Below are 72,089 nucleotides of genomic sequence, written 5' to 3' on the forward strand. Positions count from 1 at the left end.
TAGAGAGATAGAGAGATAGAGAGATAGATACGGATGGATGGATGGATGGATGGATGGATGGATGGATGGATGGATGGCAGGGACAGCTATGGGGCAAGTGTCAAATAAGCCAAAATTGCGGAAAGAGGCAATTCCTAACCCGGTTGTTTGAGATGCAGGCAACGCAGATCCAAGGGGTTCAGTGTGAGATCCTGTGAATACGACAATCTCTCCATAGCTGACCTTTCTCTCTACTCGTTAATGAGATTAGAGTTTGAAAATAGATAGGTGATAGATCAATTGATAAATAGATAGATAGATAGATAGATAGATAGATAGATAGATAGATAGATAGAGATGGATGGAGGGATGGATGGATGGATGGATGGATGGATGGATGGATGGATGGCAGGGACAGCCATGGGGCAAGTGTCAAATAAGTCAAAATGCCACCCATCACCATGCTATCAAAGCTCTGCAATGCCTGTAAAAAAGGGGCAGGGGCATGGTCGCAGACACCATCTTGACTTTTTTGACTCCTCTGAGGATCCTGCTGATTAACGTAGTAGCAATTACCAAATAAGATGGTGAGCTGCCCTTCTCTGGATGAGTAAAACAGAGGCTGGGCAACCGTTTGGAGGGAACTTACATGTTATGTTTTTTGTTTGGTTGCTTCTTTGAGGGAAAAAATGCAAACATTAAATAAGCATTCAAAAACGTAGGGTCATTCCATCAGGGTGTGGTTGGCTAGACCACTGTTTGATGCTAGTTAATACTTTGATGGGAGACCACCAAAAGCCACAGGGTTGTGGACTAGACTGGGAAGTAGAGGAAACCTCTTGGCAGAAGTCAATGGGAAAGCACTTTTGTGCTGTGGCAATGAAACTGCCTTAAAAGAGCGGACTTTTTTTAATCCGTGGATAGAGTCCTGCTGTCCATGCAGCACTAACTGAACCTCCCATTTCACTGGAAGGGTATGACCCAGCAGGGTTGCAAAGAAGGGTCTCCACGCTGGGCAGGTAAGATTGCACAGGGAGAAGACTCCAAGAGCATTCTGGACCCACAGGAGATGTTAATAGTAAATTAATCATTTCTGACAAGGTTCCGGTGTGGAAAAAAATGTTTCTGCTCTCAGGGCTAAAAAACTAAGAGAGAAAGCCCTAGCTTCACTTGATCTTAATGCTCTTATTTTGGGTTTTGCTTCTAACAGGGAGGAGTAGAGGGTCTTTCACCCAAAGCTAAGAACAGAACCCTGAACTCCCCAACTTAAAGAGACCAGAACATGGTGCAAGAGGATTAAAAAAAAAAAATTATCCTGACGTTTTTAAAATATACCTCCCAATTTGTGTGGAGGCTTTCCTCAAAACAAGCCTGAAAAAAGCAGGTTGAGAAACCCTGATCTGCATGGATTGCCAGGTATTTTTCCAACCCATTCGTAGAAACGCCAACCATTGAATTTGGGCCCCGTCCCATACAAAGCAGCTGCTTTACCCACAAATCACGGCTCCATCTTTCCATCATTTCTCACCTTTGGCCGGGAAAGAGATCAAGCATTTCGTGAAAGGAAGAGTCGTAGAAGAAAACATAATATTTCTTTGGGGTTCTGTTTCGATGAAATAAATCAGCAAATGGTCTGGGCAGCATGCAGTAATGCTAGGTGGACACCAGATGGCATTTCTCTGCAAGGAAGGTTGACCCAGTTTATGTGCAACTATGTTTGTTCTCAATCGAGAAACGAAATTGGCCCTACTTTGTCAGAACCATGCATGCCCGCACAGGCAGGAAACTTACGGTATCGCCAAACCAATATCAAGGCCAGAATTTGGCATTTGGGACTGATTTCCAATATATGTTAAACACACCTCTGCTGGAAGCAGAGTCTTCATAAAGACCAAGGGAAAGAGAGTTAGTGCATGTTTTCCTAACGGCAGGCTGTTTCCTTTCTATATTCAGGAGAAAGAAGAAAAATGGGGATGGCTCTTCAAGCATATAGATCAGTCCTCCCCGCTCAGTCGTGCCTCTCACGCAGGGCTCTGAAACTGGGAGACCATATGGTGCCCTCAATCCCGGCACAGATTTTGCTCACCGATGTGCGTGGGATCTATGTGAACAGATCAGACCCAAGCTATTTCTCAGACTGCTCCAGTATTTTAGGAAGAAAGAGACAGTCAAGCCAGGGAGTTTAGAATCCTTTTTAAAATAATGCTTATTTTTTCAGGGGGGGGGGGGGAGCCTTTAGAAACACGTGCCATGTCATCACCTTATAGCTGCTGAGAAGAACAGGGAGATGATGAAGGAAAGAGAAATAAACCAGCCCACATCTCTAAGAAGGGCTAGAAAATCTCTTGCCTGAAATCCTAATGGGCCCAATCAAAGGGATGCGGTCTCTAGGCTTCACCCAGACCTACAGGGCCACACAGGGCCAAAGCTAGGTGCAAATTACTGGAACAACCAAAAATACATTTCAAATGTCCTTAGTTTTTCTCTATTACAGGGCAAGCAATGGCTGCATACTTACTCCATACTAAGCCATGATTTCCTCAGTTGTGGTTTGTTGAATGAATCATAACGGGCAACATTGCATCTCATGAAAGCCAGGCACACAGGGTCACCAGCTTATGCAAAAAGCTAAGTTGCCTCCGTTCCCCAAATATTGGGGATGGTATCGGTACAGGCTATTGTTGGTGGAAGCCCAAGGACAGAAGGCCATCAAATTCTTAGGGAGGATTGGCCATGCCAAGCTGTTGGTACATATCAGACAGAGACAATAAAAGAAACAATAAAGTGGCAATAAAAGAGACAGAAAAGAGAGAATAAAAAGGAAACAAAAAGACCAGAACACCTCCTCGCCAGCAATCAACATCCAGATAAACAGAGATTAACACCAGGATTAACATCAGACAGACAATCAAGCAGTAAACAACACCCTAATCAAGGAACTACCAGGGAGAAAACAACTCTGTCCCCTCAACACTGACAGAGCAAGCTACTGTATATAAACAGAGAGCAAACCCCACTCCCTTCTAGCACTGAAGATGTTAGCTAACCAGGTAATGAAACGTCTGCAAGAAAACAACCAAGCTCAGAGAACCCCAAGGACTCCACAAATATCAGACAATCCAATCCTTTGCAGAGCACTTGGAGCAAGATGTCAATCAAAGGGATGCGGTCTCTAGGCTTCACCCAGACCTACAGGGCCACACAGGGCCAAAGCTAGGTGCAAATTACTGGAACAACCAAAAATACATTTCAAACGTCCTTAGTTTTTCTCTATTACATTTTCAATTTCCTCTGAAAAAAAGAAATTAAGTATTTCTAACAGGACAGCGTTTGGACAATTTTTGCAGTCCATTTTGCTTAACAGGAAGTGCACAATTGCCCTTTGGGACCAGTTCAGATAATTTATAATTAGAAGAAAGATTAGCTCTGTTCTCCAAGAATGATAGATAGGGCATTAAGGAGTATATGTGCAACTCTCTCAGTTTTGGTGTTTGAACATATTAATGTGATGGAATGGAATTATGGGGAGATAAGCATTTTCTTAGCTTGCCGCAGGAGCATGGGAACTACAAGAGGATGAGACTGGCACCTCCCTGAGGAATTCACACCATTGTGGCTGGCTGACTTGGGAGATGGGGTTTCAGTCTGGGAAGATTCTTGCTAGAGATTGTAGCTAATAAACATAGCTGAACTGATTTTGCATTGTCTCTTTGAGTTTCTTGGGCTAGGCCTGACAATTAATAACAAATCAATTTGTATGGCCACCCATCCCATCTAAGTAATTCTGGGTGGTTCACAACAGGTAAAAAACTATCCAATTAAAAACAAGTTAAAAACAAATATACAAACATGTAAAAACTGTCCATAATCAATTTAAAAAACAGAAAATCATGATCAGCAGCAGAAATCATTCTACATCAGCTCTACAGAGCCATTCTAAGGGCTCCCCACCATTGCTGGACTCCTGGGCACAGTGGCAGAACCGTGTCTTCAGGGCCTTCTTAAAGGCCAGGAGGGTCGGGGCCAATCTAAGTTCCTGGGGGTTAATGTTCCACAGGGTGGGTGCCACAGCAGAAACGGCTGTCTTCCTGGGTCCTGCTAAATGATGCTCTTTCACAGATGGGGACCCATAGCATGCCTCTCCTGCCTGTCCTAATGGGACAGGTAGATGTAACCAGGGAGACCCACTCCCTCAAATAACCAGGTCAAATACACATAAGTTGTCTTGGTAGGGGATATTGGTAAATCTCCTATGACAAAACATCTAAGCAAGCCATTGTAAGTATTCTTACATACAAATACACACACACACATACATTTATTTATTTGGGGATGGTATAAGGCAGATCCACAAGCTTATAAGAGCAGAAAGTTGGGATATTAAGTCAATCCCTTTGCACTTCAAGATCTAGAATTCTCTGCTTGACCTCACTCCAGACTTTATCTAAGCCAACACAGATAAATGTTGTGGGGTGAGCCCACAGAGAACCAGTTCAGTTATAATTTCATTCTTCCATGGGGAATTGTACCTGTCTAGCCATACAAGCTGGACTAAAGATCCTCACCTCACCCCACCCCAGCTTTGTTTAAACTGAATTTTTAATCGGCAGAGCCTCAAACAGGCCACAACGGAGACACACCCGAACTCTGTCTACTGTAGAGAAGTGCATTTGTAACTATGCAAGGAACTTGAAGGTGCCAAAAGGTTCTTAAATTCTGTATATTGGAGAAATGTTGATCGTAGAGACCCCAAAAATGGGTAGCGGTTGATTTGTAGTCAGAAGCTATGTACCACTCCAGAAGAGTGCTGATCCTAGGTGAGGGAAGGGAATGATCTGTTCTCTGGAGTTCAATCTTTTCAGAGTACCCTACTGCTCCAGTGCCATTTGCTACTGAAAAGTGAAGAGGAATCATCATTGTAGGGAGCATGCAGGGGAAAAAATAACTGATGATCCATAATGTGCTATCAGAAATTAAGAATGGTAGCAGGCCAAAATTGCTTTCTATAAGATTGCGTGTTAGCAGGGCCACCCAGGCAATGGAAATGTGGGGTCATATCCTATTAAAAATAAAAGCAGGGGTGTTATTATTTTATTTAATGGAACAGCAATGCTCTCCTTGTCTTCCTAACAGACCGGGGGAGTTGATTAAAATGCGGGTGAGGAAAGAGAGTGGAACAATTTGCCCATTAAAACAGAGGAAGGGCAAAAAGCCACCAATTTTCGTTAATCCTTTTGATGACAAATTGTAGGGTTATCATCATCATCACCACCACCATCCCCATCACCATCTACAAGGGCAAGAGCTGAAAGCGTGGAACCACTTGTTCCCAAACCCTTTCCCTACTCCGAATGACTGGCCAGTGTTTGATACTGAGAGCTAAACCATCTTCTAATGTAATGACGGTGACTCTCTTCACTGCGGCAAACAACCAGGGATGATTCTACCTTCCATAAGGACTTGTATGCCCTCCCCACCAGCAATGCGTTTTATGGGTAATTTTTATTTTAGCATTTCCTCCTATTCTGTTTGTATGTTTGTTTATCACATTTATATAGCCGCCCACCTCACAAAGCGACTCAGTTGTTAGTTAGTCAGCCAGCCCCTGTGCACCTTGCAAGTTGTGATTCTCTTTATCAGTTGTGATTCTCTTTATTTATGAAGTGTGATTTATGGCAGATGCTGGATGCCTTGCGATCCCAGCTGTTCCACCAGGAGCTGTCCAGAGTCCTGAACTCCCCAGGGAACTGACCCAGGTTCTTTTGCACCACAGAGAGCTGATCAGGTGTCTACCTTGTTAAGTCTCACCAGGAACCCTCCTGAACCTCACTCTAGAACCTGACAGAAACAAGAAAAGCCTTTTGACATCTGTTTTTCCAACTTAACCCTTTATCCTCTTCCCTTTCCTGACCCCCACCCCACCCCAGTGACAGCTCACCTGAGTTTTTTTCCTCCCACTCAGCTTTGGACCAAAACCTACCTGTAGATTTTTTTTTTAAAACTCTTGAAGTTAAAACAACACCCATCACTGACACCTTATATTGGCTTTTACTACTGGCAAAAGCTGTCTTGTCGAGATCCAGGGGTAAACCACTGAACAAAGGTAAAAAACTGGAGGAAAGGCACGCTGGGTACACTGCCTTGAACTTCTGAAGAAAAGGCAGGATATAAATGTAATAAATAAAGGACATCATGTGTCCTTATCCTCAGCCCATCCACATTAATGAAAGAGTTATTGCCCTGATGCATTAAGACCCAGAACGACTAGCATAAACTATTCCCAGTCTGAGATACTTCAGAAAGTGACATTCATGTATCCAGACCTGCCTTTGGCACAGCCCTATCTTTCTGGAAAAGTGTTTTGCAATCTTGAGTCAGCATGTGTGAGTGGGCACTATGCCCAGTCCACCTTTCAGAATTTCTCATTGATGAAGCTACAGAATTGAGCCTTGGAGGAGTTCAACGTCATTTTTGGAGACACAAATTCCCAGAGCCAGAAATATATCCCCACCCGGTGCTTCCTTGATAGAAGTGTCTTTCTCATACAAATTGGCTCTAGGATTGAAGCTTCTGTAAGCAGCAGTTCTCAGATCCCAGATGGAAAAAAGGGATTTATACTAAGCCACAGATGCTATATTCCCACCCACCCACCCCATTCTTCACAAAATGGGCCATTTATATTCTTACTTGGGCTTCTTGCATTCATAGATTTTACCAGTGACAGTAACAGAGGTAAGCCCAGTGTGGGGAGATAACAAAATACTCCACTCCTTTAAAATCACCTCCAAATGGGGCTTATTTAAATGCGTTCCCGTTTTCCCAGAAAATACAAAGAAGAGGATCTGAGCATGTTGTTCCCCCTCTTGACCTACACACATTTAAGAAAAAGTCTGGAATGATCTATGCCCATATGAAAATGGGACATAAATCAAATAGATACAGTTTTAAGGACCCCCAATATCATGCCAGGGTTTTTCTGGTGGCCATAGACATCTCTGTTGCTGCCCATTGGGTTCCCAGCCCCATCTGTCTTTCAACACCATAAAAATGTCTTGTGCTGCATGCCGAAAAACAAACTAAAGCCTTCCCCCAACATCACGGTCTTTCCAAGAACCCCCAGAGGGCCCCCAGGAACTTTTATTGGAAATAAAAATGGTGGGTGGTAATAACCTACAGCTTTATTTGGATGTGTGCAAAAGTATGCAAGGTCAGCAGGGTGTTTGTGGCAAGAGGCTTTAACTGCTTGACAATCACAGGGACTGGTCTGTGCTAGCAAAGATCAACCTCAGTCATCACGTTTCTAGATCATTGCCAGGTTGTTACAACACAACCAAGGTCCTTGTGGCACCTTAAAGACTAATATATTTATTATAGAGTAGGCATTGCAGGTCGTAATAATCATCTATAGACCTTTCACAAAACCACTGGTGGGTGTGATTAGTTCTGTACTGATGAGTTAATCCATCCTCAGGCCATGGACTTTCTGAAGCTTCAGAATTCCCATAATAAGACCCTAAAAGAACCTGAACCTGCTTGATTATGGTCTGCTGGATGTGGCTTTTCTTTCAGCTTAAGACTGGTTTGTCTATCTGTTAACCAAATCCACTTACAGCTGAAGTCAGGCTTTTTGCCTTCCATTTTTTTTCCTAGGTAAAATCACTGCTTTGTACTTAACGTCTGTCATTTATTTTTTTATTTATATACATACATACATACATACATACACACATACATACATACATATATACATACTTAATACATAAAATTTTATTATGTTTTCTTTTTTTATATAATATTTTTTTGAAATTTTAAAGATACATATTTAAAAGTTAGAAATAGAAAAGGAAATTTTAAATACAAAATATAAAGAAAAAGAAAGGAAAAAGTGAAGTAATGTAAAAGAAGAAAAGGTATGAACAATAAATAACTTCCAATCTATCTCTGGTCTTAAAAATAACAAGGCTATCCTAAGTGCTAGTTTTTAATACATTAAATAGGAATAATTCTTTGTCTAAATATATCCCATTACATTTATAATTTAATCTTCAAATCCCCATGAAAGCTTCACCCCACCTGCATTTTGCAAATAATCCATCAATGGTTTCCATTCTTTAAGGTAGTAATTATTTGAGTTTTCTTTTAATAAGCAAGTCAATGTGTCATTTTCTGCCATATCCAAAATTTTATTATATTTTCAAAAAAGTTAAAATACAGAGAAATCAAGAAAAAGGGGGAAAGGGGGAAAAAGGCATGGAAAAGTAGTCTTCTGACTTTCCTTGGTACATGGAAATTTACTTGGAATGTAAAATATATTCACCTGTTACTCTAATATCTAAAAGTTTACATAATAAAAAATAGTGTTAATCTAATATTCAAGAAAATTCCTAAAATCAATCTATTTCAATAGCACATATGATTTGTACAAGATATTTCTGTAAGTGTATTATCAATCACCAAATCCCAAAATCAAAATTGCATTTTTCTGAGGGTCAAGCAAAAAGCCTAAGAGTGGTTTCCAATTAGAAACAAAGCTAGGCAGTGTCCGCTCTTTGAGCAACGTAGTCAGTTTCGCCATCTCCGCCAATTCCACTAATTTCAATATCCATTTTTCAGCTGTAGAAGTTTGCAAATCCTTCCATTTTTGCATCATTTATTTCTACGGATTCTTTGGGGCTGTCTGAGCTTCGTGGTTTTCTTACAGACGTTTCATTACCCGACTAGGTAACATCATCAGTGCGAATGAGTGTGGAGTTTGCTCCCAGTTTATAAAAAGTAGCTTGCCCTGCCAGTGTTGGTGGGGTGTGGTTTTCTCCTTGGTAGTTCCTTGATTAGGTATTTATTTCTATTCTTGTAGTTTCATTTTTAGGCCTATTGATACTTTTGCTTTGAGCTGGTTAATGGCTGCCATAAAGATTGATTTGATCTCAGAATCCCCATAGCCCAGGGCTGTAGAAAGGACAACGTGGTGTTTCAGAAATGGGCTCACCACATGATCTCTGGCAGCCGTATCTGGCATGCTTCAGCTTTTGTTTTATTGAGAGCCGTGTAAACAGCAGCTTAACATTTGATGGATACAAGGCTGAGAAATGGAAATACTTGCAGATGCTAACAGCTGCACACGCAACTTAGTAAGTTTAAAATCACATAGCTATACCGTCAAGAGTGGGGGAACATTTTATTTTTGTTTTTAATCTACCATAACACAGCTGGCAGCATCAAATTGTCATTAAAACATTGTATTTAAGATGATTTAATGGGTTGATTGCCAAGTAAGTACTGTAGCAGTTTACTCAAACTACTGAGCATGAAAAAGGGTGTGACAATATAAGAGGCATTCAGAGAAAGAGAGAGAGAGAGAGAAGAGAGAAGAGAATCATTTTGTATAAAGAAATATGCAGAGAAACTCATAATATGTACTGATTTCTGGAGAGTTTTTGTTTCTCCCACCACCACTAACTAGGTATGACAAGGCTGTTCATATGCAGACTGACCATTGTCTCCAAAACTGAGGATGGCAAAGATTTAACCAGCCTTTCAGCTTCACAGAGAAGAAGCCCACCACGCTACTTTAATTACAAAACGATATGATGATTGTTAGAGTTGTAACGTCCACCCACCTCACCCAATCGTCCTCCTCCAGATATATTGGACTTCCAGAGATTAAAAGAACTGCAGTCCACCGATGCACTTGGATAACACCAGGTGAGGGAAGGCAACAGATCAAAAATATACAGCACTTTACAGAATGACGTACGATCAAATGATCAAAAGACCGCCTTGGTGATGGAGAAAGAACGGCTTCCACCTGGAAAGAAAGCTTCTGAGTTGGTTATCTGGAGGTTGAGTCATGGCAACTGGACTTTTCTTTTCGTTAGATATGTTTTGTCTCCCATTTTTCATGCTGCTCTTTCATCAGTCCCCAGGAAGATTAAGACCACTTCACAAGTTCACCAGGAAGGCAGCACTTAATGATCCACTTGGGGATGAGTGAGGGATCCATGTCCCAAAGACTCTACTAATCACATCTCCTATTGTCCCTTTAACGAGCCCATCACGTTACAGAGAAACACAGCCACCCTGGAAGACATTTATGGGGTCCCCCCTAACCAACTTTCTAGACTGAAGAAGCTGCTTGGACAAGCAGCAAAACGTATCAAACCGAAAGAAAAGAAGTCCAGTTGCCATGACTCAACCTCCAGATAATTCGACCTGGATGACTGAGAATCTTCATCAACATTCTGAGATGGTTCTACTTTTACTTTTGCATAGTTTCAGGCCATGAAGTTTGCAAATGTTGACTGTGGAAAGATTAAGGAAGGAAAGAGAGCAAGAAGCAAGAGTATTGCAGTATGAGCATAACAACAATGCAGTCCTGTCAGGAATACAGTGATAATAGGGCATGACTTCTAGAAAGAAACATAGCTGATATGTCACTTGGAGAAGTGAGTGGAGAAAAGTGCCTTATGCTCTGAAATGGGGAATTTGATCAGACCATTAAATCAGAATTGAAAATGACTCAATGCAAAGTGAGTTGAGAGAGCTAATCTTTTATTCTTTCAAAAATTGCCTTCTCTCAGGGACAATCTGGGCAGTGTGAGGAATCAAGGGACTTGTGAGAAAGGTCACCATCTTCTTCCTCCTAGTATCTCCTTCTGACTCACTGGTATTCTCTTTTTCCAACCCAACATTCTTTTTTCACTTCCTTCTCCCTCTTCCTCCTGATCCAGCAGGGGACAGATAGATTGTTCTCACCAGAATTCGGAACTCAAAATTTTCAGAGGGCATCAGATCTTCCACTGTGGGGGGGAAAAAAAAAGAAGAAATAGAATAGCTATGACAATAAAAGAGTGTCCAAGTCAGTGGTTGGATACAACCCCCAAAATGACAGAATGATCTCAGTTTAGGGCAAGCCGATCAATAGTACTGCGATCCAAGTCTATGGATTTAACTGTAGAAAAACAGTTCTATGGCAACTTGAAGTACCTTGTTGTCAAAACATTAAAAATGTGTCTTATTAATTATAGGAGCCTGGAATGTTGAAGTGGGAAGTAAAGTAAGATCTGGAATAATGGGGAAATTAGGTCTTCAAGAACAAAACAAAGCAACACGACAATTTTCTGCTAAAAAAAAAATCAACGTTTATAGCAAATAACTTCTTCCATGATCTAAAAGATGACTCTACATACGGACATCATTGAATGGACAACCCTGACATCAAATTCACGATATGCTCTACAAGCAAAGCTAGAGAAGTTCTATTCAGCCACAAAACAAGATCTAATGCTCACTGCAGCTGAGATCACAACTCTTTCTTGAAAATTACAGTTTAATCTAATTAAAACAAATAAAAGTCAGAGCAATAAGTGATGGCATCAGCAATATTCCATACAATTATGTGATGAAAGTATAGTTTTAATGGGTTGGATTTTATCTATTTTGGCCGGCAGTTCATGACACAATTAAAGATGAAGCAAACAAAAAAATATTCTGAAATGCAAAAAGCAAAAGAAGGTGAAATGACGACTGTATTTGCTGATATGTTGAACACCGCTGAAGGACAGATAGCAAAAGATAACAGAAACAGAGACAAATGCAAAGAAACTGAACGTGACAATAGAATGAGAAGGATAAGAGGTTTCTTTACAAAAATTAAAGAAATCAAGGGAAACAAGGGCACAGGTAGGTGTAATAAAATACAAAGATCCACTGGAGAAAGAAAATATAAAGAAGGATGGTGTGAATATCTGGAAGGACTGTATAAAAAAAGATCCCCAAATCAATGATATGTATGAAGGTTTGATCACTGAACTAAAGGCAAACATTCTGGAAGGAAAAGTTAAATGGGAAAATATTGCTAATGACTAAGTTGTAGGCACGGATGAAATTCCAGCAGAGCAATCTAAAATTTAACAAGCTGATGTAGTTAAAGCGCTTCTTGCAATTTCTAAGCCGGTATGGAAAACACAGGAGGGACTGTAAAAGATCCATTTATATTCCAATACCCAAAAAGGGCTGTGCCAAAGAATGCTAAAACTACTGAACAACTATGTTTATCTCATACGCTAATAGGTTAATACTCCAGATTTTGCAGTTGTGACTTCAACAATACATGGGCCAGATGTATTCAGAAGAGACACAGCCAGCCCAGTTCACATGATTAACATATAATGGATAATAGAATTGGCAAGGAGATTCCAAACCAATGGCAATTCTTCCATTATTGATTATAATAAGACTTTTGACTGTCTAGATGACAACAAATTGTAGATAGGCTTTAAAATATACCAGGCTACCTCATCTGCCTCTGAATACTTTGTATGATGACCAGCAATGCCCAGAACTGAATAGGAAGCAACCCAGTGTTCAAAATTGGGACTGTGCTGAGGTTGTATCCTATCCAATTATACATTTAACCTATATGTAAAGTATATCATGAGAAATGCTTGATTAGAAGAAACAGAAATTGGAATTAAATCAGCTGGGAGAATATCAGCTACCTCGAGATATGTTGATGATGCCCCTTTGATGGCTGGAAGTGAAGAAAACTTAAGGAGATCTTATATTGAAAGTGAAAGAACAGAGTTCAAAAACTGGTCTGATGGTCAATATTATGTAACACACACACACACACACACACATTCAATAAACAAAACCATGGAAAAGAAATTCCAGTAGTAACATACGTTATCTTCCTAAAGTCAAAAATTCACAGGGATGGTCACAATCGCTATGAAATAAAGGAATGTCTGCTACTTGGAGCGCCATGACAAAACATTAAAGTGAGCAGAGACAACACAGTGGGGGTTTTCCAGTTGTAACATACGACTGTGAACGTTGGACAAGCCAAAGGGCTGAAAAAAGAAGAAGTGAATTGTGGTGTGGGAGAAAATTGCCAAGAACACCTTTGACCACAAGAAGAACAAATCTTCTAATATGAGATGATGTAAAGCAAGACTGCTCACTCTAGGCACTAAAGCTCAGATTTGGGGGGTACAGATTGTAAAGACAAGAGTCACCAGAGAAGACCTGATCCTTGGAAAAATTGAAAATGAGGCCAGCATAAAACAAGACTGTTGGAGACTATTAGTGACAACCCAAGCGAGAGCTAATAAAAATTCAAAGACCTGAAACTAGTAAAATGAAGCCCATTGGGCCTTGAAGAACTGAAAGAGTCTGAGCAACTGAATAATAACAACAACATATATTCTATGTACCTTAAGTTACTTTTACACTATGGATTAGTCCATTTATAATATAATACTGTAACCAGCTGCTTTTTTACCCTAAGACCGAAAACCAATATATACAGGAAGTGTTAATACAGAGGCCACTGGTAAATGGGGTCCTTTTAGCCTCTGACAAGTTCTGTATCTGCTTTATGGCAGCCGTCTTTTAAGAATACAGTACTTGGAAAAACCCTGACTGTCTTTTTTTTTTTTTTTAATGTTGTTCTAAGATAACTTTTGGGCAACCTCAATTACGTTGGACGTCCTCTGCAAAATTTATTCATACAAAACAGGGGGAAACACATCCAGCGACCTTTGCATTCAACCATCACCCCAAACGTGATTCTGTTTCAAAGACAATGAGTCTGCAATTAAGATCAGGCGAGGCTGTGGAGAACATGGGTACAGTTGACACATTTCTTTTTAAGTTTCTGATTTAAAAAGTACCTTAAAAGAGATGAGGGGGCTAAACCAAACTGTTGGTTCATACTCCACCATTGCCATTCACTCACAGAGCTTTGATTCGTTTTTGCACAAGACTACATACTCAATAATTTGAAGCAAGAAGTTAATGATGTTATTACAACTATTATCCCTTTTAAAATCATTATCCTCTGGTTTTTCACTTCTCCATTACCTTCACCTTTACATGAACTCGTTTTCCCATTTTGCCGTAAAGTTTCTCAAACACTACTCCACAAAAGAATGAATGAAGTGTTTTATCAGTCAAGCCTAAAGGAATTAGCAGAGTTTCGTAATCCAACCCTTACGGAGAACAAAGCATTTTTTAAAAAACAACCACAGCTGAAATATGGATCCTAAAGGGAAGAGGTGAAATTATTTGGAAAAAAGATGATCTTCATTTAGGAAATGTAAAAGAGGATCTATCTCAATAAATGGTAAGTCTGCGACACTGGCGTTTACACAGATATGTCACCTTGAAGTTAAAAATTCATAGTTTATCTTATAGGGTAGGGGTTTCTTTTCTTTTCTTTTCTTTTCTTTTCTTTTCTTTTTCTTTCTTAGTTTGTATTTTTGGTTTGTATTTTAATTGTATTTTAATTTTCTTTTTATTTAAGATTAAAGATTGTCTTGTTCACTGTGTACGTATAAACTAAATTTTGAAAAGGGGCGAAAAGCAACACCTTGGCATTTCATTCTCTCCATGATCATTAGAAATTAGCCAAAGGTCTAACATTGCGATGGCATGAGTGGATTAGGAAGGGAAACGTGTTAATGGGCAACATACAGTACACCCTACGAAGAATGGGTACCAAAACCTAAATTCAGAAGCATGGGACTTGGGGGGGGGTGAATGGCATGTCATAGGAAAGGCTGCAAAAGTGAGTAAAGCTATGTCAAAAAAGCCAGAAAGTGGGTGGGGTGAAAATTAAATTAATGGAATATTTAATATCATTTATTTTTAGTTAGCTTAATGGTTACACTTTAATGTGCTCATCACATCCATGGAGGAGAGTACAGCACACAGCTGTGTTTTAATTTCCCCTACTGTAGGAATGAGGGGCTGCTAATTCACACCTTTCAGAGGAATTCAAGGTGTGCCCTTTGGGATAAATCTGGAAGGGACACTAAAAGTGCCCCGCTAATTCTGTGACTGGAGTGAGAAGCCACAGATTTTTTCCCTCTCTGAAACTCAGGTCTTTCCCCATATGATTCAATGGAAACATTTTATGGTCCATTGAGTAATATATGTGTTTTGCTGTTGTTTTCACTGTACTTTTTTTTTTAGAGATAGGTTTTTCATAGTTTGTAAGCTGCCCTGTGAAGCAATTGAAGGGAGGAGGAGGAGGAGGAGGAGGAGGAGAGGAGGAGGAGGAGAAGGAGAAGGAGAAGGAGAAGGAGAAGGAGAAGGAGAAGGAGAAGGAGAAGGAGGGGGAAGGGGAGAAGGAGAAGGAGAAGGAGGAGGAGAAGGAGGAGGAGGAGGAGGAGGAGAAGAGGAGGAGGAGGAGGAGAAGAAGAAGAGGAGGGGGAGGGGGAGGGAGGGGGAGGGGGGAGAGTCACAGAGATGCAGCAGGTAAAAAGTTACCAGTATTTGTTTCAACCTAGCCAGCAGTCAATTAAAAACAAAACAGAACTTTCGCCCCCTAAATGTTGGTGTCCGGCTCCTATAAAGGGCTTTTGAAATCCAAGAATAACAAGAGTTAATGTTTGCATTGCCCCTCCAGTCCTCAGAATGCTTACTGTGCATTATGAGATCTGTCTCTTGCAAAAACTGCACAGGAAAAGTCGATATTATTATTGCCTCATAGATGGGAAGCCCGGAGGGGTTTCTTGCAAAGTTTTTCCATACAACATATACTTTGCAAATGATAGCAAAGAAGTTATGCCAAAGCAATAGACTGAAAGATGACTTAATAAGCTGAAATATTTCTGCACAATAGCACGTTTTTTAAAAACTTGAATGTGAAAAAACATACGTTGTCACTCTACTAGCGCATAACAGGTAATTTTCAATACTAAGAACTGACAGACTGAAGAGAAGAGGAGGAGGAAACAGTTATATAGAACAAGCATGAATATTCCAGCAATCTCTGCTTCCCCACTCCTACACACTGATAGTATTAAAGCTTGTGTGTGTGTGTGTGCCTTCAAGACAGTTTTTTAATTCCTAGCATCTGCCTGGACTAGTCCCTACAGTTTTCTTGGCAAGATTTCAGAAGTGGTTTGCCATTGCCTCCTTCCCAGGGCTGAGAGAGAGTGGCTGGCCCAAGGTCACCCAGCTGGCTTCGTGCCTAAGGCAGAACTAGAACTCCTGATCTCCCAATTTCTAACCTGGTGCCTTAACCATGACACCAAACTGGCTCAATATGACTATTAAATGATATAATATGAAAGCATGCCTATTGCTTAATCCCAACAGGGGTGGTTAACCTTTGTCTCTCCAAATGTTGAAGGGTTAGGCTTCCTAACAGTCCTTCTTATGGATCATGCCACTGCACGTTCCCACTCCACAACATCTGGAGAGCAATAATTCCACCATCCTTGTCTCGGGGGCAAGGGATCCGTCAAGCTACCTCCTGGGTTTAGAGCAGAGTTGAATTTTGCTGTTCAGAAAAGATACCAGCACTATTTAAAAAGAAATTTAAAAAAGATGCCTCCTTAATCAGGCCTTCTGAATAGAAGGTCACTTCTCTTGGAGGATCGGGGATGTTTGCAATCCATTTCATAACCTTTTCATTAACTTTGAGATAAATTGAGGGCAGGCTGGGGGATAAGCTCTTATTTTTTGCATTCTAAAATCAGCTTTACTTTTGTCAGGAGAACAAACACTGGCCAAGATTAAAGGGAGCATGATTCAACTCTCCAGCCGGTTACCCAATGTTTATCTTCCTAAAGATAGTGCGCACCACTTACTAGCACAATCTCTTACACTTAGCATGTTGTTGATGGGTAGAGATCAGAATCGGTGTGTTTGCTCGAGCTTTGAAAAACAGCACCTCTTGGCTCCCCTGTTCAGATGTCACCTTGCTTTTCTGAGTGACAGCCCACTGATCTTTTCAGTCTCACTAAATAAACCAAGGGTAACCAAAAAATGCACCAACAGGGAAGTGCCAGAGAAGCACGGCTGGCTGGGGAATTCTGGGAGTTGAAGTCCACGTATCTTAAAGTTGCTAAGGTTGAGAAACACTGCCTTAGGCTAATGCTATTTTCCAAGGCTCAGATCTAATCAGTGGCCTCTTCTCCAACCTTGCTCTTTCCCTGGGGCCAGAAATCCCCCTCCACCCAAATGCTCCCCGGCTAGCAATGGCTCGTGAGGACGGATGGCTCGTGCAAGAACTGCAGCATTAAGCCAGTCTTCCGATCCAGATCCAGCCAAAGAGCTATTGGCATCGTGGGTCAGTCTATCAAAGGTTTCTCTTGGGGTGTCATTGCATGCCATTGAATCTGATCCTACAGAAGAGGAGCAACTTATTTTTCCTCCCCTCCCCTCGCCCTCTGCACTTTCTTCGCTTTTCTGAAAATGATTTGCCACACATCTGCTTTAGCCACTTTCCATTTCTACTGTTTTTTCTCACACTGCCAATTTATTTTAAATGTGAAGAAAAAGTTACAAATGTGTGTTGTTTTGCAATGAATTTCTTTTGCATGCATCTACCTTCCTTCCTTCCTTCCTTCCTTCCTTCCTTCCTTCCTTCCTTCCTTCCTTCCTTCCTTCCTTCCTTCCTTCCTTCCTTCCTTCCTTCCTTCTCTCTTTGGTTCAGTTCTCCATCATACTTTTTATAAGAACTTTATTAAGTTATAAAAAGCATATAGATAAAAGCAAACAAGAACTAATAATCAAAGAGAAAAGTAGAAAACAAGAGAGTTGAAGGAATTCAAAAAGTGATGAAAATTAAAGAAAAGGGGAAAAAGGAAAAATTCCAAAAAGAATGCCTTCCGACTTCTTATACAGCAGTTACAGATAAATCATATAGTGACCTCTTATTCTTAAAGTACATCTTAACATACATATTTTGTATAACCTACTATTTTAACTAATCATCAAATCCATAAATCGTAATTTCATTTTTTTCTATTTCCTGCAAAAAGTCCAACAAGGACTAGTTCTCCATCATACTTGACTAAATATTGCTTTTTACTTAGGCTTCACTCTTCTACTCTTCTGCGCTTTCAAAGATAAAAATCTTTCATAGGTATTCAAAAAGCAGGGTTTCCAGTAGCTGTCATCAACCTGATGCTCTCCAGCGATGTTGCCCCAAGCCCCATAATCCTTGGCCATCCTGGAGTGCCCCAGTTTGCTAGAGGCTAGTCTACATGAGCTGGCAGCAGCCATCTAGTTTCAGATACCTTTCCCAGCTCCAATTTTAGCAGTAGACAACGCGGCCTGATTGGACCCTAATTTAGTTCGATCTGCAACTCTTCTCCCAATTTTACATCTAGAAGAGCTGAACCCAAATCCTGCTCGCAGAAGCAGCTGCACCAGCGGATGAGGGGTCCATAGAGAAACTGTCTTTCTTCCCATCCATCGCTCTTAAATACGCCTGTCTGCCTCCAGCCCAAGATAAGAATCAGTCCAGCTCCAATCCTTTTAACTGTTCAATAAAATTCACAAGGCTTGGGGGGGAAAACAGTTTAGGCCAATCCATTCATTACTGAGGCTTTGCCCTGCATTCCTTTCTCACTGACAGCCCAAATGGGCACGATGCAGAGTGAGAGATTTTATCCTAGGTGTGGCATTCTGTGGTTGGCATTTAGCACGTTCGTCAAGAATGCTTTGTGATGTTCCTCTGGTGTTTGTTTCCTTACCCTCTGGGGTTTTTAATCTCTGTCTTGTTTTTTGCCATTTTGTTTCTGATCTCGTTTTATGGTTGCTTTAAGTAAAAGCAAACAAACAATAAATTATTAATTTTATTCAATATAGAGTGCAGATTATTTAAGTTTCTGTTGGAAACTTTTTCAGAATCTTTCACTAGAAAGGAGGAATACAAATATTGCAATGAATCAGAGGTGAACAAGTAATGCCACTTTGCCCCTAATTATTTCCAGCCCTCCAAATAAAGGAGCAGGTAGTTTTTAAGAACCATAGACTAGCTTTCCCAAAGCTTTGGTCATTATGACTAGGAATTATTTTTGTTCCACTTATCCAGAAGATGTTAGGCTGGGGAAGGTTAGAAAAATGGTGTTAGACTTTCTTAAAAAAAAAAAAAAGTTGAGATCTTTTGTAACTCTACCTGCTGATAAAATGTAAGTAAAGATAAGCCTTAAGTTAATAAAAGTACCACAGTAATGCATTTTACAAGCTCAATAAAATAAAATTAAAAAAGCTTATATCTCCAGTTCGCTGCAATAATCTAGTTTTATTGGTCCAATAAACCCTATCACCACCGCTGTTTCGATCTGGGGGGACCAAGCTGTCTTTCGAAATAACATGTAACCAGTCTTCTGCGTGTTACCAGTCAGTGAAGTCATCCACCAGTCAAGGCGCTGCAATGTGAACAGGGTGTGACTGGCATTAATGAAACTCTTTATGCATTTTTCTTTTTCTTTACTGTAGTCTTACTTCTTCCTTTTTCTCTTTCTCTTTCTTTTCCTCCTGTTCTGCACCTTCTACCCTTCCTTTTTATTCTTCTTTTTTTTTAGTTTGTGTTCGTTTTTACTGTTGTAATTATAATCTTTAATAAGATCACTATTAAAAAAAAAGTTTTGCAGCCTCAGGACCCGACGGCTTATCCCTGAGGCTCCGCCAGAGCTCCCTGGCAGTGGCCTGTAAAGAAAGGCTTGCTCTTGATTCTCCAGTTCCCACAAACCTCCTTAGATGAATATAAGGTTGCATCTTCCAATCAGCAACTGGGTTTGCGTGTTTTTGTGCCGTGCCACCCATTTCAGCCCACAGGTTCATGCCAGCATGCTGGGGGAAAAGCAGTGTACTTATTACTGCATGATGGATTCGAATTCCATAAACGCTTCGTAGCTCTGGGAACCGGTTAAGTTGAAACCAAGTCTGATTCATGGAGATGATCCAGCCTTTTGAGGGAATCCCCAAGCATTGGGAAACCGAACCCACGAGGCAGGTTCTTCGGTTTGCACAGGATCTAGCAAACTTTCCCGGGACTTGAGTGAGTTCATCCCTCTACGACTTCACCAACACGTTCGCTCAGTTTTCTGGGCACTATTATGGGAAACCTTTCGCCATCTCCCTCTGCCAGGAGGCTGGTCAGCTTCCTCGTTTCGGTCCGCAGATTCATGCCATCGTACTGTGAGGGAAAAAAACGTATTTATTATTGCACTGATGGATTCCAGTTGGTTGCTTTGTAATTTAGGGCACCGGCTAAGTTAAAACCAAGTCCCATCGAGGGAGATAATTCAGACTGTGGAGGGAATCCCCAAGAATTGGGAAACCTAAACTAGGAGAAGCGATTCTTGGCTTTCCACAGAAACGTCCCCTAGAGTTAAGTTCAGGATCGGGCGACATAAATTTCACAAATCATCATCATCATCATCATCATCATCATCATCATCATCATCATCATCATCATCATCATCATCATCATCATCCCTGTACGACTTCACCAACACACCCCCTCAGTTTTCTGGCCGTTCATATGGAAACGTTTCATCCTTTCCTTCTTCCAGGGTGTTGCTCAACCTCCCGGGATAGCGCGCCCCCGTGGGATTTCCTGGTGGTCTCCCATCCAAGCCCTAAGCAAGGCGTTGCCCGGCGCTGGGGGCCGCCTGCCCCCTGCAGATGCCTCGGGCGGCCTGCTCCCTCCGAGCCACTTCGGATCATGCCCGAATGATCCCGCTCTGACCGTGGCCGAAGCCGGGGATGCGGGCCCTCCGGGAGCGCCCGCTTGGGGAAGCCGCCCGAGCGGCCTGAGGCGCGCCCTTTGGCCCCGCCCCCTCCTCCTCCTCCTCCTCCTCTCCGGCTGTTTACCCGCCCGCGCACGTGGCTCACGCCGCCTGCGATTGGCTGCGCCGCCCGGCTGCCGGCGGAGCGGCGGTCACGCGGGGGGCGCGCGGCGGAGGCGGAGGCGGGGCGCCTGAGCGGCGGCGGCGGCAGCGGCAGCGAGTCCGGCGGAGGCGGCGGCCATGGCGGGCCGGGGCTGCCCGCTGCCGCCGGTGAAGGCACTGTCCGTGGCGCTGTCCGAGGCGTCCGGCGGCGCGCAGGGCTACTGCGGCGGGCAGGCGGTCTCCGGGCAGGTGCTGCTGGAGCTGGCGGCGCCGCTGCGGCTGCGCGCCCTCCGCCTCGAGGCCTGCGGGGGCGCCCGGGCCGCCTGGACCGAGGGGTCGCCGCCGCCGCCGCCGCCGCCTGCCCCCCCGGCGGCGCCCGGGCCCCGTCTGGAAGCGGAGGTGCCCTACCTGGACGCCCGGCGGGAGCTGCTGCTGGCAGGCGAGCGAGCGAGCGGAGGGCGGCGGGGTGGCTGCGAGGACCACCGATCCCATCATCCGCCGCGGGTGCCCCGGCTGGCTGCCCTGGCCGGCTGCCCTTCGCTGCCGCTTCCCCGGGCCGGCGCCCTCCGGAGAGGCGGGACTGCAGTCTCCATCGTGCGCGGCCAGCCGGCGGCCGCCCGTCCTGACTGGGGAACGGGGCAGGCCGGGTCGGTGGGGGGCCGGGCGGCTCCTCCTGAGCTCTCCCCCTCCATCCCCTTTTCCCCAAAGCGGCTCTCCCATCATCCCCAGCCGGTCGTAGTCCGATGCCTCGGGAGGGTGCCCCGCCCGGGAAAGAGGTGGGGGGCTTGGGGGGCGTCGGAGTCCAGGGAGTCGTGATTTGTTCCTGCTTTTAAGATATGGGTGGGCCTTGGCGGTGCGCTCGTTTGGGGATGATGGGACTCGCAGTCCACGCCGGAGGGGGGGCGGCTGCCCGAGGACAGGCGGGTGTGTTGTGAGTCAAATAGGTTAGGTGGAGCTTTAGGATGGAGAGAAAAGGTTTCTGTGACTAATGCCCATCTCTCTGCTTCGCCCTGTCTTTTCTGGGCAGCCCAGCCCCACCTGGGGCTGCTCCAAGCTTCAGCTCCCACGGTCCGGGCTGTGGATGATGGGAGCTTAAGTTCTTATGGGGAAAAGAAAGCCATTCTCAGCGCACGCGCATGTCTTAGGGCGGTTTAAGGATCACAAAGGGGGTGCCGTTTCTGAACGCAGCCACTTCTGACAATGCGACCGAAACGGAGCCACCGAAAAGAAAACGTTCTGTACTCAAAGCTTCCCAGGCTTATTTATAGGAGCAGAGAAGGTAATAAAGAGCTGGCAGATATCCTTGGGAGAAGCGATAGTCTGGGAACTCAGGAGGAGTAGGCTTGAGGCTGATCGAGGCTGGGGAGAGAACCGCCGGGGCGGGAGATAGACCACGTACCGTTTTCATTATTGATTTTAACCGTCTGCTGCTCTGTAAACAAGTTGTTGGTTCTCTAGAACAATTAGGACCTTGCTTTCAAAGTGCGTGCGGTGAATCATAGCCGCAGTAAAACATGCAAAAGCCATTTAAAGATCAGCCAGCTAAGATAAAGCCAGTTTGTGAAATAGGTTAGATATTTCACAAACTGATATTTCATCCACCCATCGGATATGGGTGGATGAAAAAGGGTGAATAAAATGAGAATGGCTTGGGGCACAGACTGAGTTAATCATGATTCTACGTAGAGGGGAGCATAGGAGAAAGGCTAGGGTAACATTGGGTGGAAGGGATGGCTTGGGTGAGGTGGGAGGGGGGGACAGGCAAAAATGGTGGCAGTCTTTCTGTCCAAAAGCCTCTAAGACAGCTAGCAAAATAATAGTAATGGCAGTATCGTAAAGGGCCATCTTGTCCAGCTGCAGTATCAGAGAAAGAATCAGCCACTGCCTCTTTCGGAGGCCCTCTGCAATAAAGGTGCTGAACCAATAACAAAATGAAGAATCATTCACATGTGCTCACACACTTATATTCAAGAAGTGAATTCTACAGTTCCAAAAAGGGGAAGGATAGCTCATCGAGTGGAATAGGACACTGGCTGAAACCAAGCTCTGTGGGGGGAAGATGAAGTCTTCCTTCTGAAGGAAAACATTAAAGAAAAACATGTCAAAGTACACAATACTCAGAAACATGCTGAGTTCTAGGATGATTGGAAAGGAATGAATGTACTGTTATCATTGATGGATCCTCTGTAATTCCAGATTGTGGTAGGAATTGCTTGAGATTATGAGAGAAACCTTGGTTCAGGGGAGAAGGGCAGGTGCCAAGGAACAGAAAAGTTTTGTGCCACCTGAATTGGAGGAATAGTTGTTGGATTGGAATTGGAGAAGAAAAGTAATGATTCCCATGAGTTGAGTTTGATCCCTGGTAGCTAAATACGTATGCCTATGTAGTGTTCTTGTCAGCAGTGCAAAAGTGGTATCTTATTCCTTCTTATTTATTGCTGTAATGAATGAACTTGCTGCCCATTCATTCCATACCAGCTAGTCAGTTTCAACCAGTTCTTTCAAATAGCATAACAAGTCTTAGAGCCAATGGCAATGGGCACATACTACTTCAAGCAAGGCATGACTTTGGGGCATAGGGCCAGATTCCTTCCTCCCCCCCCCAAGCCCTCCCTTTCTGTACAGTTTTCTCTACTCAAGAGGAAAGAAACTCCTTTTATTTTTCTTTCTTTAATATTGTCTTCGTCAGATACAGCATCCTCATTTGTGCTCTAATCCATGAGTAAAGGTTGATTAATGCAGAGTCGTGTCAATGCCTTTTGGCTTGCATTGCTCTTCCCTTGGAACAGCTTGGAAAACAAGGAGTTACTCTAGTAGGTGCCAAAGAAGGTCCTGTTGAGATTGTGTCTTCTACACAACTGTTAAAAGTGCAAGAAGCTTTGGCATCCGTTTTTTTGCCAAAATAACTTTTTTGGTCTTTTAAGGTCCTGTCAATGTTTTGTTGAATTTCCTTCCACGTGTTAACACAAGTCCCTAATAGAATTTTCCAGAATTTGCTGGCATGTACGTGGGAAAGAGCAAGCCGCGTTCTCCAGAGGGTTTGATTTTGAGCAGCTTCTGTTTTAAGGTTGTGTTCTCGCTGGCAGCTGTATCTGGCAAAACTAGGCACGTTTGCATCCCCAGCAGCTGTAACATGTTCATGTTGTTCATGTATTCGATGGAAGTTCGTTGTGAAGTGACTATAGAAGATTTAGAAACTCCCCGCCTATGCCTAGACTACTGAAAAATGGAATATTTTTCAGGTGGTGACGGGCAAGGGGCGGTATGGCAGGAGCCAGAGGGCAGGTCGTTTCAGGGGAAGACACCCCCGATGCATTATACCGGTGGCGTGTTCCGGCCCTCAGAGCTCAAGCCCAGACCCTGGTCAGCAGGCCTACAGAGGCCCGAGCTTTCGTCTGTTGCTGCTGAACGCCAGGTCAGTCAATAATAAGGCCCCCCTTATTTACGACCTTATTGGGGAGGAGCAGGCTGACCTGGTGTGTATCACCGAGACCTGGCTGGCACCAGAGGGGGGAGTAGCCCTCTCGGGATTGTGTCCAGCCGGGTTTAGGGTGTGGCACCAGCCGAGACCCCAGGGCAGGGGAGGGGGAGTGGCAGTAGTCATCAGGGAATCCCTATTGGCCTTCAGGGGCCCTGCTCCACAAGTTGCTGGATGTGAGACCCTGTTCCTGAGGTTGGGCACATGGGATCAGTTGGGAGTGCTGCTGGTGTACCAGCCTCCCTGCTGCATAGCAGCCTCCCTGCCTGAACTGCTGGAGGCCATCTCGGGGTTGGCAGTGGAGTTCCCCAGACTTATGGTCTTGGGGGACTTTAATCTGCCATCCCTGGGGTTGGCCTCAGAGGCGGCTCGGGAGTTCATGGCTACCATGGCAGCCATGGGCCTATCCCAGGTCATCGATGGCCCGACTCGGGACAGTGGTCACACTCCAGACATGGTTTTCTTGTCGGAGCAGTGGCAGCGTGATCTGGTGGGGGATTTTACATTATCCCCCCTGTCATGGTCAAATCACTCCCTGGTGGTGGCAGGATTCTCCTATGCTGCCCCCCTCTGCAGGGAGGTGGGACCTATTCGAACGGTCTGCCCCCGGCGACTGATGGACCCAGATGGGTTCCAAAGGGAGCTGGGGGTTGTTCCTGAGGCCTTGCTGCACGGCCCAGTGGAGGCTCTGGCCGCAGCCTGGAATAAGGAGGCGGCTGGGGCCTTGGACAGGATCGCGCCTGTGCGTCCTCTCTTGGCCCATCACTCCCGGCGCTCCCCATGGTTCACGGAGGAGTTGAGGGAGCTGAAAAGGGCTAAGAGATGGCTAGAGCGCCGCTGGCGGAAAACCCGGGACGAATCAGACCGAACACAGGTTAGAGCGGCTATTAAGGCCTACCTAGTGGCGGTAAGGGCGGCGGAACGACAATATTTCTCCGCTCTTATTGCATCCTCAGAGTGTCGCCCTGCAGCCCTGTTTAGGGTCACCCGGGCCCTCCTGGGAAAAGGGGGGGCGGGGGACTACTTGCAGGGTCGTGCAGAGGAATTTGCTGAACACCTGATGGATAAAATTGCTCAGATCCGTTCTCAGTTGGAAGCCAAGCATGGAGTAGGTCCAGAAGAGTTGACCAGGGAGCGTTCTTGCCCAGTTATCTGGGAACGGTTTGATCCTGTTGTCCCTGAGGAAGTGGACAGGGTCCTCGGGGCTGTCAGCGCGACCACCTGTGATTTAGATCCGTGTCCCTCCTGGTTGGTTAGATCCACCAAGGAGGTGACCCTAGGGTGGGTCCTGGCGGTGGTTAATTCATCCTTGCAGGAGGGGGTGTTCCCGAAGTCTTTCAAAGAGGCTTTGGTCCACCCTCTCCTCAAGAAACCGTCGCTAGACCCCACCCTCCTGGACAATTTTCGTCCAGTTTCCCATCTCCCCTTTTTAGGGAAGGTGGTAGAAAAGGTGGTCACGTGGCAGCTTCAGAGGATCCTGGAGGAAATGGATTATCTGGACCCCTATCAGTCAGGATTCAGGCCTGGTTATGGGACAGAAACAACATTGGTCGCACTTTTAGATGATCTCTGGCGAGAGCGGGATGGGGGTAGTGCATCCATCCTTGCTCTTCTTGACCTCTCGGCGGCTTTCGATACCATCGACCATGGTATCCTTTTGGGTCGGCTGCAGGAGTTGGGGTTGGGTGGCACAATGCTGTGCTGGTTCAGCTCCTTTCTCCAAGGCCGAACCCAATCGGTGTTGATAGGGAGCGAGAAGTCCAGCCCCTGGCCCCTACTGTGTGGGGTGCCACAGGGGTCAGTGCTTTCACCGCTCCTATTTAATATCTACATGAAGCTGCTGGGTGAGATCATCCGGCGCCATGGAGTGAGGTATCATCAGTATGCTGATGATACCCAACTATACATCTCCATCCCTGGTGCCTTAAGTGATGCTGTGACTACCCTTTCGCGGTGCCTGGAGGCTGTGGGGGCCTGGATGGGGGACAACAGGCTTCAGCTGAACCCTGGTAAGATGGAGTGGCTGTGGATACGGGGAGCCTCAAGATCTAGGACTTTGTCATCTTTGGTTCTTGACGGGGTTGCACTACCCCAGACAGACCCGGTGTGTAATTTGGGGGTTCTCCTGGACTCACAACTCCTGTTCGAAGAGCAGGTGGCAGTCGTGGCCAGGAGGGCCTTTGCATGACTTCGTGTCGTGCGGCAGTTGCGCCCTTTCCTGGATCAGGGGGACCTCCGCACGGTCACTCATGCCCTGGTCACCTCTGGGTTGGACTACTGTAATGGGCTTTACATGGGGCTACCCTTGAAGAGTATCCGGAAGCTACAGCTGGTGCAGAATGCGGCGGCGCGGACAGTTCTTAATGCCCCTAGGAGGGCGCGTATAACACCACTGTTGCTTGAGCTGCATTGGTTGCCAGTTTGCTTCCGGGTCCAATTCAAGGTGTTGGTTATCACCTTTAAAGCCCTTCATGGCATGGGACCAGGTTATCTGAGGAACCGCCTCACCCTGGTCATTTCAGCCCGTCCCACTCGGACCAGCAGAAGGGGCAGGTTGCAGACCCCACCGGTCAGGGAATTTCGATTGGTGGGGTCTAGGCAGAGAGCCTTTTCTTCTGTAGCGCCCGCCCTATGGAACATCCTGCCTCCCGAGGTCTGGTGTGCCCCCTCCCTCATGGCCTTCAGGAAAGGTATTAAATCCTGGCTTTGCCAGAAGGCCTGGGGGCCAGAGGGGGGCTCGCACCTGTGGAGATAGCTGGTGGGATGATGGGTTGCCCCCCCCCAGGATCTTACAGATTTTTATAGGGCCAAAATTAGAGGAGGTTTTTTACGATATTTTAATATGTTTTTAAATTATTTATAGTTTTTAGCCATCTTGGACAGAATTGTATTTCTTCGTTTTTATTGTGAGCCGCCCAGAGTCACCCGTGGGGGAGATGGGCGGCATACAAGCTGAATGAATGAATGAATGAATGAATGAATGAATGAATGAATGAATGAATGAATGAATAAATAAATAAATAAATAAATAAATAAATAAATAAATAAAGTTTCTTCTATGAAGAAAATTGAATTAAAAATAATACAGTTCATCCATTGAAAAATATATGTATTATATTGCAGAAAGTCGGCTTTTCATTCCATAGCAGCTAGCCAGCCATTTTCATTCCATACCAGCTAGTTAGCCATACCAGCTAGCCAGTTTCAGCCAGTTCTTAAAAACAGCATAGCAAATCTTAGAGCCAAGGCATGAGACTTTGGGGCATAGGGCCAGATTCCTTCCTCCCCCCACCCCAAGCCCTTCCTTTCTGTAGAATTTTCTGTACACAAGAGGAAAGAAACTCCTTTTACTGTTCTTTAATATTCCCTTCATCAGATAGAGCATCCTTATTTGTGCTTTAATCCATGAATAAAGATTGATTAATGCACAGTCATGGAATGAATAGCCCTTTGATTTGCATTGCCCTTCCCTTGGAACGGCTTGGAAAACAAACCTGCGAAACAAGAATGTTTCTCAGACAAGCCAGGATTTCTAAACCTGGTCTAAAGTTGGCTTACATATTTGACTTCTCTACTTTTTTTAGACAAGTTTTTCAACTGTTGGGCTTTGCTATTAGCTTAGTCACGTACAATCATTGGCAGGATATTATTGCAGTTGTGCAGGTCACTGGACTGTTTCCATTCATAGGTACTCTTGTAATGCCTATGCTGCCCTTGTGTAGCTTACAACATTTAAATCTAATTAGTACCATATCATTCATGTTATCTAATTTAACTTCAGTTGCGTTCACTGCTTTTTTAAACTGTCTCTCTGTTTGAAGTAATATAGCAAATGTTTTCCCCTTTTGAAAATACAAAATCCAAAGACATATGCACATCTGTTTCTGCCGGTCCTGCTTCTATACATAATTCAGTAGCTCAGCTCTTAACCTACATATGTTTGGTATTGATATAGTATTTAGAACACGCACACCATGCAAAGCATGGGAGAACCTCCTGTAATGTTAATTTAATTCTGAAATATTTGTGTACATTGTCTGGCATGAAGAAGCTCTGCTTTTCCAGATGTTGCAGAACTAGCATTCCTCAACATCACCTGTTCTGATTTGGGCTGCTGAGAAGTGTGGCTTAGCAACCTCTGAAGGACTCCCAGGTTTTCTGCCTCTGCCTGATAGGAAAAGGCAAATAAAATTATTTAGTCCTTCTCACTGACAGTGCAGAATTTCCTAGAGTTCCTTTTTACTCTGCTTTCTCTCACTCCAGTGGCCATGTCTTTTGAGGATCTTGCAAGGAATAAAACCAGTATGTGTTCCTTTATGATTAAAACTTTATTAACACATTGCTCTGAACTAAAATATAGTTTAGTTTGGGGTTTAGGGAGTTGTGTGAACCTAATTATTGTGTTTTATAGTTCATTATTTACAACTTACCATAATTTGTGAAGTTAGCCAGTTGATTTTTATTTGATAAACTATGATTAAGTGATAATGTTTAAATCCAGTAATTGGTTGAGGAAGAATAGGTCTTCTTAAACTTCCCGTAACTCTTTGCTTAGCATAGACAGCAGAGCAGTTCAAGAACATTAAGTACTTAAAGCTTACCTGTTAAACTAGAATGTGTGTTCTCCTAAATGCATTATGAAGTTGAGAAAGAATGGTTCAGAGTCCTGCTCTCACCATTCAGCTCCTGAAGAGAACTAGGGTCCCCACAAAGCACATCAGGGAAGAACATACATTGATGGTCTCTGAACTGCTTATTTGATCGCACTCCTACATCTCGTGTCAGTTTCCGTATGCAGCTCTGCTTCCAAGCAATGCACGTTCTGGGGCCTTTAAGGGTAACGTGCCTTTGATCCTAAAAGTCACCATCAAAGGATGGCAATAAATGGGCTTGATTTTCTGGATGAAACAACAGAGTCAGTTTACTTACAGCTTAAACGTATAGTTATATTAAGGTCTTGCGGAAAGAATATTATCCAGGAGCTTTAGGAAGGAAGGACCACCTCATTGAGCATCCACTGCTTGATCCCAAGTTTCCTTTGTTCACTGTTTATTTAAAGGTAGATGTTGGGCATCTGCAGACTCCAGTGGTTTTGTCAAAATGATAAAAGCAGCGCTGCACTGGCGCTCTGCCCGTTTCATAGATTCATGCAGTGTCACGTTGATATAAAGCTGCTTTTGTCATTGGACCCTCCTATGGATACTTCTGGATAGATTTTTTTTTCCTAATCAGGTTTCTAGTTGGGGATGAGGGTATGCAATGCTGATCTTCAGTGTATAAAAGATGGTGCTGCAAGACAGAGGCATTCAGCCACTTTGGAATGGGGAATATTCCCATGTTATGGTGGTAGTATTAATGGAGTGACTGAAAAGCTCTGCAAGTATCTTAAAAGAGTAGACAGTGCTAAACTTGCCACTAGGTTTAAGATGCTGGTTTTGGCCTACATGTGGAAAAGAGAGCACTGCAGCTTACAACCCCGTCTGCTTCTGTCCACTGCGTGGCTCAGCTGAAAGTTGGGTGGGTCACATCAGTTTGTTCAAATGTAGTGAGAAACCAAGGTTTAACCTAACTAAAATAGAATTACTGAACAGGAAGTAGTGAATGTAATTTCTATTCAGAGTTGCTGTTAACAACTTTGCTGTGGTTCGCTGTGTGTGTGGATGTTCTGCAAGCATGAAACACATAATATTGTATGAAGGGCTATTGCAGCAGTGAGACATCTCAAGCTAGGTGGCTCTGCAGAAGCAGTAGAATTGTCAAGACGATCTGCCATGATAGGAATTCAGACTATTAAATATATTATACAAGCTAGAAATGGGTGAGAAGTTGATAAGGGAACATTTAACATCATCCTTTTCAGATCAATATGAAAGACTTAGATGCTAGGCTGTCCTAACTCTCTTATTTGTAACTGTTTTAAACATAGCACTCTGCAGCTAAATTCACATATAATGCTAAGCCAATATTGCTAACTGCAGTGTATTGAACAAGCCATTGTGGTCATGTTTCCACATAATATTAGGAAATGGAAAGTGGATTTAAACAGCCTGCTAAGCCAAAGCAAACAAATCCCGTAAGAGTTCACAATTTTGTGAACTTTGCTATCATTAAGAAGAAGAAAAAGATTTCTCTCACCAGCTGTGGGTTCTTCTCAGGCTCCATGATGAAGATATTTTCCTTTGAGATGGTAGAATAGGTTAGAAACATAAACCCTCTCCTCCAACAACCGAAGATTGATTACAAGCAAAATCATTACGTTTTTCTGTTGCATTGTTGGAACAGGATTGACATGGGGGCAAAAGAAGTATGTGCACATTTCCCAAAACCACTTTGAATACAGTAGTCCCAAAATTATATTTTGTATCTGGCCAAAATTAATTTTAGTTCTGTCATAGTTGTTGCCTGTTAATGGAACCAAATAAAATTTCATTTCAAAACAGCACATAAGTTTCCTACTGATTTCACTGTTTTTTTTATAACGATTATGATAAATGAACATGATTTTAACAAATAATAATAATATTTTTTCTTTCTCCTATAGATGATGAGAGCTTCATCCTATTAGAAGCTGGAAAATACGAATTCCCGTTCAGTTTTCAACTTCCCCTGCAGTAAGTAACGCAACATAAATTCAAATTTTGGTTTTTCTTCTAAATGTTCTTATAGAATCTCTAAAAACATTTTAGCAACAGTAGACAAACATAAACAAAGTGGTTTAGACATAATGCTCTATTCTGGCATGATCTTGATTTAATTTTGATTAGCATTATATTAAAAGTTTTTTAAAAGCTAATGGTGAGTAACTGCTAAATCCTTAAGGGCAAAAAGTTGGACTTTAGGACTCTACTAACCTCATCCTTAACCATTACAGCAAGAAAGCAGTGATGCACACGCCCCTCTCCATGTGGGAGACGCATTATAGAACACAACTGTGTTGGGGAAGATACAGTAGAAATGTGGATTCAGCAAAGCTACGTTCAGCGATTTGAATAAAGATGAAATCCTTGAGTCCCAACTCTATAAACAACATAGCTGTAGCTTTAAAGAAATTTGAACATCACTTGCACGGACTAGGCTGATTGAGAAACTTTGTGGGCAGAAAGAAGGAAAATGTGGCTAGGACAATGACTCAAGGCTGGCCAGGTTTGCAGTAGCACTCTTGACCCTTCACTTTGAGGAAATGCTGATGCATTTCTTGACCGTGGCGAGGACTGTTGGCTAAGGTTGATTGTTTGATGAATCAAATACAGATTCCATGTTTTGAAATACACACCAAGAAAGGTTTCTGGGCCTCAGATGTTTTTGTATTTGTACCAGTTATAAAATAAACTATTGAACTGTTGCAGTAAGTTGCATTTTTATTATGTTTGATATGCATATTATGCAAAATACACATTCACCAAACAGTTCTCTGGTTTTAACATTCTGCTCCCCCTCCCCCCCCTTTTTTTTGTCCCCAGTGGCAAACTTTCAGTTTAAAAAGTTATAGTTCAAAATAACTTTGTTAAGCCTCCGTGGAGCTACCACAGAGAACAGCCACTTAGACAGTAGCCTTTTGGGGCTTCATGCTTTATCTGACCACAAGTAAGTGGTCAATTAAACAGCATCCCAAGCCATCGTAAGGTGCCAGGAGTGAAATTCTGTTCAGCATAATTTGTTCATGCACAGGCACATGGAATGCATACAGCAATCTGTCATGACCTGAGCATCTCTTAAATATGCCTGGTTAGTCACAAGGTCCCTTGGGGGGTGGCATTCTAGCAGGAAAACTGTAAACAGCTGCCTATGTTAAGTCAGCCTCTGAGAAGAAAAATGTGCTGCATTTGTCATTTCTTTGTCTTGTGTCCAGTCCCTTGGCGACCTCCTTCACAGGGAAATATGGCAGCATTCAGTACTTTGTGAAAGTGACCCTGGAGAGCCCCACAGCCCCCCATCAGACCGTGTCGAGGGAGTTTCAAGTCATCAGCCACATTGATATCAATTCTCCAGTTCTCCTGGTAAGAGAGAGTAGCTGCACAGTGCTCGCTTTCCTTTGTCCCTAGTTACAGCCTGGCCCTTGTTATTTTACACTATTCCTCCGCTGACTTTTCAGTGAGCTCCCTTCTGGGTTTTCCTCTATAAATAGATAGCCCTGGGTTGTGCAAACTGCAAGAAGTGTTTGCTTCTTCCTTTTTAAATGTCGTTGGTTGGATCCCAGCTGTTCTGCCCAAACCTGGGGAAGTACTGACAGAGTTCCAGAAGGTTTTTGATAGCAGTAACCCAAAAATTGAAATGGATTTCCTGTTATCAGAGTAGTGACATTTATAGGGCTAAGTTCTATCCCACTCCCAGGAGTAGCAAGCTGTGGAATAATAATTATAGTTAGCTGTTTATCGTTCATAGCTGTGATTTAACCCTGGCCATTAGGTTTTGCATCCTTCCATTGTATATGTCATTTCACAGCATTAACAGCATAGAACTTGTTGCTTCAGATCTTTTCAGTTGTTATTTTCTTATGGGTTTGCTTGCCATAAGCATTGATCTTCTAATGTTCTAGGGAAATGCAGAAAATAAGTACAGGTTAAAGTAATAAGTAGTCAAAACATAGAAATAAGGTCCTGTGTGATTATTCTGCCTACGAGTTCATTACCTGCTTTAAAACTCATTGTATACCTGATTGTCTTGATTTCTGTTGTTTGCATAGCAAAAGCTGGGACCCTGATCATTTTTCACCTAATATTTTGGTATTTTCTTCTTTGGAAGTAAAATAATCAGAAATCAGTACTTGATGGGTAGTTTGCTAATAAAATTATGTAATGCAAGGGTGCACAACTTACAGCCCCACTAAAAACCCTGAAATCACACCACTGAAATTGGGGTGATGAATTTTGGGGAGATTTTCTTCAAAATAAGAGTAGAAATGAAAATGGCTTAATGAGTGGTTTAGGGAGTTAATTTCACACCTATGACTCAGCCTCATGTGAAGGAAAAGCTAAACACAGTGAGATAACATTGGGAAAAGATGACCTACAGAGAACCCAGTCTTCTGAGTCTTTATTTACTGGACTTTGATTGGCACAAAAAAGCAAAGAATAGCAGAGCTCTTGCAAAACAAGGCTTCCTGTGCAAAATGTTTGTTAAATGAATGGGAAGCGGTGGGTCTTCATGAAACTAGAAAAGTCAATGACAGTAGCAAAGAAAGTCTCTGAATCATCTTGGAAACTTTCCAGCAATCACAAGGGACCAAGAAAGATTTAAAGGTCAAATCTACAATTTCTAGTCTTATGTCACTGTTTAAACCATTCCAGAGTCAGATCGGAATCCTGCCTCAGTTGACCACCTTGATCTGGTTTAGACAGGAATGTGAATGGCAGTGCCTAAAACTTTGCAGCATTGCAGAGTAGTAATTAAAAAAAAAAATAGACTTCCTTTCTTTGCTTTTCCACTCCATTGTTAAAGGAAAATAGCCAGAGAATGTCGGCTGGTGGGGCCAGGAGGAGAGCCCTCTGTGCCATTGCCCCCTCCCTTTGGAATATTCTCCTCCCAGAGGTGCAGCGGGGCCCAACCCTCCCGGCTTTCCGGAAAGGACTGAAGACCTGGCTCTGCCAGCTTGTGTGGGGCGAGAAGAGCTCTAATAATCCTGGGGGTGGCTGGCACCCTGATGATAGTCCCTGAGCTACTCACCAGTTCCATCAATTCTTGGAATTTATTTATTATTTATTGAAGAGGGTTTTTATACTGTATTTTCATTGATTTTATCTTCTCTGTAAACCACCCAGAGTCGCTTTTTAACAAGATGGGTGGTGACAAATTTGATAAATAAAATTTTTCTGTAAGGTTTCCTTTGGATCCATTTTGATGGAGAAAAGGACATCACAAGCTGTAAAAACCACATGCTACTTAGGAAGGTGTCAGAAGCTGAGTCCCTTCTTATTGTAGAGCCACATATCTTTTTTCCAAAAAGTATTACAGTCATTCTGGAGCTCGCTGAGAGAACTGGAATCTACATGCCAGATACTGATGTTAGAATAGAAATAGAGAAATGCAGCTCCTTTTGCTTCCCTTGCCTTGCATGCCTCTCAGCAGTTAATTGGCACATTGGTCACCGTTGACCGTAGTCACTGTTCCCTTAACAGATTTTATTCTTGCCCCCTTTTGCAGAGTTCTGTAAGACAGACTCAAGATAAAATGGTTGGGTGCTGGTTTTTCACTTCGGGTCCAGTTTCTTTGAGTGCCAAAATCGATAGGAAAGGGTATTGCAATGGTAAGTATCCATATTTCAACTGTCTCTTTCACAATGTCATGTTTGGCTTTGGAATATCCTGTGTATGTTCTTGTGGTTTATGAGTTTATAAGAATCCTGGGTTTTTAACATAAACACGTTTAGAAAGTGGTATCTAGTAAGCCCATATATGTGTGTCTGAAACATTTTAATTTCTATCATAACATGTATATGTTTAAGGCCTACTGTACTAATGAGCACTTACATTTTAAAATGTGTTAGCTTAGAGAGAGGAACTATGACAAGAGAAAAAATAGCTGGAGGGAGCTGTCTTAAAAACACAAATGCTTTTAATCGTAATAGATTTGTTTACAAATGTAGAACTTTTCATGTTGCCTGTTGCAGTATTAGATTTTTTTCCAGACTTGAATTGAATGTTACTTTATCATACAATAACTACGTTCAAAGGCATGCTTAAGAAAATATTATTCTAAGAAGGAGGAGGATGTGACTTACATAGGTACATTACAACTTACTCAGTGTTCCTGGGTTCTTTTATTTTTTTCCTTTAGGTGAAGTTATACCAATTTATGCAGAAATAGAAAATTGTTCCTCTCGGTTAATTGTTCCAAAAGCTGCCATTTTCCAAACACAGACTTATTTAGTTAGAGGGAAAATGAAGACTTTTCGTCAGATGGTTGCCAATGTGCGAGGGAACCATGTTGCCTCAGGAAGCACAGATACCTGGAATGGCAAAACGTTGAAAATTCCACCTGTCACCCCTTCTATTCTTGACTGCTGTATTATTAGAGTTGAATATTCCTTAGCTGTGAGTATGGTTTCCATCCAATTAAATAAATCTTGATCAATAGATTGTAATGCAAGAGGCAACACCTAGCTGATTTTGTTTAGACTTGGAAACTAAGAAGAATGGGGCTAGTTAGACTTCAGTAGGAGACCGTTAGAAGATTGTAGACTAAGCTGTAACCTTGAAAAATATTCCTGAAGAAAGTACTATCAAACCACTTTCACGTTGCCTAGATATGTCCATGAAGTTGCCAGGAGCTTTAACTCAGAGATTATAATATTATAATATAATGTAATTTAATAATATAACATCATAATGCAACTAAATAGTATAGTGAGAGAAAGATGTTCTTCTGAAACGGGCCAGAGGGCTCCAGGATATGGCTTTGGAGAAGGGATTCCTGTTGCAAAACTCTTACGCTTTACCCAGAATTAATGTGTTTGTGGGAATTTCCTGACTTTGCAGCTTGGAAAATTGCAAACTTGATTCCCCTCTGGCAACTGTTTAAAATTTCTTCTCTCTTGTCACAGGTGTATGTTCATATTCCTGGTGCCAAAAAGTTGATGGTTGAACTGCCTTTGGTCATTGGCACAATTCCATGTACTGCTTTTTCCAGCAGGAACTCAAGCCTTGTCAACCAGTTTGCTATGGATATGGGATGGCTGGCTCAGACAATGCCAGAACATCCAGAAGGTGCACCCTTGGGCTTTATTTGTCTCATCTTTTGGGGCTATGGTTTTCAGTTGCAGGGGAAAGGCCAATCCTGAACAAGTTTCAAAAGGAAAGCTGGTATAGCGAGTGAAGTGTTTGACTTAGACTGGAGAGAGTGGAGTTGATAAATAATCAATTTATCCATAAAAGCTTTTTTGTACTCCTAGTTCAGTTGCTGTTTTTCACTGAAATGTTAAAAGATGACTGTCGAAATATAATGCCAAGTTTTCTTGGCAGGGCTTTGAGATTGCACAAGATAATTCATTATAGGTTGGATAAAACCAATTATTTTACTTAAAATATATATACAGTTAAATTGGATTTTAAAAAATGTTAAATGTTCTGATGATGGTTTTATCCAGCTGAAATAACAGCTTTTACTCTGAAAGAAGTGGCCTTTCAGTGTTATTTCTGTGACTATAGCCATATGCGCAAAAGTGCAAGCTGAATAGAATATTGTCCCAAGCTTGCATAATGATGAAGCTGGGCTAAGCAAGTTGGTCTTTAGAAAAAAAAATAAGAAATTCATTAGGAAGGGATTGAGATAGACTAGAAAGGGATAGCGGAGCAGACATTTTTATTATAATGCTGCATCCATGGCTGGATATAAGGAGCAAGTACTTGTACAATTTCCTGCGTAAATATCAAGTTCTCTAAAATTGCATAAAGTATACCCTGTGTTATTTATAAATTGTGGTTTTAGTTATTAGATGTTTACCATTGCTTAAAAAATATGGAGAGAAATGATCAGTAGCGAACTTTATTTAAGTCAATTATTTTAAGTAGGGTTTTCTGTCTGTAATTTTAATTGCTCTTGATTGTAAATCAGTTCATCCAGGAACGGATAGTCTCTTCTTTGGATTCAAGCACTCTTAAAGTGGTTGATGTTACATTAAAATTATCATGGCTACATTTTGGATCATCAGTCATCATAGTTACAGCTTAGGGACTGATTTATGTGCAGAACAAAATCACTGTAGTATGATTTTACTTTGATTGAGATAAAGAGTTACATGTCCATGTGCATGTGTTTGTTTCCTAGCACCACCCAATTACGCTGATATAGTATCGGAGGAAGAATATGCAAGGCATGTTACTGTTTATCCACCTTCAGTTGATTGTGAAGAACAGCTGCCTTGTCCTATGCTTGCCTACATACAAGAATTCCGATTTCAGCCACCTCCTCTCTATTCAGAGGTAATTTGACATGCTTGAGTGCAATTTTTAAAGCTCCCCGACAAATTTATGTGAATTCATGAATCCACAGTAAATACTTCATTTTTCTGTGCAGATTGACCCCTACCCTACTGAGGTAGAAGAAAATCAACCAGTTTCACTCATGGATTAAGGATGATCCAAAAAAGCCTCGTCTTGACTAGACGGAACACCTTGATTTGGTTTTTCTACTGCCTCTGCTTGTAGCAAAGTGCTTTTTTTTTTTTTTTAATAAAGCAGTGGTCCTGCTTAAAGTTGGAACAGGCACCAGAAGACTTAAGTCAAAACAAGTCAGAACAAGTCATGAACAAGGAGGCAGGCATGGAAGAACGTGTTGTGGAGTCACTGGCCCAGAAGAAGATCATCTGAGAAGAAAGAAAGTTTAGGTTGTGGTGCATCTTACAAACAGTGGTCAGGATATTTCAGAGAGCAGTAAGACAACAGCTACAGAAGGTCTGCCTTTGGGAGTACAAATATTTGTATCTGTATCCAGGTACAAGGATTTCTGCGTGACGGTTTCAATCCCCTACCAAGATTATGTGAGATTTTGACTCCAAAGATTACTAACATTCTTTTTCTGTGAAACACACAGACAGAGAAATATCATTCCTAACATTAATAATGGAGCAATACTGTAACATTTTTACTGAGTGAGTGATATTAAAGATATTCTATACAGTGTTGAATAGGTGCAAGCTTGGTATCCTTACCAACTTTGGAAATTGCAATTTAGGGGTAAGGCTGGATTTTAAGAGTTGCTTTGCTCTGGACTTCAGGCTGCTAGGCTGTTTTTGCTTCTTCAGCAAGGTGGCATGATTTGCAAAAGGGGCAGCCAAACATTCAATCAGGACTTTTTCAGCAACTTGAGATGTTACTGCTTTGGCACTTAATACCAGCTAGGCTGAATGTAACAAGGATGCTTTTGCACTCTTTAAAAACTTGCATAAAGAATGATGAAACTCTATAGGAATATGTAGATGGAATGATGATCTTGTTTAAAAAAAACAAAAAACCTCCCGCTCCCTCCTGGAATGGGAGCTGAGACCAAAAGTGTTTTCCACTGAGTTCGATTTGCCTTTCTTGTGATTAACAAAATGCAAATGGAGAGTAATATTACCAGATCCAGATAACGTCTCTGTGAAGTTTTGTGAGAAATGAATTATAGATACTGTGACACGTGGATTTAAGATTTAGGACTAAATTGTTAATTATGGTGCAATTATTCTTTAATTTGTTTCTCAGGTCAGTGTGCTTTGCTCTAAGGGTAAAGTCTTATCTTGTTTCTTAATTCCCAGGAAACTCTGTACTGTAACCTTCTAGCCTTTGCACTCCAGAAATATTGCTTGAGTTTCCATCCATAAAATTTGTGAATAATAAAATCAATAGTTCTGAAGGGGGAGAAATGCCCTATTTCCTTTGCTGGTAGACCACATTGGCAATCTGCACTACGGCACTTCTGCCTTGCCTTTCGGAAGTATTTGATTTGGCTAAGAGAAACTGTACCTTGAAGCTCCAATGTTGCACATTTAAAATTGTGGCTTGATTAGATAGAATTCTGTGGATATATAGATCAAAGGCAGGCAACTTGCAAGCCTTCTCCCATGCTGCATCTGAGTTACCAAATTATCAGTAAAGGGTGCCATGTGCCATGTTTCCTGCCCTTTTTGAGGCAGGAAGCTAAGAAAACCTCCAGACTTCTCTCCCCAAAGCTAGGAAACAAAACAAGAATAATCCAGGCTCCACTGTTTCCGTTTCCCTGCCTGCTGTGGTCCTCCCCATCCAAAAACATATGAAGAGCACCCTCTGGCCCCTAGAAGTTGCCCACCTCTGAGGTAGCTTGATGGAATTCATTCTTAGGAATGAGTGTTGGAGTGGGGGGCAGAGAACATAAACATTTTTCCTATGCACTTTAGCCCTGCTTTCAAACCAGCATTAGATAAGGGAAAAACAAATCAAGAGTTGCTTAATGTACATCCATGAAAGTGGGTCCCTCCTGTGAGAGGGAGTGTCATTTCCTCACAGAGTAGCCATCAGTCAATAATAATCTTCCTATGATCATTCAGGAATTGGGTTGCAGACGGCAGCATCCATAAGGGGATCAAGATCTGCAAGATGGCGGGTGCAACCTTGCCATCCAAGCCACACCCTTTTTGTATGTACCTCTGTTGCACGCCCAGACGAAAGGGTGGGGCTTGGATCGTGGCATAGCAGATGTCCTCTTGCAAATTTTGACACACCCAAACCCACCCCATGGACACCCCTGAATCCTAAATAGAGCTTTATCCTGGCCTATGCGTAATGCCTCTCCAGCAAGAACGTATGTCTTGCCTGTTACATCCATCCTTTCATGAAATGTGAAGAATGGAAAGGAAAGAGGGGCTCTAGATTATGCAGTGCTTTCACTGCCACGAGCTTATTTGCTGCTAAAAATGAAGCCGGCTGTTCTGTTAAAGAGCAGTCTTTGTCATCTGAGACAGGAGAGCCAAGTTGGTTAGAAACCATTCTTTGTCCCCCTGCCCCCATTAGATAACTTTTGCCAGCCCTGACCCCATCCCCCAGGCTTGCTTTTGAAGTCCTGTTGACTAAGTAGGGATTTCTTTTCCCCCAAAAAAGGGGGAAACAGTTTGAAGGGATGTAGGCTCCTGTTTTCTGCAGGATGTCAAGGAAAACATCTAGGCGATGTCTTCCTTTCTGAGAAGCCAAGTTGCATTTTTTGTACAATTTAGGATGACAAAATGTTGCAAACTGACTTGCTGATTTGTTAGCAGTCTCCTAGGAGGGGAAAAAAAAGTGCACTTCAAGTCCTGTCCCTCACCCCGCTCATTCTGTTTATGTCTTTGAAAGACATCCGAGAGGAAAACTGAACCAAAATCTCTAATGATGTCACCAATGCCTTTTTAAAAGAAATGGAATGCCTTTGGTTTTGCTTTTCAAATCAATGCAGAGGAAACCAAGTTTCCTTAACTCCTTTTTTATTACTTGAAGAGCAATAATACAGTGGTACAAGATGCATGTCTTAAAAGGTTGAAGCCATGATAATTATTTGGTGCTTACAGGGACCGTTTAAGATACTAGTAAGAGCTGGCTATCAGTATCATGAGGATCGTATAACTGAAGAATAAGATCAGCCCAAATCAAGATGATGATCTTGGGGTCATGTATTGTGTAACATGCAAATAAAGTGTGGCCTTAGATGGTTAGAAGAAAACAAGAGGGAAAAGTATTCTTAAGCTTTGCTGTGCCTTTCCAAGGGCCCAGTATAAAACTGAATGAGCAAAGTTTTGCATTCTCTTCTCAGGACACATTTTGCTTCTTAATCATATATATTTTGCACAATGATTATTCAATAATGAAAGGGTATGTTTCGTTATTTTTCGATTTCTGTGCAAAGCAAGCAAAACAATTAAAATTACTGTACTTTGCATTAAAATGTGAGCCCTATGGGTTTCCTTCTTAATAAAAAAGTTGCATTTTTTTGTCTTGATTTTGTTTTTAAAAAATTGCACATCCAGACATAGGATGGTGTTTTGTGGCATCATCTTTTGTGAATTAAAAGATACTTCATCAGATGCATGGTGTTATCTTAAATTGGTATATATGGAGAAGGCAAAAAATATAATCAGTGAGGTCTCAGAGAAATGCAGTGCAGAAAGCAAGTGAACAAAAATCCCCTGAAAATTCCGTTAAGCTTTAAATTCAGTTCTTGGAGTCTAGCCCAGGAATTGTTGTGTCCTTTATGACTTTGATAAATGTCAAATTTCCCAAGACTTTGTTTATGCTTTAGTATGACAAGCCCTCTGGAAATTTTCTTAGACCTAATTGAAGTCCAGTTTCCATTTTGTTTTTAGCACACACAAGTCTTAATTTTCCCACTTTCTCTTAACTTGTATATTTTCTTCTTCAGTATACATTTTACACTGTTGTCATAGATTTTGCTTAGCTTAGTTTATTTACATCTATAATGGTGCCTTTGAATATTTTAATGTAGCCTATCCTGTATAACTTGATCAAAGAGCAGTGATGTGACTCTAATGCAGAATACTGTTTGAAGGAAACGCGTGTGATCCGTTAAGTGTTCTTCTGACCTCTATGCAGATTTCATCAAGCAAAACAGATGCTGTGTCTCAAATAAACTAAACGTTACACGATTCTATGTAAACAGCTACAGGAAAACCCCGTACAGTAAACTCATGAGTGTTTTTTTAAACTTTGGGCGTAGAATCAAAACTGGTGGAAAAGAAGCTGTCCTCTTACCTGCAAAATATGCTGCATTTCTTCATTTAACGTCTTTGGTTAATTTTGCCTTGCCTATTGTTAATATTTTGAACATCCAGCTCCCATCATTTCCTTAACTGCCATAACTCCCTGAATTGGACTCTTCAGAGCAACATACTTAACTTCATTCTAAAGGCCTGTCCTTGATGCTTTGGTGATAATCATACATCTTTTTCAGCCTCCTTTTCCAGGCCAAAAGAGCTCTGAATCTGAATGACGCTTCAGAGGTGGTACCAACTTACATGGGAAAGACAGAAAATGCAAAGGTTTGTAGAAAGAGAGCAGGCAGGCAAGCCTCTTAACGCAGCGGAATCTAGTCTAAAGCATGCAAGCCCAATAGAAGCTCTTTTGACATAAAATCACAGGAAAGAGCCAGCAGAGGTAAATGCATTTTTGAATATTTCCGCAAGTTTGCAAAGTGTGTGCATTCTGTCATTGGCTGACTACAGTAAAGCACAAACCCTTCGGCCAATCTAAAAATAACAAAAAATCCCTGTTGCAAAGCAGCTGTAAGGTTCTGACAGTATCTTGAGTTTGTTGTCTTCGCTGAACCAACATCATTCTTCTATTTTCTTTGCTTAGATCTGTTTGAACCTGGCTGATCAGGGCTATTCAGTAAACCTTGGTTCAGCAAAGCACAGCTTAGCAACATGCGTGTGAACCCAGCTGCTAAAAGGCAGCTTCCTATGACGGATACAAAAGAAGAGCAGCTTCAGATGAAATATTCATGGGGAGGACTTAACCGAAGCACTCCTCCAACTACAATTGGCTTCGCATCAAGCCACATACCACATTTTGGCTGAGTGTGTTATGTGAATGTGCCAGTGTGGCTGGCGACATTAAGCAAAGGCTCAACATCTCAAAGTTGTGCCAAGCAATGGTAAAGAGTTAGCAAGGGCACATGTGCTACCGTCCTGTCCCCAATCGCATGAGGCTAGATAACGCAGGTGGAAGTTTACCTGGGGCCATTTATATTGGCAAACCCAGAGCAGCCACTTTTGTCTACCTGAAGAAACCTTGATTTCACATTTGTACCACACCTGGGTGTCAAGTCCCATTTTCTGCACACACAAAAAGGCACCTCCTATGGGTTTGTGCACTCAGTGAATTCTTGAGTGGGATAGCGGGTTGCTAACCATGCAGAGGACAGTGGTTTGATGTGTTTTCAAAACAAGCCACTACGTGAATATCTTGAGTTCGGTTCTTGACACCTTGAAGTAGATGTGGGATGCTAGAGCAATCTGCACCACTCGGTTGACCAGGGCCGAGGGAACGAGTGACTTTCCTGTTGTTGCAGAACTTCAGCAGGTCCAGCTAACATGGCCGTGGTGAGGTATGACGGAAGTTACAGTTCAGCAACACCCGGAGGGTTACAGGTTCCTCCAACGATGGTACACACCACATCGTTAGACAAGGCATTGGTCTTAGAATACAGTGCAAGCCAAGCTGCGCCTTATTGATTTAGAAATCCGCAGCAGATTATGCCACAGCATGTGTTGATTTAGGGCTGTTTTTCTGACTCTGGTCTGAAGAAAGGTCAGCAAGGGCGCAGAAGCCCATTAGGAGCCATGGCTTCTTTCTCAAAAACAAGCTCAGGTGGTATCTGTACACATCCATTTATTTACTCTATCTATTTCAGTTCTCCGCTTAATTGTCTGTTTGGCAGAGCTCTTAGTGCTCCCGTGTTGTCTTTAATGCAGTTTCGAAAAACAATGAAACACAGATGTGTGGAGTGTAGCAGTCCAAACATTGATTTTAATGGTAGGAAACCCTGTTATGTTATATTATGCTTTAGAACTAAACACGAGAATGGGAAGCGGGGAGAGAGATTTGCTATCATCTTGAGGAGGAAGCGTGCCACTCTTGCCAAGAAAGGCCCAGTGTTGGTTCCAGGGGGGACAAGAAATTAAAGAGGCAAAGCAGATATTCCTCCAGTCAGCTGTCTATGGGAAATCAACCACAAAAAGATTAAAAAGGGGCTATCTATCTAAGAAAAACAGGATTGTTTTTGTCCTGCTGTAGCTCCTTCCCCTTCATCAGCCAAGTTCAGGATGTGAGGTGGGTCCTAACTGGGACTGATAGACTCTTCAAGCTGTAGGTTATTAGTCCTAGGAAAGTCAACTTTTGAAGAAACAGCGTGGCTTTCCAGATGTTACTAAATTGCAACCAGCAGAGTCAATGTTGAGGAATGCTGACAGTTGTTGTTCCATGACTTCTGGAGGTTTCCTGCTATAGTCAAGTCTTCCCTAATCTGGTGTTTCCCAGATGGGCTGGGCTTCACTTCCATCGAACTGGCAATGGTGAGAGATACTAGTAGTTCAACATCTGGAGGGCTATAACTCATTATTGTCAAAGCTTCCTCAGAGCCACTTCCATTGAAATGGAAAGAGTTTTTTTTAAAAAAAACATTCTAGAGAACAGCCAACACAATCAGTTGCACTAGCAAAATATGAGCCGCTATATAGAATTCCGTCTTGTGGTTGGAGACAGTACCTTTATGATCAGCAAATCTAGTGCCAGCTAGATTTGTAAAAACATAAAAAATAGAAAAGATGATTACAGATCAAAGAAAAAAGCAGTGGAGAAACGTGACTGGGGCTTAAGTCCTATCTGACCACATGGGAATAGTCAGCAATAAATTAATAGATGTGAATTTTGCCAGAATGAAGAAACCAGCAAATGACTTTTGAGTCCCACCCAGCTTTTGACAATATAAGATGCAGGGGTCAGCAACTCTGCTTTGCAATACTCCTAAATGGTTTCTGTGAACATTTAGTGCAGCCCCAAAGTAAAGACCTTTAGAAGGAAAAAATTAATCTCGGTAGCTTTCAGCATTCATGCATGAAGCTCTTGAAGGACCTAGGCCTTTACATGGAATTGCATAACACATCCTAGCCCTCAAAAATATTGTCAGCTCTTCTTTAGCCAACCATCTCTTCCATGTTCTCACCCAGTTTGCAATATGAGCTTCACATCAGCCTTCCTAACAAGGTTATTATATCTTTGGCTGCTCGAGAATTACATTATCATGTGACTGTTTGCTCAGGGAACAGGAACGTTTCTTTGCAAGGAACATGAAGTCACTGTGCAGAGCCAGAACATTTCACTTAGATGTACGTTCAGCTTACAGAAACCAAGTGCCTAAATCTGATGAACCTGGATGCCCAAACTGCAATATTAATTGAAAAGCTTTCCTTTGGCTAATACACAGGGGTACTACATTCCATCGGGCTTAAGGGTAGAATCCATTTTATAAACCCTTTTGGGATTTCTTGGAATCTCAACAAGAGGCTTGTGTATCCACAGGCTGAAAAGTTGCCAAGGGCAATTGGGGTCCACACATTAGGACAGGTTTCACCTCTTCAATTGGCCAACAGTTGGCATCTATATTGGGCAGTGCAACTTTTAATTCAAGCCATTGTGAATCTTTAGCCGTAGCTTGAAAAATAAAAAGAGACACTTGTGGGCAGGTGGGACACAAGAAAAGTGTTATTCAAGGCCATTGCTCCATGTGCTTCCAACCAACTGCATTTCATGAGAATGGAGTCCATCTGGATTTTTGACACCTGGTGCCTTGCACTTTCCCCCCAAACCTGCATTAATCTTGAATTAATTTCACATACAACTTCATTTCATTGGAGTCTTAGAAACTCAAGGGAGTTGCTCTATTTTCCCCTTCAGAGACTCTCCAAAAGGGAAATGCAACTGCCTTAATTGCAGTGGATGTGTTTTTAGACATATTAATAATCAGTTGTTGCTTTCTATTTTTTTTTAAGTGCTGCTGCTGTATCAGTCACAAAATGGTGGTGTTCCAAGAAGAGTCCTTGAGGAGTCAGTTAGGTTTTTGTTACAGAGGGGAATGGGGGTTTGTTGCTCATTCTAAATTCTAGTTTTGACAAGAAAATTCTGGTCATCCCAGCCTGACCAGAATAAAATATCCCAGTCATATTGGCATCTTCTCACAGTCCACCCTGTGAGAAGTTCCCCGTGTCTGCTTTTTCTAAAAATACCTTCAGATTTTCCAAGTTGGTGTTTGACCCCAATGTAAACATCATGGTTTAGGTGAACCATCCAAAGAGAATTAACACTTATGGGCGGTAATTATACCACCTCCACTAACCAACTAAATGCAAGAGTCCTTATTGATAATGCCAAGCATGAGTGAGAAGGTAGGACAGTTGGGCCCCTGTTAAGTAGCAGTACCAGCTAAATTTGGCTGATCCCAAAAGATAACTAGGTTTAGATCACCATGAAGTCTCTGGATTGTGGGCTAAACTGGAAATCCAGAAGAAGGTGCTGGCAAATCATTTTTGTATTATTTGCCAAGAAAGCTACAGAGACATGTCCATCCAGTCACCCAGACTCAAGCTCAGTTCAAAGAAGACTTTACCTTTAGGTTCAAGCAGCACCTTGCCAACCTTGGCTTATCTCAAAACAATCTAAGCAGTGTCAAACCTAGTTAGCACTTGGTGTAGAAGTTGACAGAGATGTCAGTTATGTCAACAACCCACAATCACCCAGCTTCAAGGCTGAGAAGTGCAAGGTAAAAAGATCTTAAAGCACAAGAGGGCTGGGAAAAAGAAGCACAGAATTAAAGTACAGTAGGTACGAAGACGGAATTGTACTTTCATATTGACCGAGAGTGATGCTATTTTCATGATTTCTTCTTAGTTTGTAATAGGCTTTTACCTGCCAAGTGCCTGGGAAATTCCATTGAGGTCTTTCCAATGAGACAGACGCTTGGGGAACCACCAAGACGCCCTAGGATTTAAGTTAAACTAGGAAAAAAATGTCCTGGAATAAGGTCTTATGAACTATCCTCAAACTGCTAGGGCCTGTCGATGAAGACATCAGGAACTGAACTTGATTTGAAGGAGAATTTATCCTTTTAGGGTAGGTGAAGACCATTCTCAGACTTGATTTAGTGGGATGCTGAAAATACCTTCTGCATTTGGGGAGGGGACATTTTTCTCACTGATGAGAAAAATGATTGCTTTCCTTGAAAAAGAGAGAGCCCTTTTGGTGAAATTTTCATGGATAAGGTTCTTGCTCTTATCTGAGAAATTTACCAATTAGTGGTGCTGCTTAAGAATGCATTATCAGCTAGAGATTCCCACAAACCACAGGACCCCAAATTAAGCAATCAATATATGTATTTAAAAATAACAACAACAGAGGTCTAGTCCCATCGCCTCCTGTCTTCTCCCTCTCTCCAGCACTTTTTTAAAAAAAGTTAGAGATTTTTATGTCAGTGTGCCTTATGAAACTGACAAACGATGAGAACATAACTGTACAAATAAAATAGAAATATCCAATTCATGCTTTCAGTGTTATACAAACATTGACAAACAACATAGTCCAAATTAACCTATAAACAGCACATGTAGAAGATTAAAATGGGATGGTATAGTGGGTGGTGTTAGAAAGTGGTATCAACTACAACATTTTGAACAGATTCACAGAAAAAGCCAGCTTTTGTCCTTTAGAGAAGACAGGCAGCATTCATACAATCAAACTTTGTTTGGGCTGGTAAATTTTTGAATTGCAGTGAGTTTGTGTGCAAAAGACAGCTAGCAAGAGGACAGACATATGGGAAAGTCCCCAGCATCACGGGCCCATGGGGAAGATTCTTCTCAAGGATACGGAGATAAGAATCCTTATCTGCCTTCTTCCAAGAAGCTGGCATCTATTTTCCTTGCAGGAGACAGGGAAGTATTTAGGAATGCTAAGTATCCTCTACCAGATCTGACTGGTTGCTCACCAGTCAGTAGTTTACAAGATGGATTAGTAAAATCTTGAAACTAGTACCTGGTTCTGAAAAGCTGATTGAATTACCCCAAGTTTCTTTCTGCAGAGGAAAGATTAATGTGGAAATAAAACATGTTATTTTGCTTGCCCTGCTGCCCAGAACAAACTGGCACCTGACTTTTCAACTTTTTCCAACAATGAAATCATTTAATTTCAGTTGTTTATAACTTAGCATGTGGTGTGAATTCACCTGATTGTTCACTAACTCTGGTGAAATAAACCATGTCGTAGAACAATAGATAAACCAAGTTTGTATCTATTATCCTGAAAACACACTCAGTGATTCAATGCCAAAAAGAAACCATTCCATTAAATCTGGCATTTAATCACAATGTAGTATGTTCTCCAGCACATATTTTGCACTATTGCCTAAGGTGCATTTGTGGTAAGATCCTTGTTCCTCTCCCCTCTGCCTCTCCTCCACCTTGACTGATTGATTGATTATGTGCCATCAAGTCAGTGCCAACTTCCAGCGACCACATAGATAGATTTTCTCCATGATGATCTGTCCCTAACCTGGTCTTCCAGGTCTCCCAACGGTACCTCTATCACCACTGTAATTGAGACCATCCACCTTGCTGCTGGCCATCCTCTTTCCTTCTATGAGGAAAATACATCTTTGGGAGAAAGAAGTAAGTTTTTAGAGGCCTCAGATGAATGGGACTGCCTTAATAAAATTGAAATATAAAAGAATGCGCAGCACATGAAGCTGGTGGGAACTAGGCTGGTTGTAAAGAGTTTATCTAGCTGGTGTGAACTAGGCTGGTGGTAAAAAGCCTTATCACACACATCCCCATATAACCAAGGCGTCAGTCTTGAAGGAGGATGTGTTCTTTCTGGCATTTGGCACCTCGAACTAATTTGTTTCTTCTTCTCTGTGAAACTATTGCCTTCCTTGAAGATAGTAGACAAGAAGAGGAGCAGAAAGTAACTCGAGATCTGTTGCTTATTTAGGTAAGCCTGCATCATCATATGAATATGAATACATTCTTTTCCCTTCCCCTTTTCTTAGAGATGTATAAATATCAGCGTATTCCACTTGCCTGCAGGGGAGTGTCTCCCACTAACCCTTGGTGGGGTCCCCTCCAGCATGCGCTAATAAACAATATAAAAGAATGTGCAGCACATGAAGCTGGTGGGAAGAGTTTCTCTAGCTGGTGTGAACTGGTTGTAAAGAGTTTATCTAGCTGGTGTGGCTAGATAAGCCAGCTGGTTGTAAAGGCTGGTTGTAAAGAGTTTATCTAGCTGGTGGGAACTAGGCTGAAAGAGGATGACCAGCAGCAAGGTGGATGGTCTCAGTTCCAGTGGTGATGGAGGTACCGTTGGGAGACTAAAGTGAAGCCTTGATTATTTTTCATCTGAGTCCTGCGTTTTGATTCCCCACTTCCTCCTCTCCCAGCATTAGAGCCTTTTCCAGAGAGCTGGCTCTTCGCATAATGCGTCCAAATCCACCACCTTGCACTTCCTTAATTTGAATCCCCAGTTCAAACCCACAACTTATCTTTAGTTTCATAATTTCGTCCCCTCAAGTGGTTAAAGAAAGCCAGTCCTTGAAGCCTCACTGAAATAGCTGGCCCATTCCGTCTGCTATACCAACATGTTATGCAGACAGAACTGAAAAACAAACCACACCATCCTAAACACAAAAGTATATTCTGTAATAAAATCACTTAGTTCAGTAGAATAGAACATAAAACAGAATCAGCTGTTGGAACAGCTACAGGCTGTGCTGTATTAGCCATTCTTCATGCTCCTCAAAGCAGCACAAATTGAAAGACAAGCTACAGCGCTTGCCACGCTTCCATTTAGAGACTAGAAAAGCCATAAGGAAGATACTAAATGTTGTAGAGGCAAACTCTTCCCAACAGGGGAGCGGGGTGGCCTGTTGGGAGCTATCCTTTGGCGGAATTAGCTTCCTCACTCTGTATCCTAAAGGTTGACGTCCCTCTTCCCAGGCACAATTGGAGCTGACAAATAACAGCCAGCAAGTCACATTATGCCCATAAATGTGGTTTTCAGAACATAAGAAAATGATAGGTATTCAGCTCAAGGAGGGAGCATCAAGTTTCCAAGCGTGATGTTAAGCTTGTCTAGGACGTGGGATGAAAGACCGTTGCTTTAATGTACTCCTGAGTAGGGTTACGCAGTCGTGTGCTGCAAATATTCCAAGCCTGTAAATCTAACACAAACAAAAGCAGCTTTCTGCCACCGAAAAGACTCATCAATTTATGATGGAGCCATTGTTCCTGCCCTGCTTTCTACTTCCTCAGATGCACGGTATAGTCTGTAGATAATGTTATACTTTATCTACCTATTTGGGGAGGAGGGAGGGAGGAGAATGGTAAACGTGGAGCTAGGAAGAAAACAAATGCAGAAAGCGTGGGTAGCAAAAATCGCCTAAGAAGGGTTGTTTGCAAAACCATAGCCCCAGACATCACAAGGTATTGGGGTAAGCCTATAAGCACAAGAAGTTTAATTTTAAAAAATGAATCTTTCAAAGCCACAGGAAAGGCAGGAGGCAGGCTAAATCCTTTGATGCATTGATGTACGGCTGCTTCACATTGCAATCAGGTTTTGAAACCGCTTTGCTGTCGCTGGTGGGCATGTCCTGTAGGACTGAAATGTCCCCCCATGGATCCATGAATATTGCCATTTTTATATTAGATGGGTTTCCATTTAGTATTTGGTGTACCAATAGAGGAGAATATACGTAGCTCAGGGTTGAATATTTTGTGTAGCTTAGAATAGACTGCTCTGTCAATGTTCCCACCTCCCTTGACACTCAGAAGGGGAAGAATGGCACCTCAACTTTAGAATGCCATCCCTTGGCATGAAGGGCTGACAACAATGTTACATTCCTTTCCATGTCCCCAACCATGGCATTGTTTATCCTCCAACTTTCCCTTCTCAGCTGGGAAGGGAAGGGAAGGGAAGGGAAGGGAAGGGAAGGGAAGGGAAGGAAAGGAAAGGAAAGGAAAGGAAAGGAAAGGAAAGGAAAGGAAAGGAAAGGAAAGGAAAGGAAAGGAAAGGAAAGGAAAGGAAAGGAAAGGAAAGGAAAGGAAAGGAAAGGAAAGGAAAGGAAAGGAAAGGAAAGGAAAGATAAATAAATGGGAAGGGAAGGGAAGGGAAGGGAAGGGAAGGGAAGGGAAGGGAAGGGAAGGAAAGGAAAGGAAAGGAAAGGAAAGGAAAGGAAAGGAAAGGAAAGGAAAGGAAAGGAAAGGAAAGGAAAGGAAAGGAAAGGAAAGGAAAGGAAAGATAAATAAATGGGAAGGGAAGGGAAGGGAAGGGAAGGGAAGGGAAGGGAAGGGAAGGGAAGGGAAGGAAAGGAAAGGAAAGGAAAGGAAAGGAAAGGAAAGGAAAGGAAAGGAAAGGAAAGGAAAGGAAAGGAAAGGAAAGGAAAGGAAAGGAAAGGAAAGGAAAGGAAAGGAAAGGAAAGGAAAGGAAAGGAAAGATAAATAAATGGAAGGGAAGGGAAGGGAAGGGAAGGGAAGGGAAGGGAAGGGAAGGGAAGGGAAGGGAAGGGATGGGAAGGGAAGGAAAGGAAAGGAAAGGAAAGGAAAGGAAAGGAAAGGAAAGGAAAGGAAAGGAAAGGAAAGGAAAGGAAAGGAAAGGAAAGGAAAGGAAAGGAAAGGAAAGGAAAGATAAATAAATGGGAAGGGAAGGGAAGGGAAGGAAGGGAAGGGAAGGGAAGGGAAGGGAAGGAAAGGAAGGGAAAGGAAAGGAAAGGAAAGGAAAAGAAAGGAAAGGAAAGGAAAGGAAAGGAAAGGAAAGGAAAGGAAAGGAAAGGAAAGGAAAGGAAAGGAAAGGAAAGGAAAGGAAAGGAAAGGAAAGGAAAGGAAAGGAAAGGAAAGATAAATAAATGGGAAGGGAAGGGAAGGGAAGGGAAGGGAAGGGAAGGGAAGGGAAGGGAAGGAAAGGGAAGGAAAGGAAAGGAAAGGAAAGGAAAGGAAAGGAAAGGAAAGGAAAGGAAAGGAAAGGAAAGGAAAGGAAAGGAAAGATAAATAAATGGGAAGGGAAGGGAAGGGAAGGGAAGGGAAGGGAAGGGAAGGAAAGGAAAGGAAAGGAAAGGAAAGGAAAGGAAAGGAAAGGAAAGGAAAGGAAAGGAAAGGAAAGGAAAGGAAAGGAAAGGAAAGGAAAGGAAAGGAAAGGAAAGGAAAGATAAATAAATGGGAAGGGAAGGGAAGGGAAGGGAAGGGAAGGGAAGGGAAGGGAAGGGAAGGGAAGGGAAGGGAAGGAAAGGAAAGGAAAGGAAAGGAAAGGAAAGGAAAGGAAAGGAAAGGAAAGGAAAGGAAAGGAAAGGAAAGGAAAGGAAAGGAAAGGAAAGGAAAGGAAAGGAAAGGAAAGGAAAGGAAAGGAATGGAAAGATAAATAAATGGGATGGGAAGGGAAGGGAAGGGAAGGGAAGGAAGGAAGGAAAGGAAAGGAACGGAAAGTAAAGGAAAGGAAAGGAAGAGAGGAGAGGGAAGGAAAGGAAAGGAAAGGAAAGGAAAGGAAAGGAAAGGAAAGGAAAGGAAAGGAAAGGAAAGGAAAGGAAAGGAAAGGAAAGGAAAGATAAATAAATGGGAAGGGAAGGGAAGGGAAGGGAAGGGAAGGGAAGGGAAGGGAAGGGAAGGGAAGGAAGGAAGGGAAGGAAGGAAGGAAAGGAAAGGAAAGGAAAGGAAAGGAAAGGAAAGGAAAGGAAAGGAAAGGAAAGGAAAGGAAAGAGAAATAAATGGGAAGGGAAGGGAAGGGAAGGGAAGGGAAGGGAAGGGAAGGGAAGGAAAGGAAAGGAAAGGAAAGGAAAGGAAAGGAAAGGAAAGGAAAGGAAAGGAAAGGAAAGGAAAGGAAAGGAAAGGAAAGGAAAGGAAAGGAAAGGAAAGGAAAGGAAAGATAAATAAATGGAAGGGAAGGGAAGGGAAGGGAAGGGAAGGGAAGGAAGGGAAGGGAAGGGAAGGGAAGGGAAGGGAAGGGAAGGAAGGAAGGAAAGGAAAGGAAAGGAAAGGAAAGGAAAGGAAAGGAAAGGAAAGGAAAGGAAAGGAAAGGAAAGGAAAGGAAAGGAAAGGAAAGATAAATAAATGGGAAGGGAAGGGAAGGGAAGGGAAGGGAAGGGAAGGGAAGGGAAGGGAAGGGAAGGAAAGGAAAGGAAAGGAAAGGAAAGGAAAGGAAAGGAAAGGAAAGGAAAGGAAAGGAAAGGAAAGGAAAGGAAAGGAAAGATAAATAAATGGGAAGGGAAGGAAGGGAAGGGAAGGGATGGGAAGGGAAGGAAAGGAAAGGAAAGGAAAGGAAAGGAAAGGAAAGGAAAGGAAAGGAAAGGAAAGGAAAGGAAAGGAAAGGAAAGGAAAGGAAAGGAAAGGAAAGGAAAGGAAAGGAAAGGAAAGATAAATAAATGGGAAGGGAAGGGAAGGGAAGGAAGGAAGGGAAGGGAAGGGAAGGGAAGGGAAGGGAAGGAAAGGAAAGGAAAGGAAAGGAAAGGAAAGGAAAGGAAAGGAAAGGAAAGGAAAGGAAAGATAAATAAATGGGAAGGGAAGGGAGGGAAGGGAAGGGAAGGGAGGGAAGGGAAGGGAAGGGAAGGGAAGGGAAGGGAAGGGAAGGGAAGGGAAGGGAAGGGAAGGGAAGGGAAGGGAAGGGAAGGGAAGGGAAGGGAAGGGAAGGGAAGGGAAGGGAAGGACTGAGACTGGAGTTGGTATCAATCATGGTAACTCCTGAACTTACCTCATCAATTACTTTTAGTGGGATAAAAATAAGGAGAACTACATATGCTTCTTTGAGCTCTGTGAAGGAAAAGGTAATAAATGATTCAATGGCCAATCTAATTGGCTTGTGCATCTGAACTGGACAGCTTATTCAGTGTGTCTTTTTTAAAAATATAATGTATGTCCGGCTTTTTTTAAAACAATCCACCTTGTCCTCTGTCTCAAGCAGCAAAATGTCATAACCAATGATAGTACATGTTGTCTCTCTTCAAAAACAAAACCAAACCAAACCCCACAGCCTCTCTCTCTTTTTCACACACATCTCAACAATACCTGGTTTCCAATCACCTGTTTCTCCTATGATTACAGGCAGATCTCTGGGAATTGTGACTGCAGCCGAAGGACCAGAGGTGTTATGCATTCAACTGCCTAAAATTAATTCACACTTCCTTTTATATCTTTGCTCCTCCGAGCCTCCCATGCCTCTTTCATCAACGTGGTCCCTACCTTGAAAAAGAAACACGCACAATTACAGACGCTCGCCTGACTGGTGCCATTGTTTCAAAGGCTGGAGCCAAGCGTTTTTCCCTTCAATGCCATTTTTCATGAAGGCAAGCTGGGCCGAGATGTGATGCAGAGAGAAATAATATGGGGCAAGAACTGGGTCAAAAGAGCTGTAAATTCAACTTCCTATGGAGGTTTGTTTTAAAAGAAAAGATTGGGGAATCCGATAACAACAGGAAGGCCTCCATCCTTTCCTCCTGTTTTTGTTTGTGACAATCGCAGCCATCTGCCCGAGCATATTAATGGGCTTCCAGCACTCTCTTAGGTGCCCACCAGACTCTCTGTCCCAAACTTATTGAAGATTATTTTAAACTAAAAAACCATACATGGGAAGCTGGCATGCTGCCAAAGATCAGTTACCGTGTCATCTTAACTGCCAAGAGTGCCATGGGTCTCCTGAAGACACCTAAGGCCTCCTTCAGAAATAAAAATGATGGGGGGCTGAAGGCCAAAGCATTTTTTCAAGGCATCTCTTGTTGCCCCGAAGGAGAAAAAGATTCAGGCAAGAGTCTCCATGGGAGGTGGAGTTCAAAACAAGATGGTAGCTGCAAACATACAATCCAATTTTTTGTGTGTTGCATTTGCGGTGTACACTAAAAAGAAGAGGGTCTTCAGTTGTGCACTTATTATCTCCTACAATGGACGTCCCTGGAGTCAGGTAAATTAAGGCTCCTCGCAAGCATCTTCAGGAGCTAGAATTAGGTTTCAAAATGGATCCCCAGCTTGGAATGCAAAGATTAGTTTCATTTCTATTCTGAAATAGGTTTAACTTCATTTGTCATTCCAACCAAATGACTCATATTTGCGGGAGCTAATTGTCCCTGTAACGGTACTGATCCTGAAACAGTGGGTCGTATTTTATTCTATTGTGAATTTTACAAGAGTCTTTGGCAGGAAGTTATCTGGCCTATTTTAAAATCTAAACCAGGAAGGGATACTTCCAAGCATGTAAAAATTTTACTTGCAGATGAAAATCCTGAGATCTCAGGGGCAACAGCCAGATTTTTAACTATGGCTATAAAAGCAAGGTTTTTAGTAACAAATCAGTGAGTTGGCCTTTTAAGTGTATCATGTAATATTTATTAAATATTTTATCAGTTAAACTGTTGGGTTTTTTTTAATGTCAAGTCTAGATTATATTCGTAACTTGCTTTCGGGCCTTTTGGCTGTAAATAAATAAATCAATGTGAGAGTTGATGCATTTTATGAATTGAAGTTATGAATTGCAGGGTAGGGAAGCTGTTTTCCTTCTGAAATACTCTGTTTTTCTCCTGTGAGTGAGTATTGCATTATTTATGTATTAAACTTATATGTCAATGGCTCCCACTGGACTCCTGGCAATTCACAAGACTACATGCATAAGAACATAAGCTGTGCCCTGCTGGGTTGAACCCTTGGCCCATCTAGTCCAGAAGTCCATTCTCACAGTGGTCAACCAACTTCAGAAGGACGCCCACCAATCTCCCAGCAGATGGCCTTCAGAGCCAGAAGTGAATAAACAAACAAAAAACTCAAAGGACATGAAAGTTAAGGATAATAAAATTATACATAGCATCAATAAATAATAATATAATAATAGCAAAGCAATCAACTAATGATCCTCCATAAAAGCCCTTGTGAAGAATTTGGTTTTCACTCTCTTAAGGAAAGGAGGCAATCTAGCTTCATGGGGGAGGTTGTTCCAGAGCATTTATTAATATGACACAGCACAGCAACTCAGGGGTGGGCAAGGGAGATCCAGGTTCAAATCCTCACTCTTGCATGGCGTTAATCAGCCAGCCACTCTTTTAGCTCCATCTATCTTTTAGGGATGTTGTGGAGAAATACTGTCAAAAGCAAATGCTACGTGTGTCAACTTCAGGTCCTGGGGGAAAATGTGAGATATGAATGTATACACTCTTAATCAACAACCCCTCAAAATCCCAGGAATAGTCTATATTTATCAGTTATCGCTTAGAACAGCAAGGGTGCATTCAGATGGAAAGCTTCTCAAGCAGTATTTCTCAGCCTTGGCAACTTGAAGATGTGTGGACTTCAACACCCAGAATTCCCCAGCCAGCAATGCTGGCTGGGGAATTCTGGGTGTTGAAGTCCACACATCTTCAAGTTGCTAAGGCTGAGAAACACTGTTCTAAAGGCTTTTTCCCCCCCTGTTGATCCTCCTTAAAAGATATTTCATGGAAAGAAAAGGGAAAAAATAGGGAAATTGGTGGGAAAACAAGGATGAATGGCTGATATGCAAAGCATAGTATTTCAGGTGTTGCTGCTACATGAAAAAGCTCTCCTACTGGATAATGTTAGTGCTTGCCTGGAACAAGTGGATAAATAAAATAATGGTTACATAACAAATGCATTTACTCTCTTAATCTCCATTTTTCCTGAGCTCGTGCTTGCTTTCAGCCCAGGGTTTTAGTTCCAGATCCCACCCATCCTTCTGCATTTGCTCTCGCTTTGAAGTTCCTTGCAGTTGAGAGGGGGGAGTAAGACGCTCCCACCCACCTCAGCTACATTTTATAATGTATTTTGCCATGAGATTTATAGCCACGTTGCGTATCGTAGAAAATTTGCCATTAAACAGGCACGGACAAGATTATAAAACAGCAATAAAATCAACCCTAATGCACAGCTGAGTATTTATGTCTACCATCTGTTCGTGGGGTCTCTCTTTTCTTTGCTGAAAACCTTTTACCGTGGATATCCCACATGAAATATAAAATTAAAGTCCACCCTGAAAGCTTGCTTGCCTGCCCAAACACAGACCCAGACACACTTATTCTACATGTTGGCCTTCCATGTGGATCTTCTCAGGTTGCCAAGTCCTCATCTAGATTAACTTGTTTTCCCTTCCTCCTGGTGGTGAAAAAAATGCACCATTTAGCTTTCAAGGGCCAGGCCAAACGTGTCCAGCTTTTTCAAAATCAGCCAAGGTGATCCTAGGCACTGTTATCTGCTGGGACCAACTGATTACAGCATTTCTTCTCTCCCCCACCCCCCCCATATGGATTTCATTTTTTGAAAAAAGCAACTCACTCACCTTTTTGCATTTCAATCCGTGTTCTGAATGGCATTGCCCATCTATCAACAAAGGCTGCCTACGGTGGCATATGGAGTTTTCAACCACGCTTAATGAGATGGGTGGCACACCAGGGGTAAACAGTGACCCTTGGTGTATGAATAAGAGCCATTACGATTGAGACCCAAGAGAACCCCTCTTCTGGGCTCCGCAGAACGTTGGAGGATATGTTCTCACAGGCACAACTATAATCACGGATAACTAGTCATGGGGCTTTAATTATTTTAATTGCGGGGAGAAATCTCTCTCTTGCTCATTGTCTTTCTTGGGCAAGCTTGCAAGGAAGCGACAGGAAGCCGGGGAAGATAAGATTGCGCTCTTTCAATAAAGAGCGTATCAATTAATCCAATCTGTCAACATGGGGAATATATCACCTGTTGTGAGACATTCGTCCAAAAGTTATTGTTCTCAAACGACAACAGTGATAATATTAAGGCATGGGTTTGTTTAACCACTGCTTGTAGGATAAACCTCAAGTAGCGGAATTCATGCTACGGGCTACACTATAAGCCATTGTCCATAAGCCACTGTCTGAGCTTAAACCAAGTCAAAATCAAATAAACCATCTTATGACTAAGTGTAATAATCAAACCAGGTCATGTAGATGTAAAATCGAGCTCAAATCATGCTGGTTATATGAGCTTGCTTGGGTAGTTTTCTCAGAAACAATACAGAAGTCATTTGCCATTGCCTTCAACCGTTGTTTTTTTTAACTTCCCAGTCTATTTCTACAACTGTGGGATTTCCTAGTAGTCTCCCATCCTATTCCTAAACAGTTCTGACCAGGCTTAGCACTGGGTGATAGCCGAAGTAGTGCTGTGAAGTGAATTTATTTATTATTTATTTCTTTATTTATAGGACTTGTATGGCCACTTATCTCATACAATGACTCTAGGCGACTCGCAACAATCCATAAAACCTAGCTGAAAACATACCCTTCCCCCAGGCGCCAGACCAAACTTCCTCCCAGCTCTACCTCCCATCCTAGCCCAATGCTTGAGGGAAGAGCCAGGTCTTCGCAGCTAAAAGGGTAGGAGTCCCTCTGATCTCCGGTGGGAGGCTGTTCCAAAGGACTGAGGAGGCCACCAAGGAGGCATGCCTCTGAGGTCCCCTCAGATGGCAACATTTCAGGGAGGGAACCTGGAGTGCGCCCACCCTATCTCACCTAGTAGGACAGGCAGATGCCCTCAGGGAGAGGTGGTCCTACAAGCAACTTGGCCCTGTGCCATGTAGGGCTTCAAAGGTGATAACCAGCACCTTGAATTGCACCTGGAAAACAACTGGAAGCCAGTGCAGCTCATACAGCAGTGGTGTTACTCGGGTAAAGTGCGGGACACCCAAAACTGCCCGTGCCACTGCGTTCTGCACCAGTTGTGGTTTCCAGATGGTCTACAAGGGCAGCCCCATGTAGAGCGCATTGCAGGAATCCACACAGGAAGTGACTAAGGCATGGGTGACTGTGAGCAAGGCCTCCCAGTCCAGAAATCATGGAGGCCTCCAGTGTCCATCCAGTTTTTGTTCACATTTCTCCAACAAAGCAGATCCAGCTGCTCCTTGTTATAGAAAAATCAGATCCCTGGGTTATAGCCTCAAACGAGGAGAATAGCCTCTGCTTGTTCTGCAGAGATCAGTCTAGAGCAGGGTTTCTCAACCTTGGCAACTTGAAGATGTGTGGACTTCAACTCCCAGAATTCCCCAGCCAGCCATGCTGGCTGGGGAATTCTGGGAGTTGAAGTCCACACATCTTCAAGTTGTCAAGCTTGAGAAACCCTGCTCTTGAGTCTGATCCCAGGAAGGAATACTTCTGCTTCACTCAATGCTGGTCAGATCATACTCTCTATTCTGCCTGGCCCAAACATTCAGCCTTTTTCTCCAACCAGGTCTCATCCCATGCTTTTGAAACTTCTCTCAGAGGAGAAAAGCAGCTCAGTGAAAAGGTCCATGGGATATTCTGGGACTAGGTGGCCAAGGGGTAAGTGGGAACATCTTGGTCTTTCCCTGCAGCTTCCCATATATCAGGAGACAACATCGTGCAGAAACTCTTCCATCACTTCCCACCAGAACATCGGCACAAAACCTGCCAGGAGACCATCAAGGAGAATTCTCAAGCACCCTGAGAGCGAGCGAATAAAACGGAAGCCTTTCTCTTTTTTTTGCCAGGCAAGAAAACTTTTTTGAGAAGGCGCCAGGCGGATTTCGGCACCGCCTGCGTGCAAATGGTGCCTTTTGCCTCATTAAACCGTGCTATAAAATCTCTCCTCCCTTCATCTTTCTGCTCTTTGGGGTTTCTCTCTCCCCCCCAGCTTCGCTTCACTTTCCTGCCTGACTTTCAGCTTTCATAACCTAATCAGGCATTTTACTGGGTGAAACATCTCTATTAAGGCTCTCATTTCTCAGTCGTGCGATACAAAAACAGGGCAATAATTGAGGCTGTATAATTGATGCAACGGCGGGATATAGAAAAGGGCCCCATTAGCCAGGTCACTTCATTAGCATACATTACATTCAACAAGATTGCTCTTTTCACCTCCGATTTATTAATGGGTTAATCTAGCCCCTCTGCTAGCACGTAGCGAGGTTCAGCTGCCTCCTTGGGAGAATACAGGAGAGTCTGCATTACTGCCCGCAAAGCATTGCTGCTGTGAAGAAGAACCAGCATTTCAAACGAGTTGATTTGCTCATCCAGCAAAAATGGTGCCAGGAAACCTTTTCCCAGTTGTTTTTACCCGTCCGATCTGGTCCACCAGATCCCTGGGTCCCGTTGGCCAGGGAATGTCAGTTGGTGGGGGCCAGGCAGCCTGCCTTTTCTGGCCCCGACTCTGCTGGGCTTTCCTAAGGCCCTAAAGACCTGGTTCTATGCACAGGCCTGGGGGGCCCAAGAGTGTGAAGGGCCCCGACTCCTGGTTGTGCTAACAACCATCGATTGCGACATCTTCCTCGGCTGCTGTGTATTTTAATTTTTGTATTTATGATGGAAATTTGTTTTTAACTTGTTTTTGCCACCCAGAATCCCTTGCTGAGATGGGTGGCCATATGAACTGAATGAATGAATGAATGAATGAATGAATGAATGAATGAATGAATGAATGAATGGACTCCTTTCTCTCCCATCTCCTGGGTATTTTCTAGGGAAAGAGGGAAGGCTCCAGAGATTGCTGAACAGCAAGTGTGGGTTTGAGGATTGGACTAGACCAGGTGACACCAACTCACAAGTGTGGCCCACCAGAATAGGAGCACGCTTCCTATTGTGAAGTGTGAAAAGAGCAGTCAAAGAAAAGAAAGATCTCTCTGCTCAGGGAAGAACCAGAAAAGCTTGATTGGGGTAGCTCTCCGTGGGATAGGTTTTGTAGATTAGATCCAAAAACTATCTGTTAATGCAGTTCTGAAATCAAATATTGGTGTTTGGGTTAATGAGAAACACTGCACTGAACCAGGGTCTTCCCAGTCCCAGTCTATCACCTTAACCATTCCATCCCCCATCCCCATCCCCAGTAAAAGGAAAAATAACTATGCCTGCAGGCTGATGAAATGGTTCTTGAAGAAGTTTCGAGATCAGGGGGCTCCAGAACCTATCCTCAGCAAGATCACCCATGCCACGATTTTATAACCACGCCTGATGCCTTTTCAGATGTACGGGGAGATAACAACCATATTCCCCAATCAAAGCCATCTGTGGCTGCACTGGTGGAGAATGCATCTGGAAGCCCCCTTTGCACATTTGCTCAGTTATCGCCCACCCACACCCACCCTTTGCTTCTGAATAGGCTACTCTGACTCTTTTTTACGCCCGGCATCAAAGTTGAGTCAAACTAAAATTTAAAATGATAAAAGACCATCCTGCTTGATTTAATTATAATACAATTCTAATTGTCTCTCAACCCTTTTCTGTTGATTGCTACATTTTACAAGCTGAGGAACTGTGCCATGGAATGTTAATCAGAGAGATGCACAAGCCTCTGAAATCTGATTAGTCTATCTGACACTGTGGTTACTGCTTAAGAAACATCTGCTATTGCACAAAATCAAATATTCCTCTCTTCGAAATGCCTCCTCTTCTTTTCAGCTGATCATCTGGCTTTTAAGGCCTGGAAAACAGCTGGTGGGCTCCCTGGGGTAGGGCCGTGCTGCTTCTTGACACCTTAAGTGCACTGATGACATTCTCCCCAATTTGGGTCACAACCTTTGGAGAAGCCATCTAGCTATTTACTGGAGAGAGATCAGAGCCTAGCATAGCCAGCCAATTTGCAATGATATTTCTTTGATCGGTGCCGGCTGCTGATGTAGGCCACAAATGGCATTTCAAGATTCTCCACAATTTTGTGGACTCTGTAAGTCAGATCTCCCCCGTTCCACCCCTCAGATAGAACGAATTCTCCAAGAAATTCTCAAGGGCATGACTTTCCCGCAGCGAAGATGATAGCTCCTAAAACAAAGCCCAGTGGGATACATTAAGATCCTAACCAAACTACGCAAGGTCTGCCCTTTCGTACTTGCATCACACTGCCCACAGGCACAGAAGAGGTGGTGTTTGAGTCATGACAGCACAACTCACATTTCGTCACATTTCATCACTTTCTGTTTTCCAGGAAAAAGAGGAGTTCTGTGATGCTGTAGGAAGCCAAGGAGGCTCCAGACTGCTAAAAAGAAGATTGTACTGTAGGGAGCGTTAACGGCCTGTTGCTTCTTTGCTTCTGTACCTCAAGCTTTTGCTGACCTGGTGCCTGTGTGGCTAAGGGTCAGTCTAGATGCTATTAAAGAAACTAGGAATGCTTTTGCAAATAGGGATTTTATAAAAGTTATAAGGGGCTAAGCATATAAAAGCTATGCTGGTTTTGTAAAGGGGCATTTTAACAGTTTGCAGAGTTGCAAAAAGAAATGGGAAGATGTGGTTAAGCTAAAGGCCAAATGTCTTGCTTGCTCGTATCAGAGGTCCTTGAAGAGGGGAAACGTCTGCAGTTTTCCCCTTTCCTCCTCCCAGCTCCTAGACACATTTCCTGAGCATGCATGAATTTTGCTCTTGCTTCTAACCACACAATGCAGCCACATCCTCTGCACGATTTGGGCAAGCTAGATAGCAGTGCCTTATATGAGGAACCCCTGGAACAAGTGACTAGAGATTTGACTATTAGTTTATGCTGCTTAAGCTAATGTTATGTCAACCTTAGAAGGCGGGCACACTTGTGTGTGTGGCTCTCCTCCTAGATGCTTCCTGATGACAAAAAGGTATAAAAGCTGTTGTAAACTGTTTTAGGGTGTGGCTGTTCTCTGTCTTCCCTCTGCCAGTCGGACAGAGAGTGGTCCACCCTGCTTTTCTCTTGGCCAAAATAAAAGCTGAACTTTCTTTGGAAAACCCTCGGTCTAGAATCTCATTGGAAAGTATAGATTCTGGGCTACAAAACCTTATAGTACAATGAAAGGGATGACACTGACATACACCCCTTGGCTACCTCATGACTAAATAAGTGCAAATACACCACACTTCACCCGTGAGAATTCTATTGTAAGAAAGCGTAGCAGAAATCTTATAGAACATCATTTAGCATGGAGAACATCTGCTGTCAGTTTTTCCTGAACTCAAACTAATCTTGCCAACATAATGTCCTTCAGAGAAGTTTTCATAGGCTCCAACCATATGGCCTTTGGACTAATGGCTGGAAACTATAATCATCTAGAAGCTGCCAGGTTCAAGAAGGAGGTGCTTTAACCAGCGTTTTTTCAACTTGGCAACTCTAAGATGTGTGGACTTCAACTCCCATAATTTGCATGATATACTGAACTGGGTTGCATTCATAAAACACGCTAGCCTCTCCTCCTCCACACCAAATCAAGATTAATAGTAGTGACCAGTACATAGTGGGAAGGAAGCTGCTACACCAGGGTTTTTCAAACTGTATTCTGCAGAACCCTATAACAGGATTCCTCAATGGCTGGGGAATTCTGGGAGTTGAAGTCCACCCATCTTAAAGTTGCTGAGGTTGAGGAACTCTGCCCTATAAGAACTCCATAAGATTCTGTGAGAACTTAAGGACAAACAAGCAAACATTCACTTGTAACCAGCCAGGGAGTCCGTAGCAATTTTTCTAAGGAAAAGCAATCACATCCCAGTCATTGAACCTTGATTTGTTTGGCTAAAACATTACTCTCCCAAGTAACTGTGATTTAATTATTATTTTTTAACTATTTGGTTCTGAAAAGATTTAAAAACTCCTGGGCTAGGGTAAATTGCAGCAGTTAAAATGAAAATCTTTGCAAAGCTCAAAATGTTCTATTTCAGTGCCTACCAGTGGAAACTCCAGAATGGGTTTTAAGATATTGAGGAGAGGAGAGGAGAGGAGAGGAGAGGAGAGGAGAGGAGAGGAGAGGAGAGGAGAGGAGAGGAAAGGAAAGGAAAGGAAAGGAAAGGAAAGGAAAGGAAAGGAAAGGAAAGGAAAGGAAAGGAAAGGAAAGGAAAGGAAAGGAAAGGAAAGGAAAGGAAAAGGCTTTTTCTTCCATGCAAAAGAGAGAGACTTTTATATAGTTTTTATATAGATCTCAGAAGCGATCAAGCTGCACAGTTAGGACCCATGATTCCATTCATTTTGGAAGAACCTTCTAAACAATGGATCCAAGCTGACACCATCTTAGAGCCAAATAATTTTATAAATCCGTGGTTCTTTCACCCAAAACATGTGTATATAGAACAGGGCAATGAACCTCACTGTTAGGCATAGGTATCTGGTACGAGCCCTGATGATATCACATGTGTCATTATGGGTCAGCCCTATGAAGTAGATCAGATCAGGAAACCAGCTCCACAAGAACTCTGCTGAGACAGGCTATCAGAACGTGCAAGTCTCCTCCTTTTCCTCTCCTCCCTGTTGTATCCCAGTGAGTTCAGGAGCAGCCAGCCTGAGTCTCTTCTTAATACTCTCTCTCTTCCCAGGACTTAAAAGAATGTTTCTGTCCTATCATTCTACAGTTATAGGATGTTTCTATAATTGGTATCATTTGCAAGGTGACTTATGGTGTGTTTGTATGAACTCCATGTATAGAACAGGGGTGGATTTTTTTTTTCTTATTGCCAAACTGCTCCACATGGGGAGTGCTCATTTGTAAGGCAAAACTGCATTTTGTTTGGGAGATGGTGAATCAGACAAGTTTGTCGTGCAAATAAATTACTCACCCGCTCCTAGTTGAAGTTGACACTATTTGTAAAGCCCCATGTTGCAATCAATGACTATGTGTTTGCATCACCAAGTAAGGTGATGCTGAATCTTACATAGGTTCCGATAGTTCACTATATTCTATCATCTTTTCCTCATTTTTTTCTTTCCTCCCTCCCCCTTTTTTTCCTTTTAAATATACACATACTATTTTTTTTTAATTTTGCCATTATTTTGTTGCAGTTGATTGGATCATAACAGTCATAATCCCAACAAATCCTAGTAGGGCTTCAGCAAGTGTTAAATTCAATATAAGTTACCATCGCTTTACATTCCTGTAGTGTTTTATAAATCCTAGTAATTTTATGTCTTTATTTATAGTTATCTAACTTAGTTATCTATAGTATTCAGACTACTGATTGTCATTTTAGAGGTCTCTCCTGGGTTTTAATCCCTGTACTTTGTGACATTAATAATTTTATTTTTACTTTATTTTATTCTATCAATATTATTTTTTTATTTTTACTTCTATTTTAGGAGTGACTGTTATGTTATTAGTTTTATGCTGGTCTACAAATGAAATATATGAACAAACCGACCAACCACTGAGTAAGGGTTGTACAGAGTATAGAGAAAATCTGGTTCTGGATCCCCGAGTTTTAGTCCTGATGGCCCTTTCAATAACAAATTGAGGGACTAAGGTAATCTGTGGTCAAACTGGGCCACTGATGGACAAGCTGGAAGTTCTAGGATTCTTAATGGAACGCTTACATCAACATTTTAAAAAGAAACTTGGAAAGGAGAATCCAAAATACTGTAGCATAATTAAGACTGACAGCCATTATACTAAACTGAATTAAGAAAACCTCTTTCATAGAGGAAGAAATTTTTTGGCCCAGCATTATTTTAACTGACGTGATCATTTCTATTGTTTTGGTTGCAGCCATTTTAAAGCACTTTCACTTATTTATTGTTGCATTTTCCTTGAGAAGAGTCAAGAGAGACAAACAACAAATAAATACAAAGCAGGCAACCAGGATCATGTAATGGCCTCAAGGAGGAGCCCAGGACATGAAGATGTACCATCAATTTTCTTTTTCCTTTTTCCTTAAACATCCAGTGTCTTTCATAGGTAGATGGAGACAGGAAGGGAAAGATAATCAGATGATACAAGAGAAATCATGCTGGCCAGAAAAGAGAATTTCAGAGGTTTGGGAGGACAGGGCACTGAAGGCTATCTGCCAAGACGTGCTATGGGAAATGTCTACTTAGAGGAGGAGCACCATATCTGAGAAACACTGCTTTAGACACCTGGTGTAAGTAACAGGAGACACACCTGTCCTTTATGCCTGCTTTCTGCCTTTGGTCCAGCCCAATCGGCCAATTCTTTTGTCCTTGACACCTTCTGAAAGAACAAAGCACACCAGGCAACCCACCCATCTTCCTATCGCAAGAGGGAGACATGAATTATTCAAGAGGGCCATGGAATGCCAACAGCGGTCAATTATTTTATGCCCAGGCGAATCTGACTTCAGTCCCCACCACTCAGAGAAGGAAAGAGACTGAGTCATCCAACCCACCCTGGATTGCTTGCCAGGGGCAAATCAAAGAGGAAAATCTAGAGAACATTCTGCCTTCCCTTACCCACGTTTTGCCAATCAAAAGTTCCTTGCTGTGTTGCCCTCTCCTTGGTCTCACCCAATGACTAGGCCAGCAGCTGTTCACTATGCTAATTGATATGCATAAATTATGGCATAATTAGTTGCTGGAGATAACCCTTCTCTAACAACACCACGGAGCAGCCCGCGTGAAGGTATGGACGGTCCTTTGAGTGAGCCTGTGCAACGCGTTCACTGTTGTGCACGCGTGTTTTTAAGTTCCCCATTTCATAAAAGAAAGGGAAGCGATTTGAATAATATGCAAATAGGGCGGATGTTATTAACAGGGTGTCAAGGTTTGACAGTTTATGTTATTGTGGAAATAAATGAGTTTTGACACAAATAAGTTAGAAATGCATTGATTTTTCCCCCCTTTTGAACAAATGCTGTAATGAGACGCTACACATTGTACCTTGGATTTGGAATGGTTCTGATGAGTATTAGAAGCAAATATAACATTGGATCAATTATTAATGGAGTCGTTAATGCATTCCAAGGTGTAACAATAATTATTTCTCTCCCGTGATCAGGCAGCCCACACTTCCAATATTGAATACAATCATGCACACACCATCACCGCTGATGTGGATTGTTCTTCTCTGCATATTTAATCTCCCCAAATGAAAATGCACAGCAGAGAGACAAAATATGAATGTTCTGATCATAAGCACTAGAGATCAAAACACTGGAGAAGAAGGACTGGGCTTAACAGGCACTGACAAATATTATTTGAACACTCCTTATAATCTGTCCTTTTCTATTTTGACTCCCCGGTGAATGAAAACCCATTAGCCTGTGTAAATATGCACGTGTGTTCTCAGAGCCTATTTTGTATCCTGGAATGCTTGAGTAGGTCTTAATGTTGGCCAGCGACTTTCCCTGAAATTTCTCTTGCCCTGGCATTTTGGTCCGAAGAGAACGTGGGTCAGACGTGTCCGTTGAGCAATAATTGCCTAGAGCCAGACATCTGTTTGAAAAGATGGCCAGCAAAGTTCATCAGCTGGGGAATCCGTGGATGATCCAGACCATCGGTGTTGCCAGCTGTCTGTTTTCCATTCGAGATAGACTGTTGGAAGGATCACTATGGAATCCCACAAGGAGGTCAAGCAACCTGTCGCGAAAGGATGCTCTTATAAGCTGTACATTTCAACAGATGCCCGCAGCACGCCGGGTTCAGAAGAGGTTAGAAAGAAGTCATTTTCCATCTGACTGTTTTGCACGGGTTTATAATAATATAATCAGTGTTATTATTTGCTATGAAAATCCATGTCATTTAGGCTATTGGATTATATGGTTAAGTGGACCATAATTAAACATAAAAATAAGCAAAAACACAGCATGCCCAAGCCATACGGTTCATCTTGGATTCTCTTACTTTCTTTATTTTATGCGGCTCTTCCTCACACACGTCACAGTCCTGTTCTTGAGCAGAACAGGAGAACAAAGGGCTGAACGCTATCATGAAACATTTCTCCCAAAGTGCTAGTGTGTCACTTTCACTTTCTTCTTCCCAAGAAAGGCCCCAGTACTAATAAGCAGAATATTACATCATTCTTCAGCCTTTTCCAGCCTTGGCACCCTCCAGATGAGTGAACTTCAGTTCTTAAAATTCTTCAGGCAGTGTAGCCACACAGCTAAGGATGCAGAGATGAGGAAAATCTGTTCAACACAGTGCTTGGATGACAACTTGATGCTTGGAGTTGCCAACTTTGAGAAACGTAAGCCGGAGACTCCTTCCCAATTCCATCTCTTTCTCCTGAAATTCCTGAAACCTGGGCTTGCATTGTAGGAGGAAAACCAAGTTACTCTATAGCAGCCAAAAATCAGAATGGATCTAGTAGTGTAGTACCTTTTCCAACTAACCAACTGTATTAAAAACCAGAAGCTTTCATGAGTCATAGCTCACTTCATCAGATGCAACAGAAAGCTTCTGCCTTTTAATAAATCTGTTAGTCAGAAAAGGTGCTATAGACTCATTGTGATCCTGGACACCTAGTGATTTCCACAATCTTCTGTTCTGCATTGTCCCAGTCTCAGTGTGCTATCCTCCCCTGCTTTTATATATAAAGAGAAAATCTCCTTCAAGTTAAGCTGCTGACTTAACGGTTATGGCCACAATCTTCTTCTAGGCCTTTTTTAGGTCTCCCATCTAAATACTAACCTCACCAAAGCCTGCTTAGCTTTTCAAGATCAACCAAGATCAGATAGGTTCTGCCAACTTCCTCCCTCTCCCACAGGTAATTGCTACCAAAGCATTATATATGTCAAATGAAGTGAGAATCCAGAGGCTCTATCAGTGCCAGGACAGGATAGTTCATTTCTACTGTGAATAAAGGACCAAGACATTTTGCAATCTTCTCAAACAAGCAGAAATTCAAGGTTATTTAGTGACCTCACTTGACCTAAGTTTGCTTGTAGTTTGACAAGTAATGAAGGAAAGAGGCTCGCTGTGTTCCGCTATTCTTGGGACCTAATGCTGGATGATTTGCAGAACAAAACTGAGTACAGGCCACACAATCCTTCCTCTGTTCAGGCATAGCAACTCTCCTGAATTGTATCTTCTCATTTAATTTGATGAAAGACCATCTACTTTCAACCCTTTCAAAGGAGAGGAGAATTAATTATGAGATGAATGTCTGCAGGAAGCCTTTCTTATCTGAGTGATGTTGGCAAGGGACGGAGCTCCTAGATGACAAACCACATGAGGTTTTATATACCTAGACACCAAGACCTAACATAAATTTCAAGCTCCAGTTTCAGGAAAACCAAAATCACCATTTCAATAAGCCAGAATTCGTGGTTAACATTCTGAATTAGCAGTGCACTTATTAAGCCATGCTTTTCACTGGCTACAAACACACTCAGGGAAATGCAGGGCCGAGGTGAGATTTGAACATCTATATCACAGACCACCCACTGAGCTTTGTGACTGAGGTGGAACAAGGAGCCACATCTCCTAGGTCTTATTTTAACAGTCCAGCCTCTAGGGTATCCAAATGTGGGTGAAAGGAATTGATTTCTAGATATAAAAATCAAGGTAGAAAAACTATTTCAGAAAAATTCTTTGAAAGGACACTTATGGAAGCTCCACAAGAAACTGAACCAGTATCCATAGGTTAGGGGCTTTCCAGGGCTTCAAACAAGTGTCTCCTGGGAGTGCTAGAAATTTAACTTTGGGCTGTCTACATGAAAAATAGCTGCATGCCTCTAAGCTACAGCCCCAGAACGTCCTATTAGGGATTGCATTTGGTTAGTCCTAAACCCAACTGGGTTCAATTTCATTCAAATACAGGTAGTCACTCATATGTTCAACAATTTCCTCCTTCTGCCATCTTAAAAATTACAATTTGTTGACCAGTTTTCCAGAGGAACAGGGAGTAGGTGACCATATCTGGCCCAGAACCTCAACCAGACCGACCAAACAATACTGGTTTAGATGGACCAAAATATTCCAATTTAATACTAATGCACAGTTTCCATTCACCTGGCATCTCTTGCATATCAGAGTAACTTTGACACATCAGGATCCATACCTCCTAGTTCCACCACCCAAATCTGACTGGGATTTGGCTTGGCAAAGAACCACTGAAATTGATCGGCTCGAGCATCTTTTTTCACTGGCTCAGCTCCTGCCCAGGTGCAGTTAGTCTCCTGCTCTAAAATCGCTCATGGATCAGCCCCTTGAAGCCACCCTATTTGGCCTTCTACACGTGTCTTGTGTGTGACTAGCCTTGTCTGAACTGAACTCAGTGCCTGCAGCCTCAGGCCCTCCCTTGGCTCTGGTGGTTCCCCTCATCAGAGCAATGACACATTTCAGTCACAGTGCTCTTCGATTAGAAGCAGCCTACCCAGGGAGTGGCAGGGGGGGAAATGAGTTTGCTACATTTCCTGAGCAGGAATTCTAGTTATTCTCTTCTGCTGCATTACACAAATGCAATGTGCCGGCTTCTAATAGTGTACATTGATGGGGTTCAACAGCTCCATAAATAAAATCTGAAATGGGCCATGTAGATACCATTTCCTCTTCTTCTTTTTTTTACAGCTGAACTGTAAAGCGTTGCCCGGAACGAAAAAAGGAAAAAAGGAAAGGCTAGACACTGGCATTACAGGAAGCTACTTCCCAGAATGATTGGCGTGTCACTCTTCACGGTGCAAGGAGGAGTGTTTAAGAGCTATTTTGTGGAGGGAAGACTGTTTTCTGTAAGAAATACTTGCATCAGAGGCCTTCGATTTTTTTCCATTTCCAGCCCTCTTGAGTTTTCAGTAGCTGTAAAAGGACAAAGCAGGAGGTAGGAGAGACAGCTCTCCATTTTGCCGGGTGTATTAAGCCTTTTCTATATTCCTGGGTTGCATCACTGCAGTGAACTACAGATCCCAGTGTGTGGTCCATTATACACTCACGGCGCTTTCAGATTCACTTATCCCTACAATGCAGCGTGTCTCAGAGCAAAATCCATCAGAGGCCTATTATCGGCAGGGGGGGGGAAAGTGGCAGAAGGGGGGGGGGGGAATCAAATATGCCAGCGTCTAATCTGCCCCTTAAGAACAGTGCCTGCTCTTTGAAAACATGAAAGCTCAACAGATGATATTATTTTGGATGCTCGGCGGCTCTGAAAAATGCCATACAAACCGGAACAATTGGGGATGCCTTGATGCTACTGGCCAAGATGGTGCAAGATAGAAACGCGCCACCTCTGAGCAAAGACAAGTAGGACTATGGGAATAATAGCGATGGGATCATTACTTGTGCATTGGTGCTCTGCATCGTGATGCCAGTCCCTCATGCAGGATAATGGGGTTGGCGAGATGTACTAATTGGTTGGAGTCAGAGGCACAGCATGTCCAGAGATGCACATCTCAAGATCTGAACCTCATTAGCATCTAGCATGTAGTGCAGACAAAGCCAGTGGAAACTGCCCAGGTTTCACTTTAGTTGTTCCATTACGATCTTTGGAAAGGGCTTCTCAGAGAACAGCAGTTGAACCAGAGAGTTCTGGAGTCAGGATACGGCATTATCAGATACCTGTCAAAGTTGAACCTCAAGGAATGGGAAGATATCAATTCTCCCTCGGGATCTGTGGTATTTTCTCATTTTCTCTGTTGACGTACTCTCTCCAAGGGTACACAGAGTAGCACAAATGGCTAGACAGAGCCTAGGATCCTCCTATTTTGTACTTTTGGGCCTAGGTTGTTCACATGGAGTGGCCTTAAGTCCTTCTTTCCAAATTTGAGCCAGCTCCAACAAAACGTAAGAATGCTTCTCAATTCTAATTGATCTTTTCTCTGTTACTGGGGCTACCAAGTAGATCTTATTCTCTGAATGTTATGCAAAAACCCCTTTGCATTTGGTTCCCTTATCATCAATTTGGAAAAAGTTGCTTTTACAGATACTTTTCAAAGCAAAAGGGCAATTCAGAGAAATACTCATAGACAAAGAATAGTCTTCTTGCACTTACAGTTTTTAAGTAAAGAGGTAGCCAAGGGATGTGGGTGAATGTCAAGGAAAAAACGATACTCTGTTCCTTGGAAAGTTTAGATGCTTGGGATAAAATCCTTTCTGAAGGATAACGCTCAGATATTCTAAACAGGCCAATGAGCTCAACTTTTCATTTCACTCAACGGAATAAGAATTACATCTTGTTTAATTCACCTGAGATTTCCTTAGAAAAGGATTTATCCAAGACCCATTCATTGATGCACACGTATGCACCCATCACGCCATTCCTTTTCAAGATAACCAACGTTGCGCAAAGTGAATGAATAAGAGACAGTAAGCCGAAGAAAATTAAAGACATGAGATAAGAGAAAAGGAAAGGAAACATACTGTAGTTAAATGTAGGTTGCATCAACACTATTTTAACTATAGCAGTCCATAATTTCTATCCTTGCTCTCATTTGCCCAAACACCACTTCATGTATTGCCTTTTGTTCTTCAAATTTCTCTTCTCTTTCATGTTGAAAATCTCATCAACTGTAATGGTCTGTGGGAATGATCTTGGGAGACAGGAGGATGAGCCACAGACTAGACAACCGTCATGCAAAAGGGATCTCAGCCCACCGAAGGAAAAGAGGTGTGGGAAGAGTCTCAGAAGGGACCCTCCCTAGTTTTCTGGAGAGTAAAAGGAAAGGAGGGGAGAAATTCTTTCAGACTTGCAAGATTCTGTTCCTGTAACCTGACAATAAAGATGGAGCTAGTATTCATTGTTGGTCAGCTCCATCCTACTACTTGTCAAGTCCACAATGTCCAACTCCCAGTTCTGAAGCATTCTCACCCAACCAGGCTTGGTTCAGAAAAATACTTCTTTATTACGTGGTACATGTAGCTTGTAAACAGAACATTGCTAAAACTAAAGCCTTGGGTAAATTTCCCTCTATTTATCCCCCCTCCCCTTATTGCCTGGCGTCATGAATCTCCTCCACCTGGTGGTGACCTCTTTCCTTCCTCCCCCTCCTCCCCGAGCCCCTTCCTGGCTCTTTGGGCCCCAGCTGCCTTGCTGGCAATCAAGCCAGTCTAAATTGCCCATATATGGTTTAGCTGCTTCCCAGCTCCCATTACAACCATTAACAGCAACCCCCCTTAGTTACAAGTGGCAGAAACAAATCACTCCAACTCCCAACGAATGCAATACAATGGAAAACAACAACAGTTGGGTGATGCAGGTTCTGACACTACTACTATCTCAGCCTTTCCCTTCCTCTCATCCCATTTACTCTTGCCTCATATACCTGCTTTGCAATTTGATCTTCATTCATTCTCCTTATATGACCAATCCATCTCAACCTACTTTTTTCAGTTTCTAACTTTTATATACATTCATTCAGGATCCATTCATTTTTTACTGTCATCTTGTTTTACCACACACTCT

The 72,089-nt window shown here is 42.6% G+C and overlaps 1 protein-coding gene across 1 annotated transcript; it reads left to right on the plus strand.

Annotated features, from left to right (window-relative positions):
* Window positions 1–20,717: 20,717 nt before the first annotated feature.
* On the plus strand, window positions 20,718–40,511 carry ARRDC4 (arrestin domain containing 4). Its single transcript, XM_088139181.1, has 8 exons — window positions 20,718–21,057; window positions 30,638–30,707; window positions 31,946–32,093; window positions 34,237–34,339; window positions 34,870–35,126; window positions 35,636–35,798; window positions 36,859–37,013; window positions 37,108–40,511. Exons 1-8 carry the CDS (start codon window positions 20,757–20,759, stop codon window positions 37,162–37,164), a joined length of 1,254 nt encoding a protein of 417 aa, XP_087995307.1. The 5' UTR covers window positions 20,718–20,756; the 3' UTR covers window positions 37,165–40,511.
* Window positions 40,512–72,089: the final 31,578 nt, after the last annotated feature.

This window comes from Python bivittatus, unplaced genomic scaffold (genome assembly GCF_059951505.1).
Source record: "Python bivittatus isolate LINGU-HERP-01145 unplaced genomic scaffold, Pbiv_v1 ctg000210_np1212, whole genome shotgun sequence".
NCBI classification, from domain to species: Eukaryota; Metazoa; Chordata; class Lepidosauria; order Squamata; family Pythonidae; genus Python; species Python bivittatus.

Coding starts and splice junctions, on each gene's coding strand:
- ARRDC4 (XM_088139181.1), top strand. CDS start 20,757: ATGGCGGGCCGGGGCTGCCCGCTGCCGCCGGTGAAGGCACTGTCCGTG. Junction 32,094..34,236: donor TCAATTCTCCAGTTCTCCTG/GTAAGAGAGAGT, acceptor CCCCTTTTGCAG/AGTTCTGTAAGACAGACTCA. Junction 35,799..36,858: donor AATGCCAGAACATCCAGAAG/GTGCACCCTTGG, acceptor TTTGTTTCCTAG/CACCACCCAATTACGCTGAT.